The sequence below is a fragment of the Bacillus rossius genome, chromosome 15, assembly GCF_032445375.1.
Source record: "Bacillus rossius redtenbacheri isolate Brsri chromosome 15, Brsri_v3, whole genome shotgun sequence".
Lineage (NCBI taxonomy): Eukaryota > Metazoa > Arthropoda > Insecta > Phasmatodea > Bacillidae > Bacillus > Bacillus rossius.
Genome location: NC_086342.1, coordinates 42,072,538 through 42,144,626, shown reverse-complemented (window position 1 = coordinate 42,144,626; position 72,089 = coordinate 42,072,538). Strand labels below are relative to the sequence as shown.

General features: G+C 38.1%; 1 protein-coding gene across 1 annotated transcript; it reads right to left on the bottom strand.

The window, feature by feature from the left end:
* Nucleotides 1-20,259: 20,259 nt before the first annotated feature.
* LOC134539480 (serine protease filzig) lies at nt 20,260-57,847 on the bottom strand. The gene is made up of 7 exons (XM_063381550.1): nt 57,528-57,847; nt 40,776-40,871; nt 30,377-33,229; nt 29,774-29,960; nt 25,872-26,137; nt 24,781-24,935; nt 20,260-20,686 (listed from the first exon to the last, which is right to left on the bottom strand). The coding sequence occupies exons 2-7, from the start codon at nt 40,861-40,863 to the stop codon at nt 20,522-20,524; spliced, it is 3,714 nt and encodes a 1,237-aa protein (XP_063237620.1). The 5' UTR covers nt 40,864-40,871; nt 57,528-57,847; the 3' UTR covers nt 20,260-20,521.
* Nucleotides 57,848-72,089: the final 14,242 nt, after the last annotated feature.

The following is a 72,089-nucleotide window of genomic DNA, read 5'->3' as shown; positions in this document are numbered from 1 at the left end:
ATTTCTTCAGTACAATGCAAGTCGTCAAGCAAGAAGTGTGTTTGCCCGTGCGCATTACGCAAGACGATGTATTTAGTGCGTGTGAATCACGACATGGCTTACTGTTGCCTTCTGCTGTAGGTTGCATAATGGCGGGTCCGTCCAACTGCGGCAAAACGTGCGTTCTGCTGAGTTTACTGGAGGAGCCAAACGGTCTTCGGTTCGAAAACGTTTACTTGTATTCCAAGTCGTTGCAACAGCCAAAGTACCAGCGCCTAGCTACTGTTCTACGCTCGGTGGATGGTCTGGAGTATTTTCCATTAAATGATAATGTGGATGTGGTACCTCCAAGCGAAACAAAAGCCAATTCCGTGTTTGTTTTCGACGATGTAATGTGCGAGAAACAAGGCATTATACAAGAGTACTTTTCCACGGGTAGACACAGTAAAGTAGACTGCGTATACCTGTGTCAGACGTGCAGTCGTATTCCAAAACATCTCCTACGAGACAACGCAAATGTCATAGTTTTGTTTCGCATGGACGAACTTAATTTACGTCACGCTTATGACGATCACGTAAACACTGACATGACGTTTCAGGAATTCAAAGACATGTGCTCCTTGTGTTGGAAAGAAGAACACGGATTCCTAGTTATAGTCAAAGACTGGCCGCTATATAAGGGCAGGTACAGACGAGGTTTCGATCAGTTTATCGTCAAACATGAGTCATAGCATTTCCAAATTTGGACGCAGCATTCGAGACTTACGTACTGCTCTCAAGTCTCATGACGACGTTATCCGCAAATGCATTTCGCTACTGGCTCAAAAAGTAGAAAGTGTGAAAATATAATTACTAGATTATCTAGTTGCCATCGACCAGCGTGTGGAAGCCTCGGATTCTCGCATTCGCGACATGATCGAAGTATCGAATGCACAAAGACGTGACGATTTGAGGACTTTTCAAAGTAGTCTGAAAGCATCACTATCTCACTTGTCAACAAATTCGGATTTAGCCAAACACAAGAAAGAAGTTTCTGCGAACGAATAAAAAAGTATAAAAGGAGGTCGTGTAATAAGTTTTCAGCCAGTACAATGTCGGAACTGGCCAGTGACCTTCATCGAGCTATACAGTCTGTTCGTGAAAAATGTCTACTTGCTAGACGAACCAGACTTGCACGTGAGATGGAAAATGAGGAGATATTTAAACCAATCACTAGTCGCCTCGACGAACTTAAGAACAAGGAAAAACCAGCCATCATTGTGAAGACAGAAGTTGAAGATGAAATGCCAACTGTAAAGAAGAGAAAGTATGAACCAGATAGAGAAGTAGAGGATATAACAAGTACAGAGTCCATGCACAAGAAGAAAATACCGAAAAAGGGACATCAAGTTAATGGAATGGTCCGACCATACCTGATATCGTTTACGAGCCGGAATAATGACACGACCTACGGAGTGTACAGAAAACATAATAAGTGGTTCCTCGGTGCTAAAGAAATAGACTTTCTACCAGGAAATATCGTGCGCGTAGATGTGTTCAAAACGCGCGAGACTCCGGGTCTGTACGAATTGCTGTTTTGCAGGGTGCCTAAAGGATATTCTCACAAAGACTTACAAGAGTACAAAAAACTGCTAGAGCTAACCAATGCACATTTTCGCGATAACGATCCAGATAGTGGTGTATATAAAGACGAAGATCATGAAAAAATTGACATTCTCGCTAATCTCTTCAGTGAACTAACAATACATGGCGAAGGTTTAAAAAAGCTAGAAAGTGGTCAGATATTTGACTATGTATATTGGGACGACCCCAATGAATTAGTTGATCGCCTTAGAATTCTACATGCTTCGCTTAGTGTAGGAAACTATTCGCACATCAACGAAATAGTCTCCATACTTGAAGAACTGAGGGAAGCCGGCTACATACAATGAGTCGAACTGGAATCGCTCACGAAATTCATGCTCCTGCTAGACAGAAATACCTTCGTCGCAAAGTTATTGTTCGTGGAATTGATGATTTATTCCAGGCGGACCTTGTTGAGATGATACCATATTCCCGATTGAATAAAGGTTTCAAGTACATGTTGACAGTCATCGATGTTTATAGCAAGTTCGCTTGGGCTAGACCTGTAAAATCAAAGACTGCAACTGATGTAGCCATGAACAATATTTTGCGTGATGGACGTGTACCGTCGCACCTGCAAACGGACCTCGGGAAAGAATTCTACAATGCAACCTTCAAGGCTTTGATGACGAAGTATAGCATCACACAATACTCTACATTTAGTAACGCCAAAGCCTCCGTTGTCGAAAGGTTTAACAGAACTTTGCGTTCCAAGATGTGGCGACAGTTCACGGCTAACGGGAATTACAAGTGGCTTGACATCTTGCCGAAACTAATAAGCGAGTATAATTCCACGGTGCATTCTACCACGAAAATGAAGCCAAAGGACGTAACGGACAATCACCTGCTTCAAACAGTGTTTTCCAACACGAAGAAGAAAGATCCACGAAAGCGTAAAGCTACTGTCGGTGACATTGTGCGAATCTCCAAGCAGAAAGGTATCTTCGAGAAAGGTTTCACTGCGAACTGGAGTCCTGAACTTTTCCGTGTGACACATGTTCGTGAATCAGAGCCTAGGACCTACTACCTCGAAGATTTGGACCACAAACCTATCCATGGCGGCTTCTATGCCGAAGAGATTCAGCCTACGTTGTATCCCGATACGTACTTGGTGGAGAAGATTATAAAACTAAGAAAAGGACTGTCCTACGTCAAATGGTGGGGCTTTCCACCTCGCTTTAATTCGTGAGTGGCAGATGCAGAAATAAAGGAATCCACAAGACTTTAGTAATTTGTCTGTGTGTTTTTTTGTTCTTGAAGTAGTGTAGAATGTATGTAATAAAAGTTTTTTTAAAAGAACTTTCGGTGTTTTTATTTTCTCAAACCTGCCACTTTAGTGGTACTTTTTTAAAATTAAAGTTGGTTTGTATTGGCTAGGGATCGAACCAAGGACCTTAGTCGATCTAAGCAATCAGTATATAGATTACAAATTTATTTAATGAATTTTGGATTTTTTTCCCGAATTGCTAGCTAAATAATTACGGATTTTCAAAATGGTGGCCAAATGACAAGATGGCGGGTGTCACAGCAATAATAATAAATGATTACTGAACTCTAGCGAATAAGAATTTAACTAACATGGCATCAGCGCACTCTAGCCGACGATACAATGATGATGGCTTCCAGCAGACGAGGACAAGATGGCGGACGTGACGTCATGCTAACTGGCGATATATATGCTATTAACAAAGTGGTGGGGGTCAGTCTGCCAGCACCCACCACAAGGGAAGGATCGGTCGCCCTTTTTTTTTTGCCCTCACCGGGTTCGAACCGAGGACTCCGAACTCCATGTCGTAAATGTAGGTTTTCTTATAAAAAAATTTATTAAATTTTATCAAGTGAATTTTTTTATAAATTTTAAAATTTTTTTCATTAAAATTGGATAATAAATAAAAAGTTAAAGATGGCGGCCGTAACGGAAATTACAACGGTGACGTCATAATTCAAAATGGCGGTCATAATCCTATATGACGTCAGAGGCTTAAAGCGGATGTCTCTTAGGAGTTTTAAGCCTCTTTTAGGAATTTGGGTTCTTTCTAGGGCAAAACGACTTTTGAGGATTATCGAAATCCTAATTTTTGGTTTGTGGAATTTTTTGAGAATTTTTGGCGGAATTTGTTTCCATTGAAATGGAAATTTTGGCGATTTTTGAGGAATTTTGGGCAAATTTTGCCCAATTTTGACTAGTTTTGAGGGTTAAGGTCAATGTCCTACTTGTCCCGTTACGTTGTGTCCCGTTACACTCATCCAATATGGCCGCCGTGACGTCATAATTCAACATGGCGGACACCGGCACCGGCACCACCGCCTGGAGCCTGTCCCAGTAGCCCCATTCCTATACTATTTGTATAAACTGTTTTCTTTAACAGTGATCTGTAATGTACAATTTCTTTCTAACAAAGCTGGTAGTAAAAAGGGAAGCCTATGATGTACATTCTATATTGCACAGACCCGAATACTCACGTTGGCAAGCCTTCTTTTCACAGACGAGAGCCAAACGCCCGACCGTGCATCTTAGATTTTTTTGTTCATTGTAAAAAAATATACAACTCATGATAACTAATGGTCAATTAGATTAGGTTAGCTATATTATAAATACTTTAAACATGGTGGACGGTTGATTTGGTTAGGATAGCTACATTAAATATACTGTGAAATCATGTAAACGGTTTCCTAGCCCTGGATAGCTACATTTAGCCTACATATTAAAAAGTTATTTGCTAAGCAACCATAAAATGATTTTACAGTATTTTTAATGTAGCTATACTTACCTAATATAACCAACCATCCACAACGTTTTAAAGTATTGTATAATGTAGCTAACCTATCCTAATGTTTAATGCCACACCGCAAGGGCGCCCATACCCAATGGCAAGGTGGGGGGGGGAAGCCGTGCCCCCCCCCCCCCCTAGCTTTCAGGGAAGGAAAAAAATATATAGTGCAGTCAGGTGTTTCACTTTAAAGAAAATTATTTAAATTCGGTATTATGTAGAAGTGGTTCAACACGAAGATATTATTGTATATCTTTTTTTACATGTCTACTTCATTTTTTATGTTAGTTCAAGCATTAGTTTCTGCTGCTGCGATATAAGGTGTTGTGTACAAGGAGAAAACGCTGTTCAAGCGCAACGCCCGTGGCGAGTCATTCCCCTTCGTAATCCTACCCAAGCTCATGCGATAACACAACACAACAGATTTAGACCAGTCAGAGTTAGACGACGCGACATTTGACACGTGCTTGTAGACGGCGAAATGTTTTGCTACTTTTTCGTCATAATAATGTGTATGTTCACAAATAACACCCCAAAACAGAGATTTTTCAATAGTCTTAAGTTATTTATACTGACTGACTACACTAAACTAAATCTAGACCAGATGCATAAAACTGTAGACCTAAAGTGTAAATAAATCAGTGAAAAGTGTAAAGATAAAAACCATTGTTTTTATGTAGTGTTTCTTAGTTTTCCTCATTCGTCGCATCCACTCAGAATATTCACAATTTTTAAGGTACGTAAGCTTACACCATTAAAGTTACTCAAATAAGAATTATTGTTCAGAAAAGTCTACAACATAAAATTTATGTTGGAATTTTGAATTTAGAGGAAAACTTTTTTTTCCCTTCAAAAGTGTTTAAAAGGATAAGGATTCCTCTACCTTCAGTAGACTCGGAAGCAATTCACACTGTAATCCCGATTTTACGTACGCTCACGGTCGCTTGGATTGCATTAGTAAAATCGACATCTTCATAAAATTTTAAACACCCCACCCCCTGAAGATACATGTTATAATTTATTGAACGGAATATATAATATTAAATAGTAAAAACAATGACTGCCGTCTGCCCTCTGCCCTCCCCTGCGTTCCCCTTATTATTATTTTTTAACATTCCATAACTTGCCTCATTGCACGAGTGATATAAAGTGACCTCACAGCGATTAACCACAGTTGCACCACGCATTTCATCATGTTAACTGTTGTGTGGTGACAGATATACCAATACTGACCTGCTAGAAAATTTTCAAAAGCAGAGAGAAAGCAATAACGAATTCAAAACCATTTTCGAGGCAGTAAAAGAAGATTGTAATGAGCTTGACACAGATATAAAAATCCCAAGATTGGCTGGAAGGCAGACCCACAGATGTAACGTGAATGTCCAGTGCTCATCACCTGAAGACTATTTCAAAGTTGCAATTTACAATCCGTACATGGATTCTATAATTATGTCACTTACTACAAGATTTGAAAGAGATAAAGGCATACCTTTCAAAGGTGGAATTCTTCACCCACATTTGATGAAAAAGGAGACGAAAGAAGATTTCATGAGAGACATAAAAAGTTTGCAAAAGTTTTATCAAATCGACAACTTGGAAGCAGAAGCCAGATTATGGTATGACGTTTGGACGAATAAGGAATGTTTGGAAAAAACAAAGCTCCATGATATACTTTCAGAAACAATGTTTTACCCAGCAGTAAGGAGACTGCTTATATTCTACCAAAGCATGACCCCCACAACTTGCACAATAGAGCGTTCTTTCAGCACACTGCGTAAAGTGAAGACGTGGCTGAGAAGTACTACTGGCGAGGACCGTCTGTCCAGCTTGTGCCTTCTAAGTGTCCACAGGAAAAGAGTGAAAAACCCTGGTTTCGAGGACAAAGTGCTTGACTTGTTCGGCAAGAAGAAAAAAAATTTACAGTTTGCTTTTTCAGATAAATATTAGAGTCAAATCCGTAATCAAACTTATGCATAATAATGTATCTTAAAATTTGCTTTTTATGTAAATACCAGTGAAAAATCGTGTGATGCGTGCATTTTTAATTTGTTTTCTGTATTAAATTATGAAGGTAGAGAGCATAAGATACTGAAAACTAAATTCTAATACTTTATTCCTATTTAACAATTCTGTTAACTTAAATTAGGTTAATCCTCTATGATTGTGTTTAGACACTGATATGAAATTCCTCTTTTTTATCTTTGCTTGTTTCATAAAATGTTCATATTTTATAAATAACCCATTGGAATTAATGTGTCAAACAATAAATTTAATTATATTATAAGAAGATGAACTTGTAAGAAAGTTAATGATTGGCTAGCATATCCAGCGAATAGCGATAGCTAGGACATTCAGCTTGTTTTGTGTTTTGACATCTGAAAGTCGTTTAAATAGCAAAGGAAAAAGTACATTCTTTAGAACGAAGGAGTATTCGTTCTACCACGGTTTTGTAGAGACATCGTTATTACTTCTGATTATCCACGAGATATCAATTTTGCAAGATTTTATTATAGTTTCGACTAACATTCAAGTTTTTACTAATAAAGCAATGTGGCAGAAGTAGTATTAATGAATTAAATTATTGTGACATCAAATTTGAATCATCGTAGGCGATAAACTGCAACCACGATAGGGTTTATTCACGATCTATTGCTTGCTTTGAAACGAACTATCAAATTTTCACGACGGAAACGAATGAAACCAGTCAACTAAGTTTACAGGCTGCAAGACTGATTACTTGACGCTGTTCAACGTGCTGTAATGCCAGCGATCAACATTTTTAACTGAAGAGAATTGAGCTGAGGAGAAGAATTTCTGCAAGTTCATGTCAAAACCGCTCCAGCCGGAAGGAAGGAAGGAAGGCCAACGATTGACCGGCGGTGGCGATATAGAAGCAGTTGAGGGTGCCGTGTTTCACACAGAACTTCGAAGTCGACCACTGGTGCGTAACGAACAAGACATTCCCACTGCGAGGAAGGATGCAGCGGCAGTGAGCAGCCATAGTTCCCGGACCACGCACAGCTGTGTTGCAGAGTCAGAGGTCATCTGTGTCGTCATACTTTCGCATGTACTGACGGAGGTTGGTTGTCGTCGTATATTGTATAGCATTTGAACAATTTTCGAGAGTCCCTTGAACTATCGATGATCAAGTAAATAATTTTCTTTTCATATAATCTGAGATCACACTTATTTTCAGAAGTTCATCTTCAATTTAATTTTATTGTGAATAATTTTTGGCATGAACTAAATTTTAATTTGTTCTAACTATAATGATGATTTTGTATCTGATCAGATGGAATTAGAAGTTGCTGTTTGATTAATAACTTAACTTTGCAATTTACTTTTGAGAATTTACCTTGTCCCTTAAGTGTAGTTCATATCCAATGGTCCAATTTGCTGACACCAAAAATAGCCGTAAGCACTGTTTAAAGGCACTCATTGATAACATGATTTGAGCTGATAATATTAAACTGAGTTTGAAGTTACATGATTTGAAACAATTCCTTTTGATAGTAACTTATATCTTATTTGAATATTGTAAACAGATTTCACATTTGTAATTTGAAGCTTTACTATCACTAAATAAACTTATAGTCCTCGACTACTGAATCCATCTGTGCTAATTCTAAATGATAAGCAATTATGTTTCATATCGAAACGTACTAATATTCATTTAACTGTGAACGAGGCAATATTTTGTGTGATACAATATCGCCGTGGTAAAGGTAAACAACAGTTGAAAAAAAAATGTTTGAAACAATTTTTGACTTTAATTATAAGCAAAGTTCAGGCGTTACATTTAAAAACAACTATTTTCTTACTGTGATAACATATTTAAATCGTTTCTCTCCCAAAGTTAAATCTTTTGACCAACACGTTTTAAACTTTATAATTATTTTAATTTAATTTGTACGCGACATTTATTTAGGGGTAAAGAGAGCAATGAGTTGAAGGACTGTATTCTTGATATTCGTGTACCCGAGACGCTGCAAAAGTATAAGGACTGTATCCCTGCATTTGTGTTGCTAAAAATTCACTTGTTTCAATAAAATAGTTAATATTTAATTAATAAAGTAGCCAATAAAGTTTTTTTTATGGCGAATGAGTACTGTGGTCTAGTATTTTAGTAACAGGACAAAAAATTTTAACAGGGTCAGAACTGGAACTATTTTATGTCTAGTAAATGCAGCAGTTAGTCTTCCAAAATATTAAAAATACTTCATACCCCTAAGTCTCCCCCCCCCCCCTACAAATTATCATATGGGCGCCCTTGCACACCGGTTTATACAATGAGATAGAACGAAAAAAAAAGCTAGCCTGAACTTCGGGGAACTTCGGGTTTGGCTCTATCGTCTGTGAAAAGAAGGCTTGCCAACGTGAGTATTCGGGTCTGTGCAATATGGAATGTACATCATAGGCTTCCCTAGTAAAAAGTGTGCTAAAACAAAACTTTTAAATGTGTTTTACCTATATTTGAAAATAATAAACAGCAGAATACAGGTACAACGTAATTCTATAACGTATTAAAATAAATCCACAATACTTTTTACTATTACGTATAAATTCCAATAAAACGTGGCATTCTACTCCAAAATATAATTAAACTGGTAAATAAATTTCCAACTAAATAATTAATGTTTTAGAGTAAAAAAACATAAACCAATTACATCACTGTACCGTAATTTCTAGAGCTGTAGCAAACCGTATTTATTCGGTACTGAGTAATGAAACGTTACTCGTTACACACGAATGCATTTCGTTAGGTACTACTCGCATTATTTATCGTAGTACGGGTACATACACTGTTTCTGTTCACGCAAGTACCGTTGATGCGTGTTTTGAAACGTTTGCTAATCGTATGTTTTACGCATGTGCGCGCTTATTAGGTGAATTTAGAAACGTACGTTACAAAGAACTACGTTTGTTTATTAAGAAAAGTATAATCCCACCAAAAACATTCTGTAAAAAATTTAGCCAAGTCTCGATGGAGCTGCTTGTTTATCTCTAAAAAGTAATGAAATCTAGACAAAGTCGTGCCAAGTCTAAGGTTCCTTACTGCGATTTCTTTATTATTATAGTTAATGTTGTGTGACTTGGCCGTTGAACATTCTTTATACGTTAGTGGGTACAAGTCAATTTTGTTTACACGTAATGTTATAAGTTATCTGTTTGTTAAGCGAGATAATAGCCCATACTGGTATTGGTAATTGGACGCTAGTGTCTCATTTTAGGCTGTTGTTGATTGTGCAACACATGCATTCAGCATTGACAATGCTCTCTTCTTTTTGGAGCGTCAAATCGACCACCGATCTAACATAAAATAGACGTACAGACGGACTTCTATCAATGATTAGAAGTCTGTCTGTACTGGAAATAATTTTTTATACTGTTTGTTTCAGGCTCGCCTACACATAAGTATTATTGAAATACGCAGCTTTATTAAACCTACAATTGACTGGTTATTGAATCAGCGTTTTCCAAGTAGCAATTTTCCATCGTCAATGGGTAGCGGTTCTGGCGACAGATTGGTGCAATTGTGTCATAGAGCACCTGGTTTTGTACCCTTGTGTACCCTTCAACGGCCAAGTCACACAACATTAACTATAATAATAAAGAAATCGCAGTAAGGAACCTTAGACTTGGCACGACTTTGTCTAGATTTCATTACTTTTTAGAAATAAACAAGCAGCTCCATCGAGACTTGGCTAAATTTTTTACAGAATGCTTTTGGTGGGATTTCACTTCTTTTTGTAGGAACGTGGGCATATTGATTTATTTTATTAGATTTTCTTATTTGACAATTTTTTTCTTTTTAAGAGAATTTTTTTTTATTATTACAAATCTTTCTTTTCTTTTTTTCCGGTTCTGATTCTTGTACAGTAGCAACAGTTTTTCGTATTGCCCATTCGCGTTCATTATTTATTCTTTTAGACGGTTTAGACGGTTTAATTTCTGAAAGATCGGCGCGGTATTTACGCCTAGTGACCGCTTAAGTAACTACCGGTAAAACGTAAACACTTTTTTTGGCCAGCATCGCCAAAGGAACCTCTTAGTATACCGTTCTCATACACTTCAAAAGTGAAGGGAAAGATTTTTCCAGCAGCCATAAGCTCAGAAGCTGAGCCGTAGGTAGTGGGTTTCATCATATCGCTCGTGTAGGATTGCGCGCTCGTGTATACGTCACCATCAGCATCACACGTGTACACTTGAATTTCGTCCCAATGTTCAGCAACGTATGCAACTATAGCAGATATGATACTGCAAGTTGAGTCAGTTCTACCATACACCAAGAAAGATATTGAGTGGAAGAGACAAGACCCGTCTTTGGGCATAGGACCAACTACTTGGTAGCCACTAAGTTCATCGTCGTCTTTTAATATTATCAACATTTTTTAAGATATTATCTTGCGAAATCAAACACAAATAAACTCAACGACCTTTAGTATATGGACAACAAATCAGAAATACCGATAATATTTAGACTAAAACAATAATAACCTATATCATTAAGACTTATTTTGTCTTAATAAAAAAAACTCAAAGATAATATTATACTCAGTCTACTCAATCTATACAAACTATAAACAAAACGTTAACTCTTAATTATTAGACAAGTGTCAATATAATTAATTATCAATGAACTTTGTACCAAAGGTATTACCTACCTAGTACTGAAATACAGCTATATTAATGATATTTTAAAACGAAACGAAGCAATATCTACCTAAATAAACTAAACCTAGAATACTAGAAAAGTACTTATAAACACGAACGCGATTCGAAGTACTGCCTAACTGTAAATTAAACCTAGAAAACTAAGAGTACTAAATAACTAAAAATTAAATAAAGTATTCAATTAAAAGTACTTTTAAATCTAATAATTAAGTAATAATCAGTAATCCGTCACTAATTATAAATTTCCTAACCTATTCAAATCTTCGAATTGTTATAATAACAACCTGCTAATTAACCTTAGCAAACCTCACGAAATAATAAGCGAAATCAACGAAATGCAAATAATCCCTCCTAATCCCTAGCAAACGTTTTCAAGCGCAGTAGAAGAATGTCGTAAACGACTGTAACGCGGCCGGTTGCCACTTCGCCATATAAGGTTATCGGAAAAACAAACGTAAGCGCGTTTTAAAGTATTTCTTCTTGTAAACTTGTAAGTATAAGTATAAAAGCCAGTCTAGTCTTATCCAGAGTTTTCCTTTAATTTTATTTATATGCGTATTAAAAGCAGAAGGGGAGGCATTCGCCCAGCAGTGGGAAGCAATAGGCTAGATTAAATTAGAAGATGTGTCCCACTACGCTGGATTTTTGCAATGACAGTCGATTTTTTTATGTACCAATAGTAGAAGGGGGCATTACCATATCTCTGTTTTTCATCAGATACTTCAGACCTTCAGTAGTATACAAAAGGGGCTCCATGCACAGGCTCCAGGGTGAGGTGCGAGGTGCCGAGCCACATCTCTGACGTCACGTCCATCTCTGACGTCACGGCGGCCATCTTGGATGAGCGTAACGGGACACAGCGTAACGGGACAAGTTGTAACGTGACTAAGACCTTGACCCCGGCGGTCATTTTGGATCCGCCATCTTGGATCCGCCATCTTGGATGACATCATTTTGTTTTCTCGAACTTACCGGCGTTTTGTTTTCCGCCATATTGTATGATGACATCACCGTTGCAATTAAAGTTACGGTCGCCATCTTTAACTTTTTTATTTATTATCCGATTTTAATGTAATTTTTTTAAAATTTATAAAAAAATTCAATTAATAAAATTTAATAAATTATTTATAAAAAATGTACTATTACGACACGGAGTTCGGAGTCCTCGGTTTGAAACAAGTGCGGGCAAAAAAAAATGGCGACCGAACCTTCCCCCCGTGGTGGCTGCTGGCAGACTGACTCTCACCACTTTTTTTCAAAGCATATATATCGCCAGTGAGCATGACGTCATGTCCGCCATCTTGAAAATCCGTAATTTCAATGCTAGAGATTCGGGAAAAATTTAAAAATAATTAAAAAAATTAATCAACCTAATTAAATAATAAAAAATCCTTAAAACCACTGTTGCACTTTTCGTGACGGCCGCCATCTTTAAATCACCCGCTGGAGATCACCATCTTGTTTTCGTCTGCTAGAGTGTGCTGATACCATGTTAGTATAATTATCTGGTCACCACACCTTTCACCTTGGCCTTGAAATTTTACCTTAACCTTGAACTTTGACCTTGACCTTGTACTGGAACTCTAACTTTGCACTACAATGAGATGTTCACAAGCTAGCCGATTTTGTTTATGTATTTTAGTTTTTATTTTAAATTTTGTATTATTTTTTTTGTAATTTTATGATATCTAAGAAAACTTTTGGTGGTTTCTCCGTGTGCTTTCGAATTATTCTTGTCAAAGTTATGGTGGTTTTCTCCGTGTGCTCTATATTATTCTTGACAATATTTTGATGGTTTTTCTCCAAGTGCTTCTGATTATTCCTGACTAGACATCTGATGGTTTTCTCCGAGTGCTTCTAATTATTCCTGACTCGACATCTTATAGTTTTCTCCGAGTGCTTCTGGTTACAGATGAGAAATTGATCTCTGTATGAAGGATTTTTTTACTTAATGAGGCATGTCATTTTTTTTCAAGGTTACATGTAATTAGTGAATTTCTGCTACTTAATCAACACTTGTAATATTTTTATCAGGTGGAAATTAAAAAAAAATCATTACTCAGTCAAATAATAATCTCTGAGAAATCTAAGAAGCACTAACAGGAAGGACGAACTTCCTTCTCCTTGGAGTCTAGCGAAGCCATCCTTCTTTTGCGATCGTTAGTGAGCATCCCGCATTACCTGCAAGTAACATGTGGCGACATCTGTTGTTGAAAAGCAGAACTACTTGCAACAAGTACCTTTGAATGAGATAAATTAATTCTCGCTGATGAAATAATTAAAAAATTATTTTTAAGTAATATATATCTAATTTAAAACTCTTAGTTTGCGTCTGGCATTAGTCTCAGTAACTAATATGAATCCTGATTCGGGATTTGTTGCTGTATAAAAACGTCATCACTGTAGATACTGTAGCAAGGTGTTTACCTTGAGAAAGAATGCTAAACGACATGAGAGAAGCGAGTGTAATTTGGGTCCTTGTCAAAAACCATTTCATTGCAGTCAGTGTCAGAAATCCTTTGGTAGAAGATATTACTTGGATAGACATTACAAGACCTGTACAATTAAGATGAATAAAGATAACGAAGACTGGGCTACAACATCGCGTAAGAGGAACGAAGGCGAAAAAGCTAATGCTAAAATTACTGATCTAGATCAAGATAATAATTTAAAATTTAAAACAAACGAAGGAAGTTGTAACCACATTATAAATGAAAATATATTTACTCCAATATCTAGTCGTCTCCATGAAAATGTGAAAGATGGAGAACCACCTGAAGCTTACAAGGTCGAAGACTTTGATGAATCATCTGAAGCTGGCATGATTGAAGATTGTGGTGACACATCTGAGGCTGACATGATTGAGTACTGTACTGAAGCACCTAAAGCAGGCAAGATCGAAGACTGTGATGGCGGTCTGAGACCAAAACGATGGAAACGACGTAATAAAATAAATTATCCTGATCAAGTTTGTGATGCTGACATGATTGAAGACTGTGGTGACACATCAGAAGCTGGCATGAACGAAGACTGTGCTGACACATCTAAGGCTGACATGATTGAGTACTGTGCTGAAGCACCAAAAGCATGCAAGAGCGAATACTGTGATGGTGGTTTGAGACCAAAACGATGGAAACGTCGTAATAAAATAAATTATCCTGATCAAGCTTGTGATAATCACTGGCACGATGACGAAAGTGACCTTGTGGTTGGTGTTAAAACGATAGACACCAGAGATAATAATATTTATTATAAACATGCAAGGATGATGAACGCAGCAGAGGAGATTGATTATACCTCATGGGAAGATCCTAACATATTGGTTGACAGGCTACGACTACTACATGGATCGCTTTGTGCAGGAAACTATTCGAACATTAAAGAAATACCCTTCATACTCAAAGAACTGAAGGAAGCTGGATACATACAATAATGGCTTAAATTAAATGTATGTGTATAAACTTGAAGATAAATTAATATATTTTCTTTCCAAATGGTATCAACCATTTATCGAAATCTGATTTCTAAATAAAACTTATAACTTAAAGGTGCAAAATACGTTACCACTGCCAGTCAAAATGTATACTAATAAAGACATGTTAGTAATCATGCCAAGTTCGATAAGAAAAGTAACTGGAATCAGTTGGAACCAATTGAAGATGGAGCTGTTGGAGCAATTGGAGCCTTTTGAAGCATTTGGAGCCTTTTAAAGCTGTTGGAGCCATTTGGAGCATTTGGAGCCTTTGGAGCATTTGGTGGCTGTTGTAGCATTTGGAGCCTTTTGGAGCATTTGGAGCTGTTGGAGCCATTTGGAGCATTTGGAGCTGTCTTAAGCATTTGGAGGCTGTTGGAGCATTTGGATGCTGTTGGAGCATTTGGATCCTTTTTGGAGCTGTTGGAGCTGTTGGAGAATTTTGGAGCCTTTTGAAGCATTTGGAGCCTTTTTGGAGCATTTGGAGGCTGTTGTAGCATTTGGAGCCTTTTATAGCATTTGGAGCTGTTGGAGCCATTTTGGAGCATTTGGAGCTGTTGGAGCTATTTGGAGCATTTGGAGCTGCTGGAGATATTTGGAGCTATCAAGCATTTGGAGGCCGTTTGAAGCATTTGGAGCCATTTGGAGCTGTTGGAGTCATTTGGAGCTGTTGGAGCCATTTGGAGCATTTGGAGCTGTTGGAGCTAAGGAGTAGTCGTTGCATGTCTATGCAGGGCTAAATGTTTATAAGATTGCTGGCTTTCGCAAGTGATTCTGTAGTAGGATAGAAATTGTGTAATAAATATTATGTTTGTAAAAGACTTTGTGGTGTTTTATTTCTCGAACGTTACACTTTTCTGGAACTTTTTTAAAATTAAAGATGTATTGTATCGGCCAGGGATCGAACCAAGGACCTTAGTCGATCTAATCAATCAGTATATAGATTACAAATTTATATAATGAATTTTGAACTTTTTCCCGAATCTCTAGCATAACAATTACGAATTTCCAATATGGTGGTCTTGATGTCTGATAGGATGACGGTAGTAGAGGATTTAAAGTCTCTTTAAGAATGTTGAATGTGGTTTATTGAAATTATTATTTTTTTCATAAAATTAAACATTATTGCATCGATCGAGTATCGAACCAAGGAATGGAGCGGATCGAATCGATATGTAAGTTAATGAGTGATTTGTTTGATGAATTTTGGATTTTTTCCTACTTTTCTAGCTACATTATTACATGATTTCAAGATGGTGGCCGAATTTCAAGATGGCAGGGGGCACCTCGGTAATAAATGATTACTGAACTGTAGCGGGTTAGAATAAAATTATCCAGATGGAAATGTACTCTATAATACGAGTACACACACAAGATGGCGTACTCCAGCAGGTGGTAGCTCCTGGTAGCATGTACTGAACATGAAATGTCGGATCCATGATGGTCGACAAGGGCAAAGTCAAATTTCAAGTACAAAGTCAAATTTCAAGGTCAAGGTCAAAGTTCAAGGTCAAGGTCAAAGTTCAAGGTCAAGGTCAAATGTCAAGGTCAAGGTCAAATTTCTAAGGTCAAGGTCAAAGTCAAAAAGTTAAAGGTCAAGGTCAAAGTTCAAGGTCAAGGTCAAAGTTCAAGGTCAAGGTCAAAGTTCAAGGTCAAGGTCAAAGTTCAAGGTCTAGGTCAAATTTCAAGGTCAAGGTCAAAGTTCAAGGTCAATGTCAAATTTCAAGGCCAAGGTCAAAGGTGTGGTGACCAGATAATTATACTAACATGGTATCAGCACACTCTAGCAGACGAAAACAAGATGGTGATCTCCAGCGGGTGATTTAAAGATGGCGGCCGTCACGAAAAGTGCAACAGTGGTTTTAAGGATTTTTTATTATTTAATTAGGTTTATTAATTTTTTTAATGATTTTTAATTTTTTTCCCGAATCTCTAGCATTGAAATTACGGATTTTCAAGATGGCGGACATGACGTCATGCTCACTGGCGATATATATGCTTTGAAAAAAAGTGGTGGTAGTCAGTCTGCCAGCAGCCACCACGGGGGGAAGGTTCGGTCGCCATTTTTTTTGCTCTCACCAGGTTCGAACCGAAGACTCCGAACTCCGTGTCGTAAAGTAAATTTTTAATAAATAATTTATTAAATTTTATTAATTGAATTTTTTTATAAATTTTAAACATTTTTTCATTAAAATCGGATAATAAATAAAAAAGTTAAAGATGGCGACCGTAACTAAAATTGCAACGGTGACGTCATCATCCAATATGGCGGATAACAAAACGCCGGAAAGTTCGAGAAAACAAAATGATGTCATCCAAGATGGCGGATCCAAAATGACCGCCGGGGTCAAGTTCAAAGTCACGGTACAACTTTTCCCGTTACGCTGTGTCCCGTTACGCTCATCCAAGATGGCCGCCGTGACGTCAGTGATGGACGTGACGTCAGAGATGTGGCTCGGCACCTCTCACCTCACCCTGGAGCCTGTGCCCGGAGCCCCATTTGTATACTACTACCTTTGATTTTAGACTTAAAATGAAGAGGCAAACAAAGTTGAATATTTTTTGTAAAGGCGGTATGTCGATCTTTAATAGTTTGGTTGGGCTCTTGTGTTTTCAAATAAGGGTCACTAGGTACTCGGGATCTTCGATTATCCTAGTTTTTATAGTTTTCCCTTTATGTGGCCATTAAACCCTAACTCTGTACCAAATTTAAGCTCTCTGAGTTTATGGGAAGTACTAGTTCTATTCTGATGATCATGAGTGAGTGAGTGAGTGTCATAAATGCGAAACATTGCTTTCGCTTAACTTCGGAACTAAATGACCTACAGACTTGAAATTTTATTTTAAGTATGTGATTTTATAGCTTACTGGATGACGAAAATTTCTGTGTTCTGGTCTTATCCATAGGTTCTCAAATAGGGGCCTGAAAATGCGGCGAAATGGTTCCAGTGAAGGATGGCACGGCAGTGTTTGCTTCGCGCTCGACTTGGCGGGGGCACTGCCGTGACCCCCGATTTGGAAATTCGTCATCCTTGTTTTTTACTGTTTATTAAAGTTATTGTGTGTGTCGCTAAAGAGATTGGAACAGAAACAAGGTAAGAAAGTATTTTTTACAAATTAGAAATATGTATTTTTTAATTTTTTACTATAGCGTATTTTCACGTTTTTTTGGTTCTTACCTTAAAAGAGATAATATAATAAAGCTGCTCTAATGAGATTTTTTTCTTGGTTAGCAAAAGCTGTTAATCATCAAATATTGTTAATTGTTTATACTCGATTTATTATTATTATTTACGCATGGAGTTAGTATTTACGCGACGTCATACTGTACGCGTACGCAACACGACTCGATTCGTTGCTCAAACATAACATAGCATGTTATGAGGTATCAGAAGTAACGAGTAACGTAATGATACGATACTAATGAGTACTAATGCATGTGCAGTCAGTGTGTTACCACTGCTTTACCTGCAGTCTCAAACACAACACGACATGGCAGAGTTGCCTGCCCGAACTGAGGGCACATTTTAACTGCCCGTGAAACCTGCGAAGAATTATCACTTTCAGTCCAACACTGAGCTTCAGTTTCCCAAAAGAACGACAAAATTACGTTCCTTGGTGGTACACACGCTCATTCTGAATTAAACTAATCAATTTTCGCTGAAGTTACATAACGAATAAAATAAATTGAAAACCTAGAGTTTTGCTTCAGGTCTATACGAATACATACGGGTACGCTTTTTTCGTTACTTTTACACCTCTAGTACATGTAGTAATTTCTATTCTCTTCTAAATAAAATAAAAACCGTTTGTGCGCACTATCATATATAAACTTAGCGACGGGAACAACAAAACTCACCATTCGATACATCTAAACATTGACGTTCGAGAGTTAAGTGTATTAATTTAGAGAAAAGTGTCACGCTAATGTATTGTTTGAAGTACGTGTCGGGATTGTTATTGTTTTGAATTAATTTTCATATGACATTTTTCGATACCTCAATGTATTTGGCTTACAAAATTGGTGATACTGGAGATAACACGAAATGAAATCAATTCACGCTAAAGGAAAAAGTGGAAATGCTCAGAGAACTGGACGAAAGGATAGCAGATCGTAATTGCAATTTGTAAATATATTTTTTTATTTAACAAAATATTTCACAACAATCAAATAACAAATCAGACTACAAATGTACATAATTAAGTTAAAGTTACTTTTTCATCATGAAAACATAAAAAAAGTTCATTTAGTTGTGATAAATATAATAGTTTTTTTTTATTTAGTAGATAGGTATTATACAGATAGATTATATTTATACTTTTTAGAATTTGTATTTTTTTATATTTCAATTTGCAATTACAAATGCATAAGGGAAAATATCAAGTATTAAAAAAAAATTACATATTTGTAAATATGTTTTAAAAAAGTAAATGTACCTATATATTATCTACAGCTATATAAATGATGGAAAATATTTTTTATATATGTAACGAGAGTCGAAAATAAAATGAATACCTATCATAAAAAAATACTTTAAAAGGAAATAGTAGATACTGCAAGATAGTCTACAGCTAAATTATGATTTTTTTTTTGTCTTTTGAGCAATAATAGAAATGTAAACATTTGATGGATCAAATTCTACAGTGTCTTAAAATATTTTCCTAATAAATATTAAAAAAATCTTAATACATAATTATTACCTAGATGATTTTAGGCAAACCAATGAGATATATTATCTGATTTTAATCAGTGATGCTTGGTGCAATCAAGAAACTTTTGTATTTCCTAATAGTATGGAGTTTAATAAAAAAAACACTAAGTACCTACATTAGTCACAGCTTACGTAAGTTATTTCGTCAGAAACAGAATTAGTTTTTGATCTCATCGAAAAATAAAGAAAAATTTTTTCCCGATATTTTCACACCAGAAAAATCAAATAAATTGTATAATTTGAAAATGATTTTTTTTCTTAGTTCAATACTAAAATCATATGGCATTATGTACGTACCTTAAAATTGCATTCCTATCAACATACAAATTTACAAGGACAATAGGTTTCATAATTTATTCAAACATAACTTGAAATTTTTTATTCATATAGGTACTGATTCTTAATCAACTCCCACCACTATATAGTGATTCTTAACATTTTAATATCACTGTTAAAAATCATTATGAATACCTGCAGTAGCGGATCCAGAGGGGGGGGGGGGGGGGGTAAGGGACTCAAGCCCCCTCCAAAAGCATCTGGGTCCTCTATTGTTTTAGTGTTTCGTGTTTGCCTTGATAAAGCCTAGCCTCAGCTGGGTTAAGCCCCTCCCAAACCAAAATCCTGGATACGCCACTGAATACCTGTATCTAAAATGATTTCCATTTACAGCTATTGTTTTCGTATCTGGCCTTCAAGCTATAATTTATTTAACCATTACTGTGTTGATATGTATTGACATTGAAAATCATTATTACTTGCGAGGTATGGATAATGTATATAAGATAAAATATTTTGAAAGCTCATGTGCTCCAGATGCCAGTTCATCTGGTAATACCAGAGCAAAATGTTTATTATTATTATTATTCATTAGTGTAATCCAAGAAAAGCATTAATTTGGTAATTTTCAGAATTTTTTTTTTTTTTTTTTAGAAATATAGCTCTATATAAAATAAATAAAAAAATGTTTTAGTAATAAAACATATCACATTTAAAGCTGGAATAAGTAGTTTTATAAGAATAGCAAAGGTTTTGAAATTCGTTTGTAATTTTAGTTTTTAGTTCAGAAACAATGAACAAACATAATCACACTATATTTTTATAATATTAGGCTAAATATAAATACTAAATCACAAATTCTTTATGTACAAAAGGCAAGTCATCTTAATATGCGTTTCAAGTCTTTCCGAATGCAGGGTCAAGTGGAGATCAATTCAGAATAGTTGCATCGTAAAAGTCTTGTGGATGGGGATGGGAACATGGCACCTATTGACCCCACTGTGTCGACCAGGTCACTGCACACCGGTGATACTACGCAGCCAGGGCTTGTAGTAAGTAGTGCGCATGTAGACTCCCGGCAGGTATGGAGCCGCGCACTTGATGCCGTGTGATACTGTGCCTACCAGCACATAGCGGCCGTCATCTCGCTCCATCATCAGCGGCCCTCCACTGTCACCCTGTAACACGCACAACAGTCTTGTTGACCACAACTATCTCCACACTGGTTCACTTGGTGCTGTGTAATGCGAAGCTATCAGTACAATGAGCCTATCTCCACACTGGAGCTACCAGCACATAACTGCAATTACCTCCTTTCATCATCAGCACTTTCGTCATGAAAACACTCGCAAAGTCCTCTTTCAACTGCCTTATCTTCTAACTTGATAATTTTTTTTTTTGTGTTTCATTACAATCATATTGTCTTCTCACTTAATGATAAGCTTCCTCTGGTGTCACCTTTTTAAACCAAGTAAATGGATATTCTTAACCACCCTATCTCCACTCTAGCATATTTGGTTCTTTGTGTCACAATGCAAACATACAGTTATCTTCCCTCTATATCATCAGGAGCCCTCTGTGGTCTCTTTTTGAACAGGTTCAAAGACCTATTGTAACCACCTAGACTACATTCAATGGGTGATATGCGAGACATAGAACCACAGAACATAATGGTGATGTATATTTCCACCACCATCATCCTCCACTGTGTCCTATAGACACGAACATGAGCCTAGTGCATACTTACCTCTACACTTGCTGACATAATGCCATGCATCAATATCCAGCCAGTAATTACTGATGTTGTCTGACACCCTCATAAGCAGCCTTTCACTATCGCTTTTGAACATGCAAAGGGTTTTGTTTAGCTTTATCAACACATCCGGTAGGGGGGGGGGGGAGTTGAGGTCTGCGATGTGGAGGGTGAATAGGAGGCGGGAGAGCATTGTGCCCTCAGGGATCTCTGCTGTATTGGGTTAGGTGGGGTAATCTTTACTCGAACGAGCAAAAGAGACACACGAGGTGAGGTGAAATGTCAATGGAGGAACGGTGCTGGATCAGTTGGAAGTGGGGGACAGAGTCGAAGGCTCTAGCTAGGTCGAGGAGTACCATGCCAGTGTGCTGTCTCCTGGCAAATCCCTGAGACATCAGGAGTTCCACACGGGCAATGATGTGGATGGTGGAGTGCTGAGGGCAGAAGTCAAACTGGTGATGTGGAAGGAGGTTGAGGGAGTTGACCTGGTTTGTGGATGATCCTCTCTGCGACCTAGGGAGTAGAAAGATAGGATGACAGGAACAGGGGAGAGATGGTAGTTCGCCTGGTTTTGGGATCGGGAAACTATGGCCGTTTTCTACTGTGTAGGATGGTGACATAGGAGAAACATGGAATTGATGATGTGGGTGAGGAACACTATGGATGTGGATTTGGGTAGGATAAATTAGACTTCGAAGGGGTTTATGAGGGGAAAAGGGGGTGTAGGGCAGGGGGACAGGGTGGGGCACTGGGTAGAAACAAAGGTGGTGGTGAGGTAGGCAGCGACAGCCTCAGATATCTCTGGTGCTGTCTTCGCCATCCCAGTGGGTGTGGTGAGGGGAGGGATGGTGGTCGGGACTGATTTGAGTCGGCAGATGTATGACCACAGGGAGCTGGATGTGGCAGTGAGATTCTGGAGGTGCTGTCTCCAGGCGGGTCTTTCACTCTGCAACCATCCTTCGACACCATCCACACAGCAGGAGGTACACCCTCAGGTGCAACGAGATACAGCTTGCCTGCCAGAGGCCATGGAAGCAGTTTCGCAGGGACACTTCGTCTTGAGGAAGGAGAAAGGGGGTGGTGTTGTGGAGGGTGGTGATGGGGATGTAGGTAGAGGCAGTCACATAGATTGCCTTGGAAAAGGTGATGACATTGGCATTGATGTGCTTGGGAACATCGAATGAGAGTGTGAGCTTTACGAAGTCATAGTGGGGCAGGCGGAAGTTGGTTTGGGGGTGGAAATGGAGGGATCCCAGGATGAGTAGGTGGTCGGAGATACCAGTGGTGATGGTGGTGAGGTCAGTGATAATGGGGAGAGGGGAGGAGAGGGCGAGAATGATGATTTTGGGTAGGGTAGAAGGATGGGTTGGGAGGAGCTGAAGAGAGAGGTGAGTGTGCCGGAGGAGTTAAAGGAGGAAGCTGCCTTTTCAATTTGCTGCGATGCAGCCCCAGTGAGGATAGGTGGCATTGAAGTCCCCAGCCAGTACAACATGAGTGTCGAGCTGTCCAAGGGCAACAATGTCGGGGGTGGGAAAGACGAATTGGGAAGGGAGATACAGGAAGACCAACGTCAGGGAGTAAGTCAGTCCGTAGAGATGCAAGGCCACCATCTCGGCCGGCCATGGGGGAGTGAGGGATTTGGCACCAATGGTGGGATAAGGTGTTTTGGATGAGTAGTATCACTCCTCCCTCCACCCCGACCATCGTGGTCGACACAGTGGACGGGATATCTCGGTATCTGTGTAGAGATGTTGGTGAGAGCCATTTTTCTTAAAGGGTTGCGAAATCAGGTGAGTGTTCATGGATAAGGTGTAGGCAAGAGAGTTTGGGGGAGAGAAAAAATGTATCTCAGATAAGGATCTTAAGGGAAGGGGTGGAATCCATCAAATAAACTTACAAGAGCTTGTAGTAGCACCTCGAATTTCTCCGAGGGGCTGCAAGCTTGGGAAAGAGCCGTCATGATGTTTCGAATGAGTGGTAAGTACTCTCTGATGAGAGTGATGATGTCCTTGAGCATGGATGATATGGAGGTGGTGTCTGAGTCAATGGTTGTTTGAAATGTGGAGGTTGCTGGTCTCTGTGAGGAGGATGGAGGAGTGGATGTGGGTTGGGGAGGGGATGGTCCTGGGTTCTGGGCTTATCGAGTTCCAGCATTGCCTGTCAGCAGGGAAGGTACCGAGGGGCCTCTGTGAGTGTCTGTGTTGCAGGTTGTCGTTGAGGGGTGATGTCTATGGTATGCCTGTAGGTCTATGCAGTCAGTTGATGTCGCAAGGTGCAGTCCCCCGCAGTTCACACATTTGTTGGTGTTTCCTGCGCAGCTTTTGGACCGATGGGTCCAGCGCATTTAAAGCATGCTGTGTCCTGGCAAACATGTGTGGTTGTGGTGTTGATGGATGCCCTGTTGGTTGTTAGTTGGCACTGGAGCATGCTACCAGAGCCAGGTAGCACTCAACTTGGAAGTACCAGCAGCCCAGGTTCTTTAGTGAGAAGTAGGGAGCTGCATCCCCTTGTTTGGTAGTATTAACTAGGAATGGTTGTTTCGTCACAGTAGACACAGGTAAGTTGAGGTTCAGAAGTTCTTCCTTTACCTCCTTGGGCGTGGTAGAGGCAGGTAGTCGTTTTATGACGAGTCTGTCTGTTTTCTCGTCTGTGCAGAGGTGTGTAAATGGTTTGAATCATAGTTGGTCCAGTTTGTTTTACAAGTACTTTTGGTCTCTTGTGTTCGTGGTGTAGAAGCTTGTTCTGTTGTGGATGGTTGTCATTGTCAACTTCCCTGTTAGTTCTTTCTGCCATTGGGCAGCGGTGGTGAAGGGGTTGGTTCCGGGGCGCAGCTTGCAGCCAATTGGTGGTATGCTGCAAACTAGTTGATTGGTAAAAGAAATTCTAACTGTCCAAAAAACACTTAATACTCTTTTGTAATAAAAAATTCTATATAATTGAGTAGGATATGCAGTATTTCTGTAATGCCACATTACAAAATATTTGGTCACCAAAATAAAGTGAATTAATTTTCACTAGTTTATTTTTTGCCTTTTAATAGCCGATGCAATTATTTTCACATTCAATATAGTTATGTTAGTAATATATTATAAAAGCTACTATCTAGTGGGTGGACCCAAAACTACTTCAAAAACTATGTCTAAGTCTGTGCAGTACCATGAAAGTTTTTCCCATATGATTATGCTATTAAGAATAATCTTAGTGTGCAAGTTTAATGAATTTGAATTGAACAACTATGTTCGGACTTAGTTTAAAAGAAATATGTGATTTAATTATTTACAAAAGAGATTAACAATAGAGTTTTAAAATAAAATCTATGGAAAATAAAAGATAATCCTTAAATAGCAATAATCTAAATATATTTTGATGAAGTATGATGTCTGGTATCATCACATGAATATCGCCAAGATGCCACCAGATCTAAGCACATAAAATATGTAGTTAAATTGATTAAGAAATTTTAGCAAATGTAAAGACAGCTGCTCAATTAACAAAAGAAAATGTATTATTGTGACTAACCTCACATGAGTCTCGCTGGCCATTCGCGTAGCCAGCGCACATGAAGCTACTGAGAATGACCTTGGAATGTCCCGCTGTGTGGAACATCTCCTGGCAGACAGAGTTCTCTATGATGGGCACTTGCACTTCCTGCAGCACGCTCGGAACACCCCCGCCTGCAACCCAACAAGCTCAACGCTTAGAAAGCTTGCATCACTCAGAGCAGTTTTATAGCTCCTAAAAATACCATCACTCAGAGCAGCTCGTAGATCCTGAACAAATAATCTTTTAGAGCAGGCTCGTAGCTCCTTAATATTCCATCACTCTGAGCAGACTTACAATCCCTGAACATATCATCACTCATAGCAGGCTCGTAGCTCCTAAATATAACATAACTCTTAGCATGGTCACAGTTCCGAAAAATACCATCCCTCTAAGTAGGCATACAGTTTCTGTACATATCAATACACATAGCAGGCCTACAGCTCCAAAACATACCTTTACTCAGAACAGGTTTTCAGCTAATAAAATACAATTCCTTAGGTCATGCTCACAGCTCTTTAACATAACATCATATGGATCTTACTTGCAAGTTTATGTATGTATGTACTGGTCCAGGCCCGTGAAGTCCTCGCCGTCGCGAGGCATGCAGATGGACACGATGCTATGCTGGTGAGAAGGAGAGAAGAAGGGAAGGAGAGAAGGAGAGAAGAATACAAGGAGACAAGGAGAAAAGTAGACAAAGAGAGCACGCACCGTACTTGAGGCGGCCCCAGCCCGTGACCGTGGCCATGCGGCCCGTGAAGTCCTCGCCATCGCGAGGCATGCAGATGGACACGATGCTATGCTGGTGAGAAGGAGAGAAGAAGGGAAGGAGAGAAGGAGAGAAGAATACAAGGAGACAAGGAGAAAAGTAGACAAAGAGAGCACGCACCGTACTTGAGGCGGCCCCAGCCCGTGACCGTGGCCATGCGGCCCGTGAAGTCCTCGCCATCGCGAGGCATGCAGATGGACACGATGCTATGCTGGTGAGAAGGAGAGAAGAAGGGAAGGAGAGAAGGAGAGAAGAATACAAGGAGACAAGGAGAAAAGTAGACAAAGAGAGCACGCACCGTACTTGAGGCGGCCCCAGCCCGTGACCGTGGCCATGCGGCCCGTGAAGTCCTCGCCGTCGCGAGGCATGCAGATGGGCACGATGTGCTTGTCGAAGGCCACGGGTGTGTCCAGCTCCAGCAGCGACAGGTCGTTGGCGAAGGTGGCAGCATCGTACTGACGGTGCACTATCACGCGCTTCACGTTCTTCGTGACGGAGCGCCGAGATTCCAGCTCGCCGCTTATGTCGAACTCCCCCATCACGGCCACCAGGTTGGCCAGGAACCTGTGCACACCCACCACTCATGACTTACTCCTCAAAAACTTACCACTCACTGCTCGACCACTTATTCCAGACTGTTCGAGCACTTACCACTCACAGCTCGACCACTAGCTGTTTTGTAATCCCAGGATTATAATGTATTTAAATAATTGCAATTATTTTTTATTTTATTCTAGAATAGTTTTTCTATAACTAAAATTTATTGTTTCTTATGTGTGCTTAGTACGTCCCCTAATGAAATGTAACCTAATAATACGGGTTAATGCCGACATGCGTTTGGCTATTTAGACGATTTCGGCATGTGGGTACAACAGAAACGGGCTTGCACTTTAGATTTCATCATGTTTAACTTTCATCTGTGGTGCTCATCAATTTAACCTCATTACTGTTGCTTATTACAGTTTTACCCTCGAAGCACCGTAAGAAGCATAACTACAAAAAAGAATGCATTTCTCTATATTGTTAGTGAATTGATCCTACTCAAAATACCAATTAAAGAAGGACTGTGGGTAACTTTTGTAAATAAATTGACCACTTGTTACTTTTTGTTTTGTTTTATGAACAAAATTTTTTCCAAAATTGGGAAGGACCAGTGAGAGACCTACCTCATCAGAATTGTAATATATATAATTTTTTTTTTTTAATTATGTGGAAACTATTTCTGCTCCACTCGCAAACGTTTATGTATCTTTTGGCAAATTCGATGTAAGTTCGCAAATAATTTCTAGTTATACAGTACATATATTTTACTATTTTACATTATAATTAGGAAAACATTAGAAGTATTAAAAAGGGATTCCGAGACCAGGGTTTAAGAAATGATTGGGAGGATTGTAGCCGCCATCTTGGATTGTGATACAACGAAGGTCATGTTGGATGACCTTGACATTGAACTTTGAACTTGACTTAAAATAAACTTGCCATAAATGACTCATAATTCCTACAAATAAGCCAAAAATTGGCCTAAATCCGCCAAAATTTATAGTTCTTAGGGAAAAAATTCTGCATAAAATATCAAAAAATAACAATTTACCTATTTCGAGGGAAACATTCCCATTTTGAGGTAATACCTCGACCATAAGGACGACTTGACCGCCATTTGAAATTGTTAGGTAACCATGCAATTATTGTTATGGCCACCATCTTGAAGGTAACCTGGGAGGAAAGGGACTTGTAGGTAGGTAAACTGTCAGGGAAGGGACTTGTAAGTAGGTGAAATGGGAGTGAATGAACTTGTATGTAGGTAAACTGGGAGTAAATGTATTTGTAGGTCGGTAAACTGAGAGTCAAGGAACTTGTAGGTAGGTAAACTGGGAGTGAATGAACTTGTATGTAGGTAAACTGGGAGTAAATGTATTTGTAGGTCGGTAAACTGAGAGTCAAGGAACTTGTAGGTAGGTAAACTGGGAGTGAATGTATTTGTAGGTCGGTAAACTGAGAGTCAAGGAACTTGTAGGTAGGTAAACTGGGAGTGAATGTACTTGTAGGTAGGTAAAAATAGCTGACCTCGCCCTCGACCAACTAATTTGCCCGTGAAACAGAGAGCTTAGTGATGTTGTTTGTTCCTAGATTGTGCCAAGTATCACTCTGTTTCATATACTTAAGGTCGATATTATAAATACCTAACATTGTTTTTTGACTCATGACTCATCGGACTTTTAAGTATTAAAACTTGCGTCTTTGAATACTCGACCACCGAGACATACACTACAGTTTGTATTAAAAATATGTAAAATAATAACACATATTCTAACTTGTAATTATTTTATATGAAGGATATATAACAGCACATGCTGAAAAAATTGTTTTCTATGGTTGCTAATAGGAATGCATGAAACAAGGAGAAGTGACACACTCTAGGAACAAACAGTAGCAACAATTTCTATGTTCCATGTGCAAGCAATATGGTTGAGGGCCGGGAAGCAGCGATGTTAAGCTACATACATGTCCCTTCACTACTAGATTGTCCACCTGCAAGTCTATTCCCTCCCAGTTTACCTACCTAGAAGTCCCTTTACTACCATTTTACCTACCTACAAGTCCTATCACTCACAGTTTACTATCCTACAAGTCCCTTCACTCCCAGTTTGCCTACCCACAAGTCCCTTCATGCTCAATTTACCTACCTACAAGTTCCTTCATTCCCAGTTTACCTACCTACAAGTCCCTGTACTCAGGGGCGCAACAACAGGGGGGGGGGGGGGGCAAGGGTATTTTGCCCCCCTCTGAAACCTTGAAGTGGGGGCAAACAGGGGCAAAGAAATTGCTGTGTAATTAATTTTTAGATAATAAAACTGCTTAAATAGCACCATTTTCCACCTTGAAATACAAATTTTCCCGGGGGAGAACCCCCGGACCCCCGCTTCAATAGGGGGGATCGATGATTCTTTATAAAAAGGTATATTGCCCCCCCTTTGAAAATTTAGTTGTTGCGCCCCTGCCTGTACTACAATTTTACCTAACTACCTACAAGTCCCTTCACTCCCAGTTAAGCTACCTACGAGTCCCTTCACTCCCAGTTTACCTACCTACAATACCCCTCACTCCCTATTTACTTACCAACAAGTAACTTCACTCCCAGTTTACCTACCTACAAGTCCCTGTACTACAATTTTAACTACCTACCTACCTACAAGTTCTATCACTCACAGTTTACCACCCTACAAGTCCTTTCACACCCAGTTTATCCCTCTAACAGTCTTTTCACACCCAGTTTACCTACCTACAAGTCCCTTCAGTTCTAGTATCGCTACTCCCGGCTAGCAGAGTGGATGTGTGTTGTCGGATAGTAATGGAGCCTGGAGGCACCTAGAGGCTTAGATCTCACTGTTGCCACATAAGAACACAGCTGTGATGTAACTTTGCTCTCCTCAACCAAGTCATTTCAATATCTACATTCCACCACCTATATGACTAAAAAAAGTACATTGAGAAAGAAAAAGGGATAAATTTTAAATGGTGACTGGGGAGTGGGGTGCTTAGTGGTTATGACAATAACAAATTGCAACGTAAAGGAATTCTTCAATTTGTTAGCCAGTAAAGGTCAAGGTCATTGACGATGATTGGTGAGGTGAAGGTCATCCAAAATGCAGGATGAGATTAAGATCATCCAGGATGGTGACTGACTCCTATTCCCAATCCGCAATCCGGTGTTACCATATGAACTATATATACCTACTACATATTATGAAACAAACTTATAATTTTTTTTAAAATATTTTTAATACTTATAATAAGCATTCAAAATTCATAAGAATACTAAAAAAATACATCTTTAACCTGTAAGATTTTTGCTCATTACCAATTCAAACACTCCAAGCGACATGTTTCAAGAGCTCCATAATTAACAACCATTCTTGTAGCTTTTTATAATTGGCAATATCCAGCCTAGCTAAACAATGTTAACAGGCTTGCGAATGATACAATAACAGCGCATGTCGAGTAGTTTACAATAGAAACAATGATTGACTCTATACTATATGATCGTAAGGCACTATCGCACTCTTCATGTAATGCAATGCTATCTTAATACAATATCCCTTCATATGATACTGTTATATTCAACCTGGATGCAAAACCACCACCTAACCACTCACCTTGAGACAGCTACTGCCAATGAAACACAACTATGCAACGTACCCTGGCTGGCAGTGGGCCGCAGTGATGACAAACCGGGCGGTGATAAGCACGCCACCGCACTTGTTCTTGGTGAAGAGTCCGAGCCACGTGGACTCCTTGACCAGCACCTGCCAAGGCCAAGCGCCGAATGTAGCTCCCTTTCCTCCCACGATGCGGCCGTTCTTCATGAGTGGCCTCACGCCGCACTCTGCCGGCACAGCATCCATCTGCACATCAACCCTCTACAACACTGCTCTGTCTGCTTACAAACAGCCGGCAGAGCATCCCCTTGAATAATCGGAAATAGCAGCATCCCATTGTTACGAATTACTATCTAATTTATCACATTAAGAGACTGAAATATGGTTGATCACCATTTTTCTCTTTCGCTAGTTGCAGTCTTGAATAACGATGATTGATTATTTTAGGGCTCCATGTCGGTCTATGCGGTGTTCCTATCACATAATACTAAAACCAAAGGTAAGCAAGTTGGAAATTAATTATGAATACTTTAACATTCTAATATTAAGGCAGGTACTACTCATACATTGCCATGCAATGATGTTTCCATGGAGAACATTATATAGGTATATGAAAGAAAGTGAAATGCGAAGTGTTACTCACCGCGCTTGTAGTCCACAGGTCTGGCGGTGGTGGAGCTGGTGACTATGGTGGAGGTATTCAGCTCATCTGCCGATGTCTCCTCGGCGGTAGCTGGAGTGGTCGTTGTCCGCTTCGTCGGCCGCTTCGTCGGCGTCGGCCTCGTCGATGCCTCCTGCTGACCCGAAACAGTGGACGATGTCGTAGTTCTTCTCGTCGTTGGCCGGGGACGAGGCCGCCGAGTCGTCGTGCTCACAGCTGGCGGTTGTCCGGTCGTCGGCCTGCGGGAAGGCTTAGGTTTCCTCGTGGTCGGGGAAGTTGGACGGGGCCTAACCGTTGGCCTCGGAGACGTAGCCTGATTGGCCGTGGGCCTGGGCCTCTGGGAGGTGATGGGTCGTCTGGAAGTGCTGATTGGCCGCTGCGTCGAGGAAACGGGCCTTGCAGAGGTTGAAATACGAATGGGTCTCTTTGTTGTCGAGCCCTGGAGACTAGGTGTTGGTCTGCGTGATGAAGTGACCTTGACTGGACGTCCAGTCGTTGTTCCAGGCCTGGAACTTACTGCAGTGCCAATTGTAGATGAAAAGTTGTTTCCAGTCTTAACCACCACATCCTCCAGTTCCAAAAAGTTCTGTTGCAGTGAATTGACGATTTTGCTGACAAATGAATGAAGCTTAATTTTCAATTTGTCATTTTCCTCAAATGGAGGTGTACTCACCTCATTATCCTGAATAATTTCTAAAAACCCAGGAGGTTCATCAGTTGATTGCACTACCAATGGATTTTCCTGCTGACCTATACTAGTCATATTCAGCTGAGGGTTCCTTACGGGTGGAAAGTTTACTAAATCCTCATCATTGTTGTTGAGAGTTGTTGGGTGTTGCGAGGGAATATTTGTCCCAGAGGGTTTTGACAGTTGACTTAACGTTGTTGGTCTGTTTGAGGAGGAATCTGGACGAGTTGCTAAAAAGGTCACAGACAATGGCTTAGTTTCACTAGTTGTGTCTTGTGTCCATGTAGAGAATATTGATGAGGGTGATGAAGCAGAACTTGAATAAATCATATTTGTGGTAGAGTCATGACTTGCCTCACTGCTTAAAGACAATATTTCTGAGCTAAGGTTTTCTGTGGAACTTTGATAGATCCCTGTAATGTGACCAGAAGGTTTCTTGTAAATCGATGCTGTTGATTGTGGGTAGTCGTGCATCGACGAAAATATCGCTGTTGGTATGTAGCTGGAAGTCGAATTCTTATGGTTTCCCATTCCTGCAGGAAGATGAACTGTTGGTTTAGTGGCTACAGTAGATGTTTTAATTATATTTGTCGTTTTATTGTTAGGCTTTTTGCTAGCAGTTGTAGTATTATACATGTAAGAGTTAGAAAAAATATTAATAGCAGGGTTCTTTGTTGTACTTGATGAAAAAATTGGTATTTTAGTGATATACGAGCTATGATGCATATTGCCTGTGGGCCTAATAGTATTTTGATAACTACCTGCATTACTCGAATAATGACTACTTGGCCAATGAGTAGTATAATCTGATGCAATATTTTGAAGCACAATAACGGTTGGAACTGGCTTTTTAGTCATATTTGGTTTTTTCAAATAGTCTACACTAGTTACTGGAATCATTGGCTTTGATACATAATTATTTGAGATCGTGGACAGTCCTGGGAAATGCTGAGTAGTGGAAAATATAGTGGAATTTTTAGAGTAATTACCCTTATAGTCATCTGTAGAGATAGAGGGCATGGATGATGACCAAGCTGTCTCATTAGGTTCCCATGAGTGTGCGGGTAGGCCATCTATCAAACCCCAAGTTGAAATACCAGGCCTGCTATCAGGTTGCAATGTGGGCATGAATGGCTGGATGCCAGAGTTAATAACACCCAAGTTACTGTCATTCAAAATTGACAGTATGTGATTGATGGACTCCGAATGAGACTCAGGGTAGGGCTCCGGTTCTGGCACTGGCTCTTGTTCGTGTGAAGGAGGTCTCTTATTTTGACCTTTGTCGAAAGTAATAACTGGTACTGGTACCATGCCATCATCACTGTCAGAAAATTTATTTGTGGAGGATGATACAAAAGGTTTCTCAGTGAGCTTGGTGACAGGTGGAGTCTTGTGTCCTGGGGATGGTCTACTGGATGGCCATCTACTAGAGTAATAAATTGGACCCACTGACGAGGCTTCCTTAGTAAAAACTTCGTTACCATCAATCTCATTCATCTCAGTGGCATCCGGAATAAATGGCCTGCCTATAGTGGTTCCCAGAGGGAAAGGTTTTTTGCTAGTATCGAGAGCATAGAAAGTAGTGTGCTTCCCATCTGTGGCAGTGACGGTCTTCACAGGCTTGATGAAATGTGAAGCAGTCTCAACACGGCTGTCATCCACGATGGCGGCCTGCCACTTTGAGAAACTGTTACTATCCACCGAGCTGATGGTGCTCTTCTCCAAGCCAGACTGCATTATGATGGTCTCGCCCTCCCCATGGCTGCCTTCCAAATGGGATGCAGATGGATGGAAAACTTCCTCCGGGTTGTTTGCATCAGCGACGACAGAGCCGTTCTGGTGCAGTAGCACAGTATCAGCCTGAGGCAGAGGTCTTGTCGAGGGGGTGTGGCTGCTGGCATGTTGGAGTATGTGATCGGCTGTTGGATGATAGGTGTCCGTGACCTCCAGGTCTGGGTCGGGCAGCTGGAAGGTGGCGCCATCTGGCAGGCGGCAGCACGACCCGAACAGGAAACCATCCACACAGGCACTGACCACCTCACCATTCCTCTGGGTGCACTCGTAGTTGAACATGCAGATGCCCTGCTGCCCAGAGCGACTGTGGCACGGCTTCGGCACTATCCGGTATCCACCAAACAGCTTCCTGCCTGCAGCAAAGAAAACATTCATTGGCACATGATTAGGAAATTGTCATGAATTTCCAGGTCAAAAAATATTTTGGCTTTAATATTGTAATGCACGATATGGCAAGAAATCGTTCGTAAAACTGAATGTGCTTAACAAATATCTCTGTCAAAATAATATGACCACAAGTCATTTAAACTAATTTTTCCTGTGAAACAAAGTTTTAACACTAATTTTATTAGGCAATAACTTTCCTGAAATTTTTTTGCACTCTTTTTGAACATTAAAATGGCTATGTTAAATCATATATCCATGCCATATATATGACTGTCACAACAAAAGTAAATTTGGGACTTGATTCCATTAGAAAATTGTTTGTGGTTTTTAATGTTGAAAATAGACATGTGACTAATTACATTTGAAAAAATTCGAACATGGTTTTATGATGAATTAAACTTAATTTTTGGTTGTGGCCCTAGAAGTTTGACAGAACAATGTGTAAAACAAAACGAAATTTTTAATTATTAAGTTCTGATATGTTTGTGTAAAAATGTTTGCGTAAAAAATGTTAAATGAAATGCATAATTTATTTTGTGCATTGTAAATAAAAGAAACTGTCATATTTTTTATTTAAAACTACGCAGATAAATGCTGAAAATATTGTTGAACCCTTATGACCATGGGATGATGTAGCATTAACTAATTATATTGCAACTAAGTAGTTTATGTATAAAAATGTGCTTGCTTATTGCCTAAAATTTGGTTGTTTAAATGTGTAATAAGAAAATAAGTTTTATGAGAAAATCATGAAACTGTGACCTCCTAATCGGAAAAAGTTTTTATTTAAATAAAAACCTCAATCGCTGTGTTCCAGGAGTTAGCGTATATCACAATAGCTAAAATTTAATTTTTTATTGAAAGAACATTATAAATATCAGATTTCAGTTTATTTTCTTTCTAAACGTAATTTTTTATGTCACGGTCAATGTCTCTAAAATCGTGTGATGGTGAGCGCATTAGCATACGCAATCGGAACTCATTTAAAAGTTTTATATAATAATTGACTTTTAAATAACAAATTTTCTTAATATTTAGCTTTAAAATTGTAAAATAGACTTTTTATAACTACGTATGGATTTTTTCACACTGTACCTATCGTATTTTAGATATTTTAGCTAGTATTTGTGAAAGTTAAATTCTTCTGTGTTGATATGTATCTCTATTTTCTGCGCACTTACTGAAAAGGTAAAAATGTTAATCTTTACTATAAATACAAAACAAGTACAAATTAAAAGAATACTTAAAAATGTTTATACATAGGTATTAAAAAAATATACGCATTAAAAAACCAGAATTAGAATTATAAACACAACACCCTTATGAAAAAGATATTATCGATGTTAGTATAGTTAAATTAGAATATTAAGCATGGTACATGTATCTATTTTTTATTCTTTAGGCATTAATAAATTTGGTTGTCTGTAAAGTAGGTTTACGGACGACAGTTTAACATGACGTCATAACAAAACATTGATGAAAAGATTGCATAATTTTATTAATAAAATGGAATCATTTTTATTGAATTATTATCACTATTTTGTATGGATACAAAGAAGGTGTGAAATGAAATCTAAAATTTAATTGATAAATTTACTTTTATTTGCACTCATTAATTCAAATATGTTTATTACTTTAACGAAGAGATTATATTAACTATAACTTTTATACATGCTTGCTATTTAACTTCTTGAAATCTGTGTTATTCTTTTAAGGATAGAACGATGCTAGGAAAAGTAGGAAACGAATGGGAGTGTTGCAAGTTTAATGTGCCTCGAAAAAGTCAAATCGATGGTTGTTTCAATCGAGTGGAAGAGAGATAGATGTGGCGCAAGCGTACAATGAGCGTAATGGGACACAGCGTAACGGGACAATGTGCGTAACAGGACAATGCGCGTAACGGAACACTTTTTCGTGCGTGCAGCCGGCGTTTATCGATTTATTAGACGTTGTCACGTCAAAAAAGTAAAAATCTTAGTTCTAGTGCCATGCACATAATATCAAAATCAATTAATTTGTGTTTTTAAAATCTCTCGCACCCACATACATTACAAACAAGGTTATGTTTTAATGTCCTGTGTAACTTCAGTATTACGATGTCGCTATAAGCGAAAAACACGCGGCGACTTCGCCCTGCTACTTTCTTGTCGCTGGTTGCGGCTTGTGACGCTACTGCAGCCACTGGCTGCAGTATTCCTGCTTTACATTTCGTCATTGATCAGCTGCGAGGATTGGGCGCGCGGATCTGTGTGCCTACACTACGCTATAACCATGTGGCCAATCATCCATTTCATCCTTGGGTTATTGATTTGTTATTGCTGTTATTTGTTTGCTTGTTTTGGAGTAGTTCGCAGATAGCATAACCTAAAAGGTAGGTAGAAAAGACTCTACTTGGCTTGAGCTTGGGGTGAACATAGATAACTTCAGGGGCCCGTTTCACAAAACGTACAAGTTGACAAGTGACAAGTTACAAGTGTAGAGATGACAAGTGACAAGTACTTGTAATTTCTGTTTCATAAAAGTTTTGACAACACTTGTAGAATAATAGTGTTTTGATTAGTGTGACGGCCATTTTGAAAAGTCAGCTGTTTGCTTACTCTTGGTTATGGCTGGGAAAAGGGATTGCAAGTTAAATATTTTGCGTGAAATAAATGATAGGAAAGATGTTCTATTTGGACAATTTTCACCAAGCATTACAAAGAAAAGTAAATCGGAAGCCTGGATTGCCATTCATGAAAGAGGAAAGGCAATGGGAGTTGTTGGAAATACCAAAGACTGGCAATATACCAGGGACACCTTTTGGCCAAACATTAGGAAAAGGACATTGGTAAGTTAAATATTTATTTTAAAAAGATGACAAATATAATATCATCCACATAATATATAATCATATTACAGTAGTGTAAGTATTGTGACATTGTCCAAATATAACTTGTGAAATGCTGACAATGAACGATTTCGTTTATAGGCTAAAGTCGACACCGCAAAAACCACTGGAAGTGGAGGAGGACCAAATGCTGTTTTAAACGACATTGATTTAATGGTTCTCCAAATTTTGGGGAAAGAATCACCCGTCATAAGTGGTCTGGGTGTTCCAAATTCCTTGGAAGATGATGGTGACGTTGAGCACCCAGCTGTGGCAGTAGATTGTGTTACCTGAGCAAGTCGTTGCGCACACATCGACAACCAATAACGCCAACGAAACAGGTTCAGATGATTTCTTAGGTGGAAAAGGTATGGATCATGTTGCTATGTTTATATTGTATTAGAGTTTCAGCATTCACGAGTTATCATACAATAAATTATTAAGTATTCTAATGCTCGCGTTATGAAAGAACTAAGAAGTTATACTGTAGCTCTATTTGTCCAGTCACACGAGAATAATGAAAGTTAACATTTGTTGTAATAAAAACTGCCATACATGAAGCAATATATTTGATTATTTGCCATAACAGTATTTAACACACATATTTAGCACTGTCGAGAACAATGTTAAATAAAATTAAATGTAGTTTTTTACATCACAGAGAAAATAAAACCTCTATGAGAGTTTGTATGAAAAATTGAAGCCCCGCCTCCAATTAATTTGGCTCAGGATGTTCATTACACTTGCCAAGATGTGTGTATGCATGAGCAACAATAATAATAATCAATACTAATGGCAGTTATTTATTATGTGTTCATTTTTTACTTTATCACTACATACACATTACTAATTCAATTGTAACTGGTCTTGCATTTTTTCTGACTGTTGTGTGTCGAGTAATGTGCTTTTGTTTTGTAGCAAAAAGACATTGGGTCACAAGAGGTACTAAAAGGCATAGTGATTTTCTGGAAAATGAAGATCTCCGAAAGAAAAAACTGAAACTTCAACTGGAATATCTTGAAATGCAGAACTACAAAACACGCCTCGAAATTCTTGAGTTGGAGAGACGACTGTCGTTAACAAAGTCACAGTATACAAGAGGATTAGAAGAGCACATGGGAAATAGTGACAAGGGCGATGGAGTCTTTGTTAAAGGAGACAACAACGTCATTCAAAATGAAGATGGGACGCAGACAATATATTTGCATATGGGAAAGAACTAAATTTTAAGTATAGGTATAAGTTAATTAGGCCTATTTGTTCATGGAAAAAGTTTCAATGTATGTAACAAAATACTTTTGAGTAAAATAACTTCATTCTTTATCTTCGGAAATGGTAAATTTTTTCCTGCAAACGATTCCAACCTCCAACTTTTTCTCCTCTTGCATCGCCCTCTTCAGCTTCAGGAATAGCATTTTCTTCAATAATGTTTCCACTATTTTGTGCTTCATGTCCTCCTTCGGTAATACGAGCTAGGTTGCAAAGGGCTGCACAACACAGGAAAATATTTCCTGCAAATATAGGATCAACACGAAGGTGATTCAGACATGGGAATTTTTCTTTTAAAACTCCGAATCCATTTTCTGTAAGCCTGCGGGTCTGCTCGTGAGATCTCAAAAATCGCCCCTCAGCTTCATCATTGTCATTTGTAACTATTGGAGGCATAAGCCATTCCTTCAAAGGATAAGCACTATCACCAAGTAATATACCATTGGCTATAGGTCTCCACCCTGTCATCATCCTTGCATACAGCGTACTATTTCTCAACACACGTGCATCGTGGACACTTCCTGGCCAGTTCGCATCGACATAGAAGAACTGTAAATTTGGACCACACACAGCCATACAGTTGATAGAATGATTGCCATGACGATCAACGAAAGTTGCTTCATTTTCAGTTGGTGCATCAATCTTTATTAGTGTTCCATCAAATACACCACATACCATCGGCATTCCAGCTATTTCATGAAAATGCTGACACACACTGTGCATATCATTAGGCCATTTCACTAACTCCCGCAATAACACATAATTTACACTTGTGACAAATGAATGTACTACTCGACACACTGTAGCCTTAGAAACACCATGCAAGGCCCCAAACTGAATGATACTGTCCTCCTGTACCCAACCAATGCAATGCTATTAAAACTTGTTGTTTAACTGACAAAGCTTGATTTCTAATGGAAGAATGTTGCAGGTTATGGCCAAGCCTATTTACTAACATATCCATGTTTTCAGGATGCATCTTGAAACGTTCATTGAATTCATATACAGTCTCCATATTACAATTAGTTCTTAATTTAAATATTTTCCCTCGCCTTACATTGACGTGGATTTGTTCTTCTTCATTATCCGAGGACCACATGCTGTACATATACTACTTGTCAATTATTTGACTCAGCTCGGCACACTTGTCACTTTTTCCAGAAACAAATCATTTACTTGACAAGCACTAGTCGCTTTGTGAAACACGTTACTTGTCAAACTGCAGAAAAACGCTTGTCAATAACACTAGTTTTACTTGTCACTTGTCACTTGTACTAATTTCTATATGAAACAGAGACTTGTCAAACCAGACAAAAATACTAGTGCTACACTAGTTTTGTGAAACGGGCCCCAGGAAATCTTCCAAGCAGCTCAGTTAAACTGTGCACAAGGAGGTTGTTCGCCCGGATGAACTCGAAGCAGCGCGGAGCGGCTATGCTCGGAGCAAGTGCCCTCCTTGCGACAGGAACGAGCAAGTAGAGCGGCGACAGCGACACAGTTGTCGCTGCCTTCCAAGGCTACCAACCTCTCCCAGCAGCCTGGCTATGGACGAGCGGTTTGCCACTTGCATTATTGCGATTAATTCGTAATTACTTACTTCCAGTTGTTGTAGATACGGATATATTCTTTAGATTTATTTTTTTTTAAAAATCAACAGTTGGGTAGCCTACACTGGAAACCATGTTATTTTGTTCAAGTTTTCAATTTAAAAAAATTAAAATAATATTATCGCATAGTTGACTTGTTTAAGCTGATAAAAAAAAAAAACTCATCGTTAATTGTAAATTAATTGTAAATCATCAGGGATGTCAAGAGATTATTGTAAAAAAATTATACTAGTTATGCTGTGATAAATATAATAATGTTACTTTTCCATCTTCAAAAGGCAAATGACGTGGTAGCCAACAAGGCAAAATATTTCATTTGTGTAATCAACAATTTATTTTACAAAACTTTACAAAAATTAATTTTATTATTGTTAATTGCACTTACTTATAAAAATGTTGTTTGAAATCCCATCTACAGCTTTAAAAAAACACATACTTTAACAACTAGGAGTCTATTGGTTTAGGAGAACTAGGAATACCCCTAGTTAGGAGGACTAAGGAAATGCTTATTAGTAGGAACTGGAATGCCTTAAGTTAGGAAGACTAGGTTTACACCTGAATTAATATTTTCCGCGCTATTTTACAACAAAGATAACAAAGAGTTTATATTTTTACATACCAATTATTTGACCAAAAAAATCGAACATAGGACATAAGTTAAAAGTAAACAGTAAGGTATAAATACTGTCAAATTTTCTTTCAACGATGAACAACTGATGACCAATGTTATCACAGAAAATTTGTAGCAATTCATTAAAAGATAGACATATTCTTTAGAATATATAACTGATTGCTAAATTTTTAATACGTAACTACAAAAATTTGCTATAATACGAGTAGCTTTGTTTATTACTGTCAAGCTACACAATATATTAAATATTTTTTGAATGATTATTCCTAAAGTAATATCTAGGATGCTTACCTAAAATAATGTACACATGAAATTAAGTAATTGCAGAGTTTCGTAATAATCGGCATACATGCTGCTTAGTTAATTTGCCAAAACTAAAAAAAAGTTAGCTAAATTAAGCTCCAACTGAACTAACCCCAGCAGGGCATTTAAACCTTTGTTTATTTACTGTCGTAAATTAATACCAGGTTTATGTGTATGTCTCCCATTATTGTTAAAGCCTAACAAAATATTTTTGTTATTTAAATTAAACAATGTAAAGTTAGCCAGTAACTGTTGTACATCATTTTCTGCCTGTGACTACCAGAAAACTAAAAAGAATAATTCTAAAATAAAACATCAACTCATTCACCAGCGTCCGTAGTCCTTTATGTTTGTATGTTAAAAATGTAAATTTTATGTGCTCACTCATATGTTCACCTCTGGATTAGTTTTACTTAGTCGCTTCTAGCGTAGCCAGTTTCCTGGTGTTTTTTTTTTATTTTGCTCAAGTACCATTCAAGGGTACCTCAGAGAACACGAAGGGGAGGGTGCACTGTTTACCGATATTACAATCGGCCCCGCCTGAGTTGTCGTTGAAGCGCGTCTTTCAACTCCACCAGTAGCAGTACCAAGGCTTGGTAGACTTATAACTATTTTATTCAAGGCGAAAAAATATTTCTTGGTAATGAAATAATCGTAGTTACTAACACGCAAAATTATTTAGTTGTAAACATAAGATATTTTGTTACGTGGATGCTTGCATAATTTAGTGTGGCAACCACAGTGAGTTCCGGGGTGCAGTGAGCCACTAGAGTGCTCCTAGAGGCGACGAGACACTGGTTGGTGCACGCAGAGTCGCCCCTAGCGCCCAGCCTCACCTGAGGAGCCGTCAGGCAGCTGGGCGATGCTGAAGCCGAGAGCTGCTCCCAGCAGGAACAGGAGACATGTCACTGACAGCGGCCTCATGGTGACGCCTGCAATCACACACTACACTTGTAGCCCGTGCACTCTTCACCTCTCATATTCAGAACAAAGCTACGTTGCTCTCAACCAGTGCCACAGTGAGTCCAAGTTGCCAAGGACACATCCAAACACATTGTCACCGTAACTCATTAATGGAATTTATGTTGACCCCTAAAATAATTACTTCTTTATCAAATCAATGCAATACACAGATACCGCACCACTTGTAGTGACACATCAAGAATTAATAACTTTAAATAAGTGGCGTTTCACCCCCATTAAAAGATGAATTTTAATAAACCCAAAAAGTAAGCAATGTGTAATTCTAGATGAAATATATATTTTTTTTAGTTTCTACCCTTTTATTTTAATTGAATTCGAAAAATTAGTTTCTATTATAAAAACACACCTAAACAATTTACTAACGGTTTTATGGTTTTAATTTCGCAAACTGGTAAAATTGTGGCTGGTAATTTTCCAAAGTTTATTATTGGTACCCAAAAAATCTATTATGCTTAATTTATTTCAGAGATATAATTAATAATCTTAAAACTACTCTTACCCATTTTCGTCCCTTAGGAATTTCATTTCGCAAAATGGTAAAATTGTGGTTATTAGATTTCTTATGTTTATTATTGGTATCCATAATAATTTATTTATTATGCTTACTTTAATTCGGATATACTGCTGCTACGAATGAGTCCGACAACTCTGTCATCTGGCCCCTGGTGTGTTCGCTTGCTATGATATTAAAACCATTAATACTCTTTATAACCTCTTGGGGGTCGCAATTCGCAAAATGTAAACATGGTAGTTGGTAGTTTTCGTAGTTTGTTTGTTGGAACACAATTTTTTTTATCATGCTTGATTAAATTCTTAGTTAAATTTATTTATCTTAAAACAATATTCATCCCATTTTTACTCCTTAGGGCTAGATTCAGCAAAATAGTACAATTATTGTGGTTGGTAATTTTTTTTGTATTTTTTATTGGTCCCTTGTATCTTTTGTTATTCTTGGTTAGCTTACAAGATAAAATTAATTCTATCCAATCTATATTTATCTCTATTTCACCCCTTCGGGGTTGAATTTCACAAAATGGTAAAATTGTGGTTGGTAGTTTCCTTATATGTGTTATTATTATTGGAACCAAAAATAATTTATTCTGCTTGATATTATTCGGAGATATGATAAAGGCAAATAGACAAACATTGAACATACAAAAATTCAAAAATTATAATTCCAATTTAAAAACATTTTAAAAAGTGGTCTCCTTTATAATTTCATAAATAAATTTTAAATGTAGATTTTTTTTACCCAAAACTAATTTATTAGTGTGGATTTTAATAAACAAAAATATTTTTTTATATCGATACTAAACAAGACCGAAATGTTATGCCAGCATTGTTGACACATGTTTACAAAAATATATTACCATGGTTTTGATTAGTAAATAAAAATAAAAGAGGGGGTTGTCTGTAAAGTCGGTTTACGGACAATAATTTTACGTGATAACGTCATATAAAACCTTTTAAATTGCTGCTTTTAAAAAGCCCGCCTTAACCTGTTTGATATTATAGAAGACTAGACGCGCAGTTCCACTCTCGGGAATTAGGTGTGAGAAAGACAGGCGCGATAAACGGAAGCGCACAAGGAATAAGAATTATGTGTACACTAGCTGCCCGACCAGGCTTCGCACGGCTATACTAATGGAAAAAAATTAAGCCACATCTCCCATTTACAGTAATGGTAAATAAAAAAAAATCAGTGAAAATTTATTACAATGCTGTATAATGTACCGGAGAGAAAATGAATAGCACCGATGGTTTCCCGACTCGTGCACGCAACGTACAACTGATGTACCCGTACTTCGCTATGGCAGTCTACAGGCAGATCACTCTTGCGCCGCTCATTATACATGCCCCTCCTTGTAGGTACGCCACTGCCACGCGATGTCCGTTGCCATGGAGACGCAGAAGGCATGAACAATGCAAAATCCTGTTCTCATGCAGACAAAGTACCCACTGTTGCCTGGTTTAAACCACCCATGGGAATTCATTTTCGGAAAATGTCATCCTGCGTAACATAAGGAACATTACTGTGAAGTTTCAAGTCTGTAAAATATATATACTTGTAAAAAAGGGCAATAAAAAGCAAATTAAACACAGAGAGAGGAAAAAAAAACAATAGTTTAGGTTTGCGATTTAAAGTGATAAAAAATATTTAAATACTAATTGAACTTTTATGAGGGTACTGATTGCTTCGTTGTTAATATCACACGGGTGTTTTTTACTTGTATGGGAAAATTAAGAATGATAAGGCATCTAGTGCGTGGCAACAATGTTAATAGGCAATAGGAAATAAACTTCTAGCGCCTGCAGCATTGTCAACACACACTTCGTACGTGTACTGCATGTCGTATCTAACCCCCTCCAACGCATTTGATTCTAAATTGGACTTTTAGTAAGGATACCTAATGTTATTGATAATATAATATAGCCTATAGCCTTCCTCGATAAATGTACTATCCAACACTGAAAGAATTTTTCAAATCGGACCAGTGGTTCCTGAGATTAGCGCGTTCAAACAAACAAACAAACTCTTCAGCTTTATAATATTATAGTATAGATTCATTAATAATAACGCCCCTCGCGATAAACAAAGGAAAATATGTATGAACGTGTGCCTGGTTGCCGCGGAAGCTGAAAGATATCGCGATTCGTTCGGTTCGCGTCCGTCACCGTAGATGGCGGCACCGTAGGGTAATAATGTTATTTCGTTTTTATAATACGGTTCTATAACAAATACGCATCCCAAATACACCAAAATTATTTATAATATGTTACAATATTTTTTACAACATTGTGCAAATGATCCCGGGTGTAATTTGAATTATTATGTGTAACTGTAAAACACCATTGTTCGTACAAAAACTTATTTGAAAATTCAACATTACTTTTAAATAACCGTACCGATTGTGCTGAAAATCGATGTACGATCGTTAAATTACATAATATTAATAATTCAGACGACAAAAACATGATTGAAAAGTCAAATCGATGGTTGTTCCAATCGAGTGGAAGAGAGATGCGGCGCAAGCGTACAATGAGCGTAACGGGACACATCGTAGTGGGACAATGTGCGTTACAGGACACTTTTTCGTGCGTGCAGCCGGCGTTTATCGATTTATTAGACGTTATCACGTAATCAAGATGAATACGAAGCAACTAGTCTAGTGCAGGCACGTGGCGAGCGGGCAGGGAGGTCTAGTGTAGCTGTTCCTCTTGGCAGAGCAGCACAGGAGCGACGTGTTTGTGCGGGCCGCCACAGCCGTTACTGTGGTTAGCAACGCCGCGCGAACACGAGCCAGTGTACCTCGTCTCTCGCAACACCATTCAGCAGCACAGCGTTTAGCAAGGTTACGCTCTGTTGCCGACTTAAACAACTGTTAGTGCAGTTTTCTCGTGGTGGCACATTATCAGCCTCTCGATTCACATACAATTTAATGGAGATTTCCAGAATAGTTTAACTAAGGTTGTTGATAATACAGCGAAAGGTCTTTAATACTGCATTCGATGGTTCGTCACGTTCAGTGACTGAGCCGCTCTCTTGGGCGGGCCTGTGAGTGTCGTCCAAAGTGTCGGAGCCGTGGTCGGTCCTAGTTGCCAGAGACTCGACCCTGCAGGTTCACCTGATGCTCCAAGGAGAGGGCCTTGTTTGCAACTGTTTCCCAGGCCGCAGCTGTGCAGTCGGCACTCGCGGCGTCTAGGCCACTGTCGAGGATAACCATTCTTCCCTCTACTCTTTCCATTCGCATATGCAACTGTAGCCTAACTTACAATGCCACATTATCCTTACATTGTGTACTGACCTCGTGACACTGCGTGGCAACAGCCTGTAACAAGTTGGTGAACACCCTCTCCTGTTCTTGGGATCTTCTATCCAGCTTTCCTTCCAGGTTACTTGGATTTCATTTGACAGGTCACTCCTCAGACTGCCCAATGCTGCTCCTGTACAGGGTCGCATGTGGTAGGAACACGTGTTAGTTTGGCAGCAGGCACATCAACATTTTGGGTAATGGTTAACTGTTCCTGCGCTTTCACATTTGCTTTGACAGTGACATCGTACTTCCGGGGGCAGTAGAGCCCCCCCCCCCCCCCCCTTGCCAACCTCACTGGCGGAACACACACCTAGCACATCCCAACACGCAAGAAACTGTCAGCGCTGTGCGTGTTAGCAAGTAAGTCTTTCACTAAAGGTTCATTTTCCATGTTTCTACCGCAGCATGGGATTACATCTTAGCTTATACAGTCTTGAATTTTCGTATAATTTTTTTTAACAAAAAAAATTGAAAAGTCGATGCTCACCATTAAATATTTAACTAATCTAAAGGGCAAAGAAGAAGCTAAATACAGAAAGACAAATTTACTGCAGATAAACAAGTGCACTTCAGATAGACACGTGTACCGCAGATAAACAAATGTACTGCAGGTAGAGAAGTGTACCGTGTGAAATAAATATGTAATAAGTTATTAATGACGTAGCTAATTTTTCCCTTAACATATTTTAACCAAATTTATTTCCCTTCCTAAGGCTATGTATTAACATGTCATGTTGGTTTTAGTTTTATTTCTATTGTTTTATTTCGAAACCACAATAATCAACCTACAAGAAATTAAGTATTTGTAAAATTAAGTAAATAAAAAAAGTGTGGCATGAATTATGACACACGTTAATTAATATTTGATTATTCTGATGTTCTTTTCTAAACCTTTAGGCCTATAATGAAGAGGAATGTTCTAGAAGTAATAGTTAGCCACGACACTTATTGAGGGCGGAAGCTGTAAGTGGGCGACGTGTTTTTCCCTACACCGTAAAAAAATTCGTAATATTATAAAATTTAGTAATTTTACTTTTTATCGGATTATTTTGAGAGAAAAAAACTAGTAGAGTTGGGGTAATTTTACACAAATGTTTTAGATAACCTTATTGTATTATAGGCTTCGGTAAAAATAATGAATTTTTATTTACTATTACAAAAACTAACGTGTTAAACTACGCATTTAGCTGTGTTAATTAAATGACACATATATAATGTGTTACATTAATCAGAGTCATTTTCTTTTTGTCAATACACTGTAGTTGTAAGTACACAAAAACGTCCTTGTAAAAGTGCAAAATATTTGTCAGAGTACATTTACTAATGCCAAGGAATTGCAAAAAATATAATGTATTTTGCAAATTACGAAAGTGGTATTTACATTACTTTATAATTTATTAGTGTGCACATTGGTTAAGTGGATAAGACGAGTGACTAGCAACAATCATGTCGCAATTTCGATGCTCATCGAATCAACTTAAATTTTAGACGTGGTTACTTAAAACAATCAAAAGTGATGCGATTGAAAATCACATGTAAGAACCCAACCTATTGTTAATAAAAATAATAAGCTACAAAAAATAAAATTAATGTTTTTGGTAGTAGTAAAAATTAACATGTAGGCCTACATCGTTAACGTAAATTTTCTTTATGATGCAGTAAAATTAAGTGACAAGTTATGGTAAAAAATGCACATGCATGCATATATAAATATAAGTATTACAGAGTAAAAAATACACCAAGAACTATAACATATCTATCAAACCATAGCAGTTACAGTTTTACACATTTGATTGTAATTGAACATGAGAACTAGAGTTAAAATACAGAACAAATGTAGTTTTAAAATAACACACACTCGTTGGAGACTCCATTACCACAAACCTTTTAAGTATAATTAAGTAATTGTTTTCCAGTGTAATCACGGCCACAGCTCTGCGCGACTTACAATTAGGCACGTGCTTACCGAGCTGTGTCTTACGTCGACGGTAGCTACATGCAGACGGGATCTCTGTAATTACAGCGGGCTGTAAACCACACTTGATACATACTCTGGGCTCGTAAGTTAGTCAGGCCGAGATGTGGTTCGGAACCCACTGCCTTCTTCCAGCAAGCATGACGCCTCAGCGATTACATGCTTACTGGCTTTCAGTTAAGTACTAAAATCTGTCCAATGCTGGCTTTTTACCAAAAATGTGTTACCGATTGTTGATTTAAAACAACTTTTTCTGGTTTAAGTAATTGGTATTGCATTCCTACGTAAATGAAACCAAAAATAAAATCGAAAAATTTAAGTATACTAATTAAACACTATAGTTTTTTTTTAGCGCAAACCATTGAAACAAAAATATATAAAATAAAATATAACACACGGAAAATTAGCATGTGGTCATAAATGTTTAGATAAAGCAATTTAGGTAAGATATTGTTAGGAATTTTTTTAATGAATATTCAGTCAGGGACAGGATATTTTAGTACACAGTTTCAGTCAGTGGAGTGAAATTTATGTACTAGGCTTGATAGATAATTATCATTTGGTCTATTTTGTAATTAATTCATGTAAAGAGCTGATTTATTAATTCTGAAAACTGATATCAGTGGTATTGGACTTTACAAATCACATATGTTAAACATGTTACTGCTTTTAAATATAAACTACTAGCTGTGATCCCGAGCGGCGCAGGTTTCGTCGCTACGCATTCCCATACACTCAGCTGTCTCTTCATCTACACCGCTATGAGGGAAACTGCTTTCCGCATTATCATTACGATAGATTAGTGGGGAAAATAACATATTTGAGATTTATCTTAATTATTGAAAAATTCAAATTGAATAATTAATCGAACGAGAAGTTTATTGAAATTTTAAACATTGGCAATATGCTAATCGGTATTAAAATCTCTGCCGCAGTCTGTGTCTACGTGCGTCATCTTTGTAAATGAATTTAAATGGATATTCCGTAAGGGAATGTGTATTCATGTGATAAAATATATTTTTTTAAATTAAATTTTTCAACCACCTCCATTCTAAAATTCATGGAAGTCGGTTCAATAGTAAAGAAGTGATTGAGTAACAAGCATTCAGACTTTAAAAATTTCTCATTTATGCATAAGTACTATGTATATAGGATGTGTTAATCCGATGTATTGGCTACCGCTATTTCAAATTTCATCCAAATCTGCTGAGTAGTAAAGACACGATTCAGCTCTGTACAGTAAGATGTGCTAGGCAGGGTTGAACCCACATATTTAGAAAGTGCGAAACGAGGCGGATGTTGCTGTGAAGAGAAGGGGCTTCTCAAGCTCCTCCAGTTTCCCACCAATGGTTGTTACTGTTCCCACCACACCGCTTCACCCTTCAATGTCACTAGTGACCTCGATTACTATGCGGCATTAAGCCTTAATTAACTAATTCACTGCACTTAGACAAGTCTTACTATCACTCTAATCAAGAAAGCGGTACTGCGGATTACTCAAAAATGGTTGATATTTTAAAATCACTAATAATTAAATATAACTGATGATTTAAAACGCGGAAGATCTGCCATTATTACGGGTAGTTAGTGATTTTATTTAGAGATGAATTTATTTCCGAGGGAACACATTTATTGAATGTACTATTACCATGTATGAGCAAAATTGTTTGTTTGTGGAGCTTAAAGCAAAAATTAATAATGGCACATAGCTTTAACAGGCTACTATAGTGAGTTCATTTCAACAACCATGTTAATAGCTTTTCGATGACAATAAAAAAAATCACTTTTATAGCATAAAACAATTCCTTTATTTACAAGGTTTTTTTTTAAAATACTTCACCACTAAAGACAATTTTCAAAGCTTCGTTTTACCAAACAGAAACCAATAGCTTTTAATGATGTTTAATTTTTAGCAAAATGAGAGAAGATTTGTTTATTTTAAAAGGCTTTTTATGAGAAAGTTTAACACAGGCTTTATAAAATGTATGTTTATGTCATGAGAAATACGTCCCGGGAATAAAATCATAAGAATGATAAGGTAAATAAGACTTCTCTGGGCGTAGACAGTGAGTTGCGTGCGACCTAGCGCGACGAACAAAATGGGTTCTGAATGAGCGAGAGTTAAGTTTAACGCTGTAAAAAAGAATTGGTAATTCTATTAAACCATATACATTTTTAGAAAAGTGTTTTAGAAATTATTTGTACAAATAAAGAGTTTAAATTTCCTTGTTTAGAAGTGTTACAATAATTGATATAATATGATAATGTTACATGACATACTACTTTTTGTTACTTTAGGCATTAACTTTATTTAATTTGTTTTTTTGTTCACAGTAAATTATTGTTAGTTCTACTCTTTTACATACACGACAGAATGACAAGACTTTAAACAAATATGGTTTTTAGCTTACACATTAAAGAAAAAAAAAGACAAAAAGAAAGACGAAACTAACACAACAGTTGTGTTTTTGTCTCGTTTTGACTGTTGTGCTGAATTTTTTTTTTTGGGTTCTATATTTTTGTGCTGTCATCATTTGAGGTTTTTTTTTTTTTTCGTTCTCTTCTGTTTTTGGAAACCCATTATGTTTGTTTCGTCTTTTCGTTTTGCTGTCTTTTTGTCTCGTTTCAACTGTTGTGCTGAATTTTTTGGGTTCGGTATTTTTGTGCTGTCATCATTTGTGGTTTTTTTTTCGTTCTGTTAGTCCATTTTTCTTTGTTTGTTGACCATATTCCTGTTGTGGAGTATTGTGTGGTGTTTATATCCTGACAACAGCAATTTTTTTTCTTAATTTGTTTTTTTGTCATTTGTGTTTTATTGTAGTTTTCTTCTACAGACATACATGTGCTTAGCAATAGCGTATGTCCAAAAGCTTACATCAAGTCATGCACTCCCATTGCACAAATCTATCAAAGATAATAAACTCTTCATATGTTTGCAATGCTTGTACAAAATTTCATTTGGGCTAGAAAGCTTTAGAAAAAAAATAATGGTTGTCCCACAAAATAAGTGCTTGCGGCGCCCTGTGTTAGGGGGCAATGGCTGGACACCTGCTAGCGACTATAGCGTGGAGCTCCGACCCCGCGCCTCATACAGCACACATGCACACCTTCACGCCCGTGTACAGTGTGGCAGTGAGACAGTGTGGCGGTGTGGCGGTGTGGCGGTGTGGCGGTGTGGCGGTGTGGCGGTGTGGCGGTGTGGCGGAGATGCAACTGCTGGGGGGACGCGAGGAGACACGCAGGCCGCGTGGCTGCCCCAGTGACCCAGACCGATCCTCGCCAAGCCACTCGCCTCGTGGCCGAGAAGCAGTCGGGCTGTCGCTGCGTCCGTCCAAGTGCCGCGGTTACACTGCCACTTGTAGCACTGGCAGCAGCAGTCGCGTCTGTGCTTCAGTTCTGAATAATTTAACAATAATATCTGGTTAATGATTTTAACTATAATACCCAGCGCATAGATGATCAAAAGAAACGATGAAATCAGAGGTGTAAATTTTATTATGAAAGCTAATCATCCACAAGCTTCAGACATTATTAAATGGAAAGACGCACACAACACTATTTATTTATGATTTTCTGGACTTGGTTGCCACCTTTCTTGGATTATTTAATATTAAACCACATCATACTAGTAGTTCTCCCTGAACTATGTGCTCGCGGTGTTAGCTTGTTTAGAGCAAGTGAGTACTGACGCTTGCTTACTTATTATCAGAACAAAAGAAGGAAACCGTTTGAAATGAAATGCTACCAACTACTAACTTTTGTTACCAACTAAATTAAGAATACAATCCAAAGAAAAACCTTTAAAATTAGGTATAGGTTGGTAATCATCTCTAACAAATTAAAATACAGATAAAAAGGAACCAATAAACATCCAATGACACAGTAAAATAATACCAACATGATAACTATTTTTACAACGTAATCGACAATTTATGGACAAACTAATATGCAATGGAGATAATTGATGAAATTTATTTAAAGTAAACGGAACATCGGCGTGCGATTATGTCAGCGCGATACATCATTTGACAAATTTATTTAGCGTCATGTAGTTGTGAATTTTGTACTACAATGATTGGTATTTATTTTTGTAAGTATTTTGAGAGAAATAAGAATTGTTTAGTCGTTTTAATGATACCCCATAACCTGGAATCTGATTTGTATTCGACTTTGTGAATTTTAACCCCATATTGCGTCATTTGCAGCATACTAAATTAAATTACCATGAATAAATATAGTTTAAAAAACTAAAAAACATGCTTTTAAAGAATATCAAACTAAAAAGTTAAAAATATAAGCTTTTTTCTCATTTATACTAGTATTGCTTATATACTATTGTCATAAATTTAATTTTAAAATTATTTTTTACTTTTTAGTTTGATAATCTTTAAAAGCATGTTCCTTTAGTTTTTTAAACTATATTTATTTTTTACATCATAGTATACACAAAATAAACAACTACATGTAACAGTTCTTCGAAATTCATTGTAAACAATATTTTAAAAGGTAGGTCTCCACAGAACATAAAATATAAACTTCAGATAAAATTACCGACAGAGTTTTAGCCCGGAGAAAACCCCATCATTATTTGTAGACGGCATCTACGTGTTGTGTTGGATACCAACAATAGAGACTGAACTTGAATTGGACTGTTGTCGAGCTGGGTGCCCTTCGTAACGTCCTGCAGTTTCAATAACATTCTTGTTTTTTGCTAGTCACATTGTGCCTCAGAGAACTTTAACCATTATCAAGTATAAATATGATTCCAATGTTATGTTATTGTTTTGCCTCAAATTCCTTAATATTATTAAAATTTCTTGGATATTGTTTGCTCAGGTCAGTCTCCTTGATTATATTTTTAACTTTTTAGTTTGATATTCTTTAAAAGCATGTTTTTTAGTTTTTTAAACTATATTTATTTTTAACTTTTTAGTTTGATATTCTTTAAAAGCATGTTTTTTTAGTTTTTTAAACTATATTTATGTATAATTATCATAGGGAAATGAGTTACCGACACTACCTATTACCATCTGAGATAACTATTTGGAGTTGCAACGTCACAAAGAAATGGTAAAGTCTCTACGAATCATTTGCAGTTAGATGTATGGATATAATATTAGAATTTACCGGGGAAAAAAAAAACATTTTTTTTTTCGGCGTGGCCGGGAGTAGAACCCACGATCACTGAATCCGAAAGCTGACGTCACAGAAGTCGCGCGCCTTAGACCGCTCGGCTAACGAACGTAATGAAATGGGTGGGACATTTTACAGTGATGAGTCACTCACTCTTAGTCGAAAGAGTTACAGACGGACAGACAGAGTTACAGACGGACAGACAAACATACAGGTGAAGCTAATATAAAGCATGTAAAAAGAACAAACTCAAGCCGAATTAAAATGGATCCTCCGAACTTTGGAAAAATGATGGAACACTTAGGATTCTTGAAGGTGGTAACATAAAAGTATTTAAAATCTCTCAGTAATATAGATAAAGATGTCGTATGTCGTCCATAATGATACTAATAGCTATGATGATAACAATAATGAATTTGAGGCTGGCGATAAAATAGAATAATGTAGAATTTTTCAAAATATTGACGTATGTTTGGATGCACATTTATAAAAAAACGACGCACATTCGACAAAAAAATCCTTCTAGGACGATGATGCGTACGCATACTTATCATAATTGATGGTCGTTATTTTGTTATTAGATCGCGAAAGAAACATTCAAATTTTAAATAACCAATATTTGGATTTTCCTTTCACGATTAAATAAAACATTACGTCCGTCAATAATCTATACTAATATTATAAAACTGAAGAGTTTGTTTGTTTGTTTGTTTGTTTGAACGTGCTAATCTCAGGAACCACTGGTCCGATTTGAAAAATTCTTTCAGTGTTGGATAGTACATTTATCGAGGAAGGCTATAGGATAGGATATATTATATTATCAATAACATTAGGGATCCTTACTAAAAGTCCAATTTAGAATCAAATGCGTTGGAGGGGGTTAGATACAACATGCAGTACACGTACGAAGTGTGTGTTGACAATTCCGCAGGCGCTAGAAGTTTATTTCCTATTGCCTATTAACATTGTTGCCACGCACTAGATGCCTTATCATTCTTAATTTTCCCATTCAAGTAAAAAACACCCGTGTGATATTAACAACGAAGCAATCAGTACCCTCATAAAAGTTCAATTAGTATTTAAAAACTTTTTATCACTTTAAATCGCAAACCTAAACTATTGATTTTTTTACTCTCTCTGTCTTTAATTTGTTTTTTTTATTGCCCTTTTTTTAAAGTTAATATATTTTACAGACTTGAAACTTAACAGTAATGTTCCTTATGTTACGCAGGATGACATTTTCCGAAAATGAAATCCCATGGGTGGTTAAAACCAGGCAACAGTGGGTACTTTGTCTGCATGAGAACAGGATTTTGCATTGTTCATGCCTTCTGCGTCTCCATGGCAACGGGCATCGCGCGGCAGTGGCGTACCTACAAGGAGGGTCATGTATAATGAGCGGCGCAAGAGTGATCTGCCTGTAGACTGCCGTAGTGAAGTACGGGTACATCAGTTGTACGTTGCGTGCACGAGTCGGGAAACCATCGGTGCTATTCATTTTCTCTCCGGTACATTATACAGCATTGTAATAAATTTTCACAGATTTTTTTTTAAATTTACCATTACTGTAAATGGAAGATGTGGCTTAATTTTTTTCCATTAGTATAGCCGTGCGAAGCCTGGTCGGGCAGCTAGTGATGAATATGCATCCATATCAACATCCTAGATGAGGAATGTGTGTATTTTTGTGAATGTGCGCTCTTTTTTTTCGAATGTAGTCCAATTATGTGACCTTATTTTTTAATGTGCGTCGAAATGCGGGTCCGATTTTGCAAACTATTTTATAAATGCACATCTAAATGTGCGTATTTCGTATCGAATGAGTTACAAGAGCTAATATCCGGAGTGAGGCAAATAATAACACACTGCGCCTGCCCTCATGCGCAGGTGCAACTGCGCAAGAGGGGAAGTCAAACAAGCAACTAAGGGTAGGGAAACTGCCCCGCCCCTCGCGACTTTAAACAAATGATGTTCAGATCTTTTCAATTCTATTAGCTTATAACTTTCCTTTATTGTTTAATGCTGAAACAGTTATTCCCAATGGACACGAAGAATATCGCCGAGGGCAACCTTTTGTGGGACTTCACGTAGCCGAACATATTTGTTAGTTCAAGCACAAATAATTAACTGCCTTGATGTCAAATTTGTAGACGTAGGAAGATATATTCTATGCATATTTCAATGTTTCAGTAGTACACTATCTCATATCTTCGCACACATCGGTGATTGCAAGCCTATTTATATATCTTCCATATTTCTAAAGAAGTATTAACATTCGACTTCAGTTCAATCGATTCTTTTATAGCAAAAAAAAGTTTGTAAAGGACAAAAACATATAACCAAAAATATTTACATTATGTACTTAACAAAAATGCCTACTTCAGCCTTGCAAATTCAAGCATAGCTGATTTCAGTAGCAATGTGAGTTTAAAAGGGGGAAAAAAAATTCTGACATCAGTTTTTACATGAAAAATAAAATATTAAACAATAAAATAATCTGTAAGTTGTCTTAAAAGGTTGATTTGATCAGTTAAAGTGCAACCATTCCGGAAAAAAAAATGTTAAGAATTGATGATGAATATCAATTATTAATTTGGCAAGTTTCTAACATATTCTTATAATAAATAATAGGTAAATATGTAGTTGAGCGGTATTTGCGAAAACAAAATTTTAAAAATCCGAAAATACCTTTATTGAATGCTCTTCAACTTCCTCTTTTCATTAAAAGCGGCGGAGGTAAGAAATTCCAAATACTTTAGGAGATATCGAATTTTTAAATTTCATCATATGTAGTTGAGCGGTATTTGCGAAAAAAAAAGTTAAAAATCCGAAAATACCTTTATTATATGCTCTTCAACTTCCTCTTTTCATTAAAATCGGCGGAGATAAGAAATTCCAAATACTTTAGGAGATATCGAATTTTTAAATTTCATCACAATACCAGTGCATTGATGTGGCGATTAACATTGTTTCTTGTTTACGTACGAGTATCTACTTTTTTTATTGGATAATGATGTCACGTGATTGTTCGTGATAGGCCAGAATTCAAACGAACCAATACGTGATTATTTAGTTCATTTATTGTTTAAAACAATGTTTAATTACCGCCTCCAACTTAGGTGAGTTTTTAACGTTTCTAATTTTAAAGTCTTATTTGTTATTTTGATATTGTTGCGCAAGTAATAAGTAACAAAAAAAATTTACGTGAGTTGTTACTGTGCATCCTTTGTTAGGGGTTTGTTAGGTAAGGTCAGTTACATTAAAAATAATTTAAAACTAAAGAATAATTAAAATTAATTCACACTATTTTTAATGTCGGCTTAGTTTGAAAGTATTAATAATGTAACTGACCTGACCTAATCAACCATTTTATTAATTACGCATTGACGATTCACGTATTCACGAACACACGGCAAAATAACAAAAATGGCGTCGCTCAAATGGTTCCACAGGTCTTGTTTTGCAAAATTAAAAAATTCGATATCTCCTAAAGTATTTGGAATTTCTTATCTCCACCACTTTTTATGAAAAGAGGAAGTTGAAGAGCATATAATAAAGGTATTTTCGGATTTTTAACATTTTTTTTCTCGCAAATACAGGTCAACTACATATGATGAAATTTCAGCATCGTGCACAGTAGCTGTGTGGAGTACGTCACTGCAGTGCTGCCTTGCTTGTACTTATGTGGGCTCGCCGCTCGCACACTCTTGCCTAACGGCGAATTTTGGTGAATGAAAACTACACTTTTCCTCCTGGGCTCATGGCGTGTACTCTTAGTGCTTCAATATGTAATATAGCTCACGAACTTGTAATCCTTGAACGTCTATGTTAATAATCGTGATTATAATATTGTCTTTGAAATTTTTACGACATTATATTGCGCTAGTCTTGCGTAATCATTTAAATGTTTATATAAAATCATAATACAGTCGAACCTGAGTTAGTGAGAACTGGTTTTAGTGCAATTTCATATTTATTTGTGTCTCTTCAAAGGACGTTATAGTTACATTGTTTTAAGTGACCGAATGTTCTTAATTATTTAAGCAGTTTGAGTTAGGTTTCCCGTGAATTTTGCAAGTTATGAGACATTTTAGGAAAAAAATATTTACCAATATTTAACTGTTTAAAAAAATAACTAGGAATGAGCGAGTGTATTTGGAATGAAATAAATCGTAAGGATGAATTTCAAGCATGTAACTAAATGATATTTAAAAAAATTTAAAAAGTTTAAATTTTTTAAAATAATTCTTGGTCTAATTTTCAATGTAAAGTTACTGAATCTGTCAGTGCATACCCATTTGACTCGAGTTACAATTCTGTCCGGCCAAATAGTTATGATTCCTGCATGGTTTTTCGAAATGACTCCAGGAATATGGTTGCATATTTCTTTACTACAAGATATCCCATATTCTTCCCTAACATTGAGGTTTGTGTTTATCCGTCTCAAGTGGTCACACTGTTGCCGAGACTTAGTTGGCAAGAGGCGGGGCCAAACAGGCAAGGGGATACAAAGAGTGGGGCCTCCAAGCTTCGGGGCGCTTCTAGCGAGCGAGGAACTACTTGGCTTGGGTCTGTTAGACGCTGACCTCTACAAAGTGCGCGGAGCTCTACTTGTCATGCGCATGCAACGCACCGTTCCCCAGGCTTGAGCCTGAAAGAAACGTGGCTATACAATGCGCGGGCCCTGCAAGATGTCGAACTCCAATAGTCGCTAGTTCGGGACTCTACAAGCCATGGGACAATCCAGGTCCGGGGCCGGAAATGTGAGGGGCTCTACTAGTCGTTTAGCCGGAAAGGTGCGGTGCTCTACAAGATGCAGAGTCACTTTGGCGCCGAAATCTACTAGTTGAAGAACCTGCAATGTGCAAGTCTCTATTAGGAGCGGGGTCTGCTAGGTGCGGATCCCTGTTTGTCACTGGGGCTCTACGACGCATGAGACCCTGCTAAGTGAAGGGACCTACTGCTAGTTCCAGTGATCTACTTGTATCGTGGCTCTACTTTACACTAATAGGTGTGGGACTTTATTAGTGAGGGTCTCTACTAGATGCGGAGCTCTAATAGGTTCCTGCTCTGCCAGGCGCAGGACCCTGCTACACGTGTGGATCTACTAGTCGCTGGTTCCTACTAGGCACGAGGCTATGCAAGGTGAGGGGCTCTAATAGGAACGATGCTCTACGTGGCGCGAGGCTCTATTAGACACGAGGTCCTGCAAGTTGCGGGGCTCTATTAGGCACGAGGCCCTGCTAAGCGCAGGGCTCTACTAGATGTGAAGCTTAGCTAGGTGCAGGGCCCAGTTCGGCACGTGGCAAAACTATGCGCGGGACCTCTCTAGGTGCCAGGCCTGATAGTAGCCGGGCTCCATCCTAGTATAATATTTGGCGTTAGTTACTTTGATTCATGCTTGTAACTGATCACTTAATTTTATTAGCACAATCTGGTAACACGTGAGTGAAGGTGCGGATAGTCTTCTGGTGCGCACGAACACAAGACGTACCCATGTATTATTTATTCTTGACTCAATTAATATAAAACAAATCCCTTACATTGATTGAACAGGTGTGTGCGTGTGTGTGCGTGTGTGTTGAGTGTGGGGAGTCGCCGGACAATCGCTCGAGAAGATGCGTGAACTCGCGCATTCCAACTGTAAGCTGCTCGTTGCTGGCTCGAGGGGCGCGGGTTACCTGGGCGGTGGCGGTGTGCTGGCGGTGTGCTGGCGGTGTGCTGGCTGGCTGCTGGCGGGCGGGAGCAGACTACCTGCTGCCTCACTGCATGCTGCCGGCGCGGGGTCGCGGAGCAGACTGCCGCAAGTGGGGCGCGCCGCGACACACATCCCCACAGACGCAACACACCGGCCGCGTTCCAGAGAGCCCCCAGCCACTTTCTACCGCCCCTCCGCCTCTCAGCCCCTCCAGCCGCTCTGCTCGCCTGGACGGAGCTGACGGTTTGAGGACGAAGAAAGTAAAGTGCCCAGAAACCGACCCTTTCTTCTGCCTCCAGTCCAGTCACTGCCGGTTCGCCCGCACGCAACACGGAGATACGAACATTATTGTCAATTTGTTTCGGAATTGACTACCCAGGGTGCTTATTTTAAATCTATCGTTTCGATCATTTATATCATTACTAAAGGATTATCGTACATTATCGACAGTTTAGTAACAGTTTTTAATTATGTTTTATAAAGTTTATTATTATACATGAAGTAATTAAAGACATATACAAACCGGTGTTTTATTAAATGTTTCTTAATCTAAGGATAGCTTTAATTCATTATAATCTTACAGTATTGTTTATTATAAAATATTTTAGGTTTTATAACAAATTTCTGCTAGTATATATTTAAAACTTAATAACACTTTTAAGTAAAGTAAATTATTTCTCAAATTTTTAAAATCCTGTTATTTAGGTTACCTTGTATGTTTGAAGCTCTTGATAACATTTCTTTGCAACTAAAGAAGTATAACACGTTGATATGATTTGATTTTGATATTAAATTCGTGTAGTAATAGTTAGAGTTTATTGTCATAATTAATTGATTTTCCTTAAAAAAGTTCAATATTATATATATATTTAAAAAAAAAACATGGATTGAATTCGAATTTGTTACGTGATTATTTTTTTATGGTTAATATTGTTATGTAATATTTGTGAGTGATTTACTCTTGCCTAAGAAATAACAGTATATTATAGAATATATTGATTATTTTAAATTATTTGAAAGCATAATTCAGGAAAATAGAGTGGCCATGTGGAATGCGGACCATTGGTTTTCATCTAGGATTTTATGAAGTACCTATTGTTGGTCTACAGCTCGAGAAAACAGTGAATATACTAAGGAAGGTGGTAAATTCCCGTAGTCACTGATAGGTGAATAAAAAATATGCGAATACGAATTTCCACACGGAAATAAAAATACAACTGTATTCGTAATCAGACCAGCAAACACATATACGACCGTATTCTCGTATTTATTCTTATTTTTTCACGATATATTCATAATCGTATTAATAGAAAATAATTTGGTAACAAGTGAACCTTTCAACCGCGAAAATACAAGTTACAGCCGTGTCTCATAGGCGATCGTAGAATTTAGCTAGCTGTTCAAGTTTCGGCAAGCTTATAGAACGGGTTTCCGCTCTCCTTTCCATCCTTGCAGCAACACTGACTCTTCTGCTAAACTACTTAATATAAATAACCTTTACTGTCTCTTAGGTTAAATATGGTTCATTTGGGCAAAAATACCCGTAGAATTGAGGAAAATAACCCCTTTATCCCCAGAAATCACATGAATCCTTTGATGATTTTAGGCTGTTGGATGTTCAATATAAGAGTTAATTTTTCAGGGTTAATTAGAGGCCTCTGTTAGATACTTGGAATACTCCTGTCTTGGTCTGTGGTAAATCCAGCACTTGTCGCAGTCAGTAATCCTCGCGAGGGAGCGGCGGTCTGTGACGTCACCCGGGCTGTGGTGGGCCAGATACCGGCTCGCCCACGCTTCACCGGGCTGCAGTAGAAAGCAGGGTCAAGGTCACTACCGGACCGAGCTTGGTCCGCTGACACAGTTCCTGGTACGTGACTCGCTATCCCCCAGGCAGTCGCTCCGTGCCTACTTCGCCAGCTCATTCATGAGCGATGGTTCTGAAGTAGTGCACCGTGAGTGACGAGCTGTCTCGGCTCATCCTCAAGCTGCGACGTGAGAAGACACTCTGTCCCTTCTTCGCCAGTCACTCATTCATGAGCACTACTTGAGCAGCCATACTCTTTAAGAGGGGAGAACCTGCAGCCTTTGCCGATCTCTTCTCTCAGCTGTACCTCATCCTTCATCATGAGAAGACATTTAGTCCCTACTTCACCAGGTACTCTTTCATTAGCACTGCTTATGATCCCGATCATTCTGCAGCCTTGCCTCGACCTCTCCCTACTAATATTTGAGCTGCAACATTGACAGTCAACATGTCCCTACTTCAATGTTCTCATTCAAGAACACTGCGTGTGAAGCCGTATGCTCTGAAGCACCTGCAACCCTGCGCGTTTTTCTTTAGCACGTCATACTGCTGCAACATGAGTAGGCTATCTGTCTATACTTCGCCAAGTACTCATTTATGAGCACTGCTTGAGTGGGGAGCACCTGCAACCATGCGCGAATCTCTTACAGCACAACCTTGCCTGCTTCATGAGAGACACTCTGTCCCTACTTTGCCAGTCACTGATTCATGAGCATTGCTGGTGAAACTGACCATTCTGATGAGCCTTGCGCTTCCCTCTGTCAGCAAATCCTCATTCTGCAAATTAAGCCGTGATATGTGTCTGCTTTATAGGTACTCATTTACGAACACTACACGAGAAGCCGTGATCTCTGTAGCTCTGCACGGGTCGTAATCTGCACACCTTCGTCATGCATTATAAGAAGACATTCTGTCCCTACTGCGCCAGGTAAGCACTCTTTCATGAGCACTGCTTAAAAATTCAGTGCTGTCTGAGTTTGGAGCACTCGAATCATGCGCGGATCTCCTTCTCTCTCGCGGCACATCTTCGCCCTACATCATCAGAAGTCACACCTTCCCTACTTGACCAGGAACTCATTTATGAGCACTGATTGATAAACCATGCACTATGAATGCGGAGCCCCTGCACCTGGGCGGATCCCTCCAGCTCATCCTCGTTCTGCATCACGAGAAGACACTCTGTCTCTACTTTCCCGGGTACTTATCCATGAGCCGTGCTCTCTGACTGGTGAGCACTTGAACTCTTGCACTGACCTCTATCTGCTCATTCTTGTGTAACGCTTTAATACCTATAGATACATAGGATCTATATATCCACCAATTACACGATTACACATGTGTCACTTTTATTTATAATATTTTTCGGGTTGTTTGTACTTGCCGACGTAATCAGTTAACGTTCTGTGTCGTCTATACTAGCAATTAAACTGTTTGATCTTAAATTGTGTACTTTGGGTGAAATTATGAAAAATTCTTTTGAAAACGTCTATAATATTATTTATAATTATAAAACATACGTAGTTTTTTAAAATAATTTTGTGTGTTTTTTACGTCTATTTGGGCCGACATCAATTAAAATATTCTTGATGGATTAGAACTAAATATTTTCTAATAATATTTTTTGCTACCTTGAAGAATAGGTCGAATAGAGTAAAAAAAAAGAACGCCCCCAATGGAATGAAAAGCAGTAAATATGGGTTTTTAAACAAACAACCATATCTTAGTAGCTAATTAAAAATAAGAACAAATATTGATTAAAAAAAAAGCATTACGAAACTATACAATATATTTGAACCATTTGTCGAATTTCAACCTATAAAGGACGAATTCTTCAAAGTCTTCCAAAACTATAGGAAATAAGAAAGAATGAGCAGCAAGTATATCAAGTTACATATTGTTTTTTTTTCTTTTCAAAAAGGGGTACATTTTGTTTTATCATGAAAAATAACATCCCCGAAACAAATGTAAAATAATTTAAACTGTTAGTAACCTTGAAATTTTAAGATTTAATCGAGATTCGACTGCAAAATGGGTGAAAATTGGTAGGTTGGTTTTTGATTAGTCATATCTGCGATCAAACACGAGGGAGGTAAGTGTTACTCAAGGTGTTTTAGCATTTTTTGAAATCATACAGAAAAAGGAGGTAAATACAAGCAAGGGTTGTTTAATAACAAAAAATCTATCTCTGAAACGAAACCAGCAGAAGGTAAGAATCGGGAGTGCGTCGTTTGCCCTACAGGCGTTTGCCCTAAACGCATTTTCGAAGCATATTCTCGCATTCCTCATTCCAAACAGGCGTTTATCCTAAAAGCATTTGCCCTAAAGGCGTTTGTCCTAAAGTTGTTTGCCCTACAGGCGTTTGCCCTACAGGCGTTTGTCCTACAGGCGTTTGCCCTAAAGGCGTTTGCACAAATTGTTTAATAATCACATTCGGACCAAGCTCCGGCATTTGCCCTAAAGGCGTTTGCCCTAAAAAAAGTTTTTCGACAGTCGTTTGCCCTACAGGCGTTTGCCCTACAGGCGTTTGCCCTAAAAGTTTGCGAATTTTCAATAATCCGAAAATGAATGCTTGCCGGCGTTTGCCCTACAGTCGTTTGCCCTAAAGGCATTTGCCCTAAAGTCGTTTGCCCTACAGGTGTTTGCCCTACGAACCTTTTCGAAGATAGATGTCCTTACGTGTGTCGCCCCTGTTGACAAATGTTGGAACCATTCTCCAAATGAGTACAAAGTACAAAATTCAAAAATTAGATGGCAGCACATACGGTTGGCTTTCCCAACGTTGAAGTCTAAGAATGCAGCTTGTAATTGAACCTTACAACAGATGGTGCGCCAATCTCAGTGACTGGATTGTATTTTTTAAATCAATTTTTAACAGAGATTTTGATGATGTAATATTTTCCAAGGTGGGGGGAGGGTTAACTAACAAACGAATAAACTTAATTTAATATTGCTGCTATATATAAAAACAAGCGTTAACAAAAGGAGCTTACAAAATTTTATTATCCTTGCCTGCTGGAATTTTCACTTAAAGTCGTCTTAAAAACGATGACCCTAAAATAATTTAAGGCAGAGGATTAAACATATGCATTTATAAAAACATTTTCAGTGTTTAAAAGTTACTGTAAAAATAGCCTCCGAGACCTTCTTGCCTATTTTAAATTTTTATATAACATATGCCCAACTGAATCTGTCGTTTTATTAATATGTTTGTAGAATGCGGTGAAAATACTTCCATCGAGAGTGTGCATATTTTGTTAATTCGCCCAGACCATCTATAGCTTAACCCCTAATACGTTTTATGGGAACAAGTGAAGTATAATAAAAGACTGATTTTATGTGTGACAGCCAATGAAATGTACAACTTTTCAAAATGCATTTAACTATATCATCCATATTGCCACAATATTTTAATGAATGTCATAGGTATGAGTGTAAACTAGGAACGATTTTGATATGTCGTGGAATGTACAATAATGAATTACGTAAAAGTATAATACACAAAGAAAGATCATTAAATATAACTCTGTTTCAGATGCTAATGAATCAGCAAAAAAAAGGGCAATTTTAGTTAATGTATTTTCAAAACAATTTAGTTTCAAAATTGCTATGATCTTGTTTTTAAACACTGAATCAACTTCTCTATATTTTTTGCAAGTGAAGCTTAGAAAATAAATATTTAAAAAAAATAATTCACCTAATTACATAATTTTCAAAATAAATCGTTGCAATTTTATTTAAGTAGTTAATTACATATTTGTCACATGCCCACAAACAGTCTTACGACTTTAACAGTGGGCACGATATATTAATATAAATAAATAAATATATATAAATATATATATTCAGTATTTGGTTAAATGTACGCAAAAGGTTTATCCAACCCGACTTGCTAGCCTTGGTCGGCAAATATGTTGGCTGTTTTCTCTGTTAGAACTCTGGGTATCGTGTGTATGGAGTAATGAATTATTTCTTCACTTCTGCTAATGAAATTTATATACCCACTTTTATACCCATGGGTATAATATAATATAAAGCAGATATTGGGCGTCGTGCGGGGCGGGCTTACAGGACAGCAAACCATAACAAAAACTGTTAGCATAACAATCATGTATAAAAAATAGTATTAGTTGTGCACGCGCAGTTCATCTCCACAAATTAAGTTTGTACGTGACTATAATTTTTTTTTCTCCTGAGATCGTTTTTAGGTAGATTTCGCAGAGCGACTTACAGAAAATTTCACGATATTTTCTCCTATCTGGGTCCTATGAATTTCAGAATTTCCAATTGAGGTAAATATGAATGTCTAATGTATTGTTAGATTGTATTTATATCCCATACATATTGTTGAGCCAACAATTAATTTGCAATTTATTGTTACATTGGATATTCTAGAAATATTCATAAAATTTTACATAGTTATTGAAACTTCTGGAATTTTTCAGAAAGTTTTTTTTTTATATTGGTAGGCCGCACGGCGAAATCTACCTTTCCGACTGGCTGCCATCGGGGATTTTTCATTTATAATTATGGGATATATGATTTCACACTATTATGCACACATACGCTTCATATCTAAAACAATCTTGTTCAAACGAAAGGTTTTTAATTTTTTAATAAGACATTTTTTTTTGTTACAGATATCTCAAAGAAAACAAAACCAGTAATTCGGCAGAATTCTATACGAGCCTCGTTGCCAAATTTAATGGACGCAAAATAATAAATTACCAACACACAGACACAGGGAGGCTCTTTTCAGCGTAAATGTTACATGGCAGGACAAGATTCAAGAAAGGTTTAGCTTGTGAGAAGAGTCCTTTCAAAAAAATGTCAGGTAGGAGCCCTGGTTCAATAAACAAGAAAGTTATTCGTAAAAAGATTCGACACGGCACAACTCGGCGTAAACTGGCTTACCAAGAAGATAGTCGGTTGAAACTAAAACGGCGTGAACTCCAATCGACTAAACCAAATGTTGACTATGGATCCTCATCAGGGCAAGTTACTGATGTACAAGGGTGTGATCTTCCTGAAAATGAACTATTAAGTAAGTGTGAACATTACATCGCGTCACTGCAAGTCACTTTGGAAGAACGAAGGAATATTGTGGAACAAACAAATATGCATACAATCCCGCAAGGAAAGTCGTTCTGTGTGCGGTGGGCTAAAGTCACATTATTATTATTGATAAATACCATTACGTATCTTCATTAATTTATTTTGGGAATATAAGTGGAATCCACTATGGAAATATGGGAAATATTATGGATATTTTTAAATATATATTATTTTACGGATATAGCCTATTTTAAGAATCATGCCAACCAATGACTATTATCGGCCAACTCTTATAACTGAACGTCAAAATGATCTAACACAAACATTACAAACTAAATGCAAATTATGGAAAACCCAGAACAAAACGAACTGGAATATTCTTCATTGTGTACTTCAGCTGTATGTTGTGTATACATTCCAGAATAAAATAGTATGAACAATATGTATGAGTTTAACCGCATTAGTACTTTGATGATAATTAAGAAAATGTTTAACAGCTAGCATTCGCATTATTTAACTGTATGCTCGTAATATTTTAAGTAATCATAGCGTAATGCGCATCTGACAGCTGAAATTGAAATAAGCAAAGCCCCGAAAAAAAATTTGAACCTTTTTCCAGCGATATTTTTGTTAAATCGCCAATACTGTTTTTTATTATACGATTTGTTTTTGGTCGAAGACCTTACATCACCTAATGTTCCGAAATATTTTACAGAAAAAAATATTCGATAACATTGAACTTAGAGCAGGGAACCATCTGTTGGTGAATCTAGGAAATTCATACCACATGAATTCCCACCAAACCTCGATATAGGCTTACATAAGTGCCATCTAGCGACGGTTTTGTAAACTTTGCATTTAGAGGGAAAACATTTATTTAGGTACTGCCACCTGTAGAGGAAATATAAACTACAAGAACACTGTTTGAATCGATAAATAATTGAAAAAACCTACATTACCCAAAATAACCTAAACTTCGTTTGCCCTAAAGTCATTTGCCCTACAGGCATTTGCCCTACAGGCATTTGCCCTAAAGGCATTTGCCCTACAGGCGTTTGCCCTACAGGCATTTGCCCTAAAGGCGTTTGCACAAAATGTTTGATAATCCCATTCGGACCAAGCTCCGGCATTTGCCCTAAAGGCGTTTGCCCTAAAAGAAGTTTTTCGACAGTCGTTTGCCCTACAGGCATTTGCCCTACAGGCGTCTGCCCTAAAGGCTGGTGTGGTTTCGTTAATCCAAAACATAGGTGCTTGCCGGCGTTTGCCCTACAGTCGTTTTCACTAAACGGCATTTGCCCTAAAGTCGTTTGCCCTACAGGCATTTGCCCTACGTTTAGGGCAAACGCCTGTAGGGCAAACGATGTGTAACCTAAGAATCTAAGCAAGAATAAATTATATAAGGAATGACATAATACGGTTAGCGTGGTGGTACTATTACACAAAATGGGGCAATTAAAACCAATTACTCATAATTAATGGTCCTATGTCCTCCTTCCCAACCCTTATCAATTAGTCACTTTCAATGGAGATATCTCCTCACACCAAACTCACCACAACCCTCCTCTACTCTCTCCATGACTCACCCTTGCCCCTCTGCCCCCTCCGCCTGCCCAGCACCTGTCAGTTTGTGCCACTGGAGGGTGCGGTCCACTCCACCTCCTCTTCACACCCATGCTTAGTTACGAGCATTGTGGGTATGTGCGTCTGCCAGGTCGTGCTGATGTCATCGTGAGGACATCACAGCAGGTTGAAGATGTAGTTGCTTGATGGCGCCATCATCGCTGCTTATTATAGATTTTTTTATTTTATTACATTGTTATTGCAGCAGATGGATTTTGAACCACGAGAGAAGGATAATCCAGAGGTTTTGGAAGGCACTCTGACCACTAGACCACGAATATAGTTGAGAATGAGAGGATAATATAATGTATACATGATTAGCGAAGGAGGGGCGGGGTGAAGTAGCTAGGAGGTGGTTGAAGAGACACCATGTGGGTAGGAGGGTGAAACATGATAGTGTAGGCGGCTATATTGGGCAAAGTCTTGGAGGAAGCTCAAAGTGTATAGTTACTAAAAGCCTCTCGAGGGATACAAGAGTAGCTATGGAGTGGGGTAGTGAAATGTGTTGAAAGGGTGGGATATTAATGGGTTGGAGGCCATCTTGGTTAACGTCTTGCTCAGATTGTTTGCTTGCTCAGACAACACCGCGACACAGTGTGTATTGTCACCACAGCTACTGCGGGCCAGAGCCTAGGGCCTGCTAGGAGTCCCAGGCTGTCTCTTGTTGTGAAGTAGAGGTTATGTGTGGGTGTCTGTGATAAGGATGAAGCCGGGCTACTTCTGAGCTGTTGTTGAAACTTGTTTCTCGGCGGTATCGCGGGAGGGACTCGAACCCACGTGCTGCTGAGGACAATGCGAGGAATAAAGATAGGAGTTACTTATTTTCCTAGAGCCATCGTGGAGATGAGTGAGATGACACACTGCTCAGGAACACGGCCCCTGGGAGCCCTCCGCTCTCTCCAGGAGCCTGCACAGCCACGAGGTCGCGTCTCCGGGTACGAGAGAGAGCCGGCACCACTGTCGCGGTCAATGCCAGGGTCGTGCGACCTCGCCTGGAACTACAGGCTCGAGCCTGCCTGCCCCGCGCGCACTGCGTCCTCTGAGGGTTGCCTTTGTGGACCTCCTGTGGCCGCAGCGCGCACCGTCTTCACAGGCGTCTCCGCAGCTACTGCCACCGTCTTCACAGGCGTCTCCGCAGCTACTGCCACCGTCTTCACAGGCGTCTCCGCAGCTACTGCCACCGTCTTCACAGGCGTCTCCGCAGCTACTGCCACCGTCTTCACAGGCGTCTCCGCAGCTACTGCCACCGTCTTCACAGGCGTCTCCGCAGCTACTGCCACCGTCTTCACAGGCGTCTCCGCAGCTACTGCCACCGTCTTCACAGGCGTCTCCGCAGCTACTGCCACCGTCTTCACAGGCGTCTCCGCAGCTACTGCCACCGTCTTCACAGGCGTCTCCGCAGCTACTGCCACCGTCTTCACAGGCGTCTCCGCAGCTACTGCCACCTTCTTCACAGGCGTCTCCGCAGCTACTGCCACCGTCTTCACAGGCGTCTCCGCAGCTACTGCCACCGTCTTCACAGGCGTCTCCGCAGCTACTGCCACCGTCTTCACAGGCGTCTCCGCAGCTACTGCCACCGTCTTCACAGGCGTCTCCGCAGCTACTGCCACCGTCTTCACAGGCGTCTCCGCAGCTACTGCCACCGTCTTCACAGGCGTCTCCGCAGCTACTGCCACCGTCTTCACAGGCGTCTCCGCAGCTACTGCCACCGTCTTCACAGGCGTCTCCGCAGCTACTGCCACCGTCTTCACAGGCGTCTCCGGAGCTACTGCCACCGTCTTCACAGGCGTCTCCGGAGCTACTGCCACCGTCTTCACAGGCGTCTCCGCAGCTACTGCCACCGTCTTCACAGGCGTCTCCGCAGCTACTGCCACCGTCTTCACAGGCGTCTCCGCAGCTACTGCCACCGTCTTCACAGGCGTCTCCGCAGCTACTGCCACCGTCTTCACAGGCGTCTCCGCAGCTACTGCCACCGTCTTCACAGGCGTCTCCGCAGCTACTGCCACCGTCTTCACAGGCGTCTCCGCAGCTACTGCCACCGTCTTCACAGGCGTCTCCGCAGCTACTGCCACCGTCTTCACAGGCGTCTCCGCAGCTACTGCCACCGTCTTCACAGGCGTCTCCGCAGCTACTGCCACCGTCTTCACAGGCGTCTCCGCAGCTACTGCCACCGTCTTCACAGGCGTCTTAACCCCTCTTAGCCGAAGCCCTGCTGGGGTTTAAAACCAAAGTCGAAACCAAAAGTATTATAAACATAAACTGCCATTTATCTTGTTAATAAACCATAATAACATTAAAACATTTACATTAAGATTAGATTTGGGAAGGGCTTGGAAATCCCCCTGAGGTCCAATCAAGAGATGGAGCCTGAAGGGTCTCCCATATCCTGCTTGGAAAGCGGCATTTAGCCCAGGTATAACCTGGTTTCTACGGGGAACCACGGAGAGGCTGCCGCCCGGCGACCCAGCCCCTCAGAACTTAAAATTAAACATTAAAAATCTAAAAATAAATTAAAAAAAAAATATATTTAAAATAATATTCCCGTAGTTGAACTTATTATCTATTGGAACCTCAGGTATATTAATATCTATTAAATGTATAACAATTTACGTACTAATTTAGAACCATTTCATAATATATATTAAAATTCAAAGTAAAAGTACACAAAGAACAAAAACATTAACAAATTAAAATTATGTGAATATTTTAAATTAACATAATAAAATACAATAAAATATATTATAGATAATAAAACATTAAAATTTTAAGAGCTCTCTTTTTTTTTAAAAGAAAGAAATTTTAAAAGAATGAACAATTATTACCAGTTTAATCTATCAGATCATCATTTAAAGTTTTTATTACTTCATAAATGTTACATATGTATCTTTCTATTATAGGATATATATCAGCATGGTAGATTTCGGTATTTATGAGTGGCCATGTTTCATTATGCATCTTGAGCTGTTCTTTTAGAACCACTCTTTCCTGCTCAAACATGGCACATGTAAACATAATATGATATGAATCTTGTGATCCTATTCCACATTGACATACGTCATCTTCTATCTTGTGTATTATGTTTTTTAAATAACTTTTTATTTGTCCATGACCAGAGACAACCAGGTTAACGTTTTTATGAAAGTAAACATTACTATCATACCATTCATTTAATTTTTTAATATAATTTTTAATATTGTAGCTACCTTCAATGGTATTGATTTCTTCGATCCATTCAGAAACACTTTTATGATATAAGAATTGTTTAAAATGTTTAATACCCATAGGATTTTCTCCATTTATGAAGATCCATATTTTCCCTTCATTTTCTTCCACTGAATATTCATCATTCCTATCAATAATTGCGTCTTGATAATTCTTTAATTTATATATAATATTCCTATCTCTTAATGAATAGTCAATCGGAATCTTCTTAGTCAGTATTAGCATAGTTACATACGAGGTGGTGCCCTCAAAGTTCGTTTGATATGTGTATTCTGTAATCTGTCTTGAAACACTGTTGCTGAATATTGGAGTATGTTTAGGAATAAAGATTGGTATACTATCTTGTTTTGTTTGTTGTTATATTTAGCTATTTCCCAAATTTTTTGTCTTAATGTAAAAAATATAGATTTTACTTTGTTGGTGATGTATTTTATATGTGGAAGGAAGCTTAGATTATGATCCAATACAACGCCCAAATATACGTGATTGGTTACGGATTTAATACTAACATTATTGTATTTTATTGTTGGTGGCCTCTTATGCAAATTACCTTTTACCTGTAATGTATATGTCTTTTGTATAGATATATCCAGTTGATGTGCATCCATCCAAAGGGATGTTTGATCCATAACTATCTTTGCTATTTCTTCTATCTCCCTTCTGTTATTTCCGTGTACCACAATAGCTATATCATCGGCGAACGCGATTACTTGAGTTTTATGATGTTGAACTCCTTCTTTTAATAATTTATTAATGACTATGTTCCACAAAGTGGGTCCTAGAACTGATCCCTGAGGGCACCCACGATTCATTTTACGTACTATCTTTATTTCATCATTGTTTAGTTGTATCTCTCGATCATGTAAATAGTCCCCAATAAGAGTTTTCCAAACCATTGGTATGTCCAGTTTATTTATTTCTTCGTTTATGAATTTCCATTTTAAGGAAGAAAATGCGTTACTGATATCTAAAAATATTATAATGACATGTTTATCCTTGCTATTATGGACCCAGTATAAAAGTTTATTGATAGCATGTTCTGTGGAAACATGGGGCTTAAAACCATATTGATGTTCATCTAGATGTTTAAGTATTATTGGGTTTATACGTTGTAGAATTATGCGTTCAAGTAGTTTTCCAATAACTGGCAACAAACAAATGGGTCTGTAAGAGTTTGGGCTATCTCTTCTTTTATTGTTTCCTTTGTATAATAGTACTATTACTGCTATTTTCCAGACTCTAGGAAATTTACCTTCTTGTAAACATCGATTAAACAAATGTACTAGTATATTTACTATTTCTTGTCGTAGTCCTTTTATAGTTTCCACAGTAATTTTGTCATAACCAGGTGCTTTGTTTAGTTTTGATCTATTAATAGCTTCAATTATTTCTTCTTTAGATATTGGGGATTCTACTTGTTGTGTATCTACACGATTAGAATCAGTATTTACTGTTTCATTATCATTGTCAAGTGGTAGTAGTACGTCCAATAATTTATTGTAGGTATCCTCAAAACTTGTTGTGTGGGTACCATTTATTTCGATGCTATTTATAGGGTCATTTCTTCTTAGTTTATTCCTTACAATTTTATCAGGTATATTCCAAGTATTATTTTTAGTTTCAGTTTTAACAAAGTGTTGCCACATTTCTGTAATGTGTGTCAAAATTGCTTTTTTGTAGTTACGTCTTAATATTTTGTACTCTTCTTTAAATTGAGTTTTAGCAATACATTTGCAACAATTTCTAAACTTCCTATGCATATTTGTAACGGCATGCTTCATGGTTGTTAGAGTTTGTGACCACCACCATATTTTCCTCGTACCTTTTACCTGTATAATGTCATTTTTTTGTTTGCACGTATTTATAATTGTTTCCTGGAATTCTTCAATTTCCTCCATTAATGATTTACGCAATCCAAATGCAGAATACTGACTCATAGTTTCTTTGATCGGGTTCCAATCCTTAATTAATTTGTGTAAACGTTTTTCTATTCTTACAGAATCCTGAATTTTGTCTATTTCCCATGAAATAATGTTATGATCACTTATGCTTTCTGTTACCTGCCAATTTATTATATTATTTGTAATATTCTCCGTTGAGAGTGTTACATCAATATTTTCAATACCATGAACGCTATCGTATGTAAAAATATGACCTTCTATATTTTGTATCTGTAAATGATTATCTTCTATAAAGTTCATTATTTCTTCACCTCGTTGATCTGTTACTTTAGAGAACCAGTTTGTTGACTTCGCGTTAATATCGCCTGCCAACAAAATTGGTATATTTTTATTACTATTAATAATATTATGAATCGTATTAAGTATATGTGTTATATCTTGGTTGGGCGGAAGATATACATTTATTATTAGTATTTCAATATTATTTATATATATTTTGATAGCTGTTACTTCTTTCAGTCTTATTTCAGATAAAATCATTGTTTGGATCGATGTATGCACTAGTATTGCTGTTAGTTGCTTCCCTTCAAATTCAGGGTTGCAAACTTTCCAGTTGTTATCTAAATTAACATATTTACTCTTATAAAAATATGGTTCTTGTAGTAAAGCTATATGAATATTTTCTTGTATTATTTTATTGTTGATATCTAATGTAGCTGTCCTGGAATTTTGTAAATTAGCTTGTATAAAGTAATATTTATTATTATAATTCATCATCAATATAATTGATGTTGTTTATTGTCCGTTCCCTTGCTTGCTTAGCTATTGGACAGTTTTTATCGTTTGCATAATGTTTAGTTTCATTCTCACGTCTCTTGTTTCTAATACAATTTATACATTTTAATATTTGTTTTTCACATGTTTTGTGTCCTTCCGCCCCACAGTT

Bases quoted from the DNA above. Each gene is read 5' to 3' on its own strand.
- LOC134539480 (XM_063381550.1), bottom strand. From the start codon at position 40,863: ATGAGGCCGCTGTCAGTGACATGTCTCCTGTTCCTGCTGGGAGCAGCT. The intron at 33,230-40,775 runs GTGAGGCTGGGC...TCTTTGCTGCAG, and splicing joins GCTGCCTGACGGCTCCTCAG to GCAGGAAGCTGTTTGGTGGA. The intron at 20,687-24,780 runs GTTAGTCACAAT...TGCGTGTTACAG, and splicing joins GCCAGCGAGACTCATGTGAG to GGTGACAGTGGAGGGCCGCT.